Here is a 72,089-nt window from a genome sequence, read left to right on the forward strand (position 1 = left end):
TGTTAATGTGGTAGATCAGGCACAATTAAATGGAACCCAGGGGTTATTTTTCAGTTTTCAAACCTTATTCACATCCATCATCTCATTAATGTCTCAAAAACCTCATAAAGTTTGTGTTATCTCTGTAAAGCAGATAAAACAGAGGCTGGGAGAGGCTGAGGCACTTTCTTGAGGCTAGCAGCTCGGAAGTGCCTGAGGCAGGATTCAGGTGATCTGTTCCTGTTAGCACGCCCCACTGCCTCTGTGGTGCCACCCCAGCCTCCCTCTGTGAAGTCCCAGGATCACAACGCATGCCCAGGAGCCCCCCTTTGGAGACTGTGCAGGGTTTGGCCTGAGCGCAGTTCAAGGCAAGGGGTAGGGAGCCACATAAAGTGATAATTTCCCAGTTCTCAGGGGCTCTTCCTTTTCTGTGAGTTTGGTAACAGTTTGTCCTCAGAAATTTTCCAGAAGCAAGACCAGGCCTATCTTTCATATTAAGGGGAAAGCATGGTTTCGGTACTAAGAAAGATTTGCATTGGTTTTGGGGAAAGTCCTAAAGCACATATTTGCCTTTTCTCTCGCTTGGAGAGGTCACCCACGAACTGGCTACTTCCCGACTTTTCTACAGAATCTTTCTTTTACTGGAATGGTCTCCCCGGATCCCTCAGACTCCAAGACTGTGTCCGGAGGTCCCCGCAGGGAGGTTCTCGTGATGGTGGCAGCGTGCACATAATTCTGTCATGTGCCCTTTGAGGGCAGGTGCTGCCATGTGACAGCACAAGGCACCATTGTTCGTGGGCGGAAACTGACCTCTGGAGCCAGCTTCTTCATTTTCTTCAACTTCCTGATGTCCTTTAGGAGACCGGGAACAGCTGGAGAAATGAGGTTATTGGCTCCCACACAGCAGGTCCTGAAAACGCCTCCAGCCCTGCCCAGCTGTCCCAAACGAACTTGGTGCTATTTTGTACAGTAAGACCCTGTGCCATCAGGGAAGTGAGCACTGTGAGCACTCACTGTTTCCAACTGACTCCAGTCAGGCCCTCCTGCCTACCTCTCCCACTCGTCTGCTTCCAGGGTGCTGAATGAAGTCCCTCCCAGGAGGAAAGTAGCAACTGTATTCTCGTTGGATCTTTAAAATAAGAAGCTAGGAAGCTTCCCAGAGGCTCTGAATCTACACTTCAAGGGCAACAGGAAAAAAAACATTAACCTAGTTTAGCTATATTTTAGGAAACAAAAATGCTGGGCACTGGAAAACCCATTTTGCTCCCAGCTATAAGTTTTCTGGAGAGAAAACACGACGAGGCTCACCTCAGAGCCCAGAGGATAGAGCACATAGGAGAGAGCCTGTTGCTAAGGACCGTGCCATGTTGGACCCTCCAATGAGTGAGTCTGTCTAGAAGAGCACTTGTGACCATGTTCCGTTGAATATATGCATTTTTGGGATGCTTTCTGCTCAGGCACCTTCCCAAGAGCCTTGTCTCTTGGTGCTGTGTATCTGGCAGACAGGGCTGGGCTGGTCCACGTGGGAGTGAATGGGAAAGGGGAGGACATACTGAGTGCAGGCTCTGCTTTGCTGAAAATGTCACATGGAGACGCCATCCAACTGGGAAGCTAGAATCACAGGAAATCACCTTTAACTGGAAGGAGCATCCTTAGGTTACAGAGCAGTCACTGACAAAGAACTCCACTTCTGAAGCTTCATAAGATTTATACACAACACATCAGACGTGGTTAGCGTCTGCGATGGCCACACATGCACTGCTTCTATAAGGGAGCTGGTCCATTCTAGCAGCCCACCAACTGGAGTTCCTTCACTTAGGCCTGGAAGGACAATTAATCCTATGCCAATGAGGCTCTTGCCCTAGGCCTCCAGGGAAGCTTCCTTTTTTTTTTTTTTTTTTTTTTTTTCCTGATTTGCCATGGTTTCATCTCTTAAAGTGGCTGGTGTAGGACAGGTGGTTGTTGACTGGTACGCTGGGCTTTGCCTTCATCTCTTTCTCCCTGAGGGGGGTGGAAAATAGCTAAGAAAAAACCTCAGTGTTTTTATCTGCTCCAATGTAACAAATTACTCTTAAACTTAGCAGCTGAAATAATGAACATTTATCATCTCATGGTTTCTGTGAGTTAGGAATTCGGGAGTGGCTTTGATGGTGGTTCTGACTCATGGTCTCCCATGAGGTTGCAGATAAGTTGTTGGCTGGAGCTGCAGTCATCTGAAGGCTCAGCTGGGGAAGGATCTGCTTGTCAGCTCAGCCATGTGGTTGTCAGCAGGCCTTCATTCCTCACTGGTCGTTGGCCAGAGACTTCAGTTTCTCACAATATGAGCATCTCATAGCCTACCTCACCATTCTCATGAGGTGAGCTGGCTTCCCCCAGAGTGAGTGATCTAAGAGAAAGAGAGAGCCCAAAGCAAAAGCCACAGTCTTTTATGACCTAATCCCAGGAGTGACATCCCATCACATCTGCTGTATTCTTTTTTCTTCCATTTTTATTAAGCTATAATTGATGTATAGCACTGTGTAAGTTTAAGGTGTACAGCATGGTTACATACATCATGAAGTGATTATCACAATATGTTTAAGGAACATCCATCATCTCATATAGGTACAAAATTAAAGAAATAGAAAAAATTTTTCTTTCTTGTGATGAGAACTCTTAGGATTGACTCTTCTAACATGTCTGCTATTTGCTATTGGTCCTATAGAGCAACCTTATCACAGTGGGAGAGGGGGCTCCGCCAGCATGTGAATATCAGGGGCCAGGATCCTAGGCGTCATCTTGGAGGCTGGCTACCACCCTCTGTTGGGAAAAAGAAGAGCGGGAAAGAGGGTTGTGCACTGGAAAGGTTCATGGTGTGACTGGCCAATGAGCAACTCTTTTATCAACTAGTTGAGTATCCTTCAAAAGCCAGCTTCTCTGTTCCTCATCTCTGGCCCTTTCCTATAAAGCCAGGTGTTTGAACTAGCATGATCTTTAAGTTCTATAAGGTCTGTGATTCTAGTAATTTGAGGTTGGTGAGGAGAGGCGTGAAGAAGGGAAATAGTAGGGAGAGAAAGGAACTGGGATCTCATGAAGCAGCCCCAAGGCCGATGCCCTGAGCTGGCTCCAGGACCAGGCTAAATCCAAGTCCTACCATTTACTGAATGAAGAAATGGGAATAAGAATCTTTAATTTGATGGCTGCTGTCCTGTTTCTCTGAGATTTTCAGACCTATTTCTGTGCAAGAGCAAAACAGAGATAACTGAGGGTGCCTTGAGCCTGGGGAGAGGGCTCCCCTGGTTTCCAGAGCTGGTACTAGTTTGTGTGTAAATAGATGATGGTTCCTTATGGTCTAAATGTTTTTCAGAGTGCAGCCGCCCCAGCACCTGTCTCCAGGGGAGTGGCACTTGAGGCCATCATTGCTTCTATTTCTTTTTTTTTAAATGGAGGTACTGGGGATTGAACCCAGAACCTCATGCATGCTAAGCACACACCCTACCACTGAGCTATTACCTTTCCCTCATCATTGCCTCTTATTTCACATCCTGCCCACCAGTCCAGACCCTTCTACCCACGGGTGACTTTGAAGAGCATGTCACCCAGTAGGCACCTGGGAACCTTGATGTGAAAGTGTCCTTGAAAGTCTTTGATGGGGCTGCTCCTGCCTTGGGGAGCTGCCTGCTAAAAGAGCAGGGCCAGGCTTCACTCAGTCAACTTGCCTTCCTTTGGGTTCAGCTCAGGGAAATACCAGCTCCTCGCAACCAGAGATGCAGGGACTTTTGCAATTTTTGAGCTGAAAGACATGTTCTCAGAGATGAGTTATCTACTTCTGGAACTGTCTTGGGCATTCTCTGGAAGCTCCCAGGCTTCGTGATTACCCGTGTAATTTCTTGGCATGGTCAGCGACGCCTGAATCATTCCAGGAACCATCCCAGGTGTTTATTCCCAAACTCTGAGACTTATTCCTCAAGTTTTGAGCTGTTCCTTCGGGAAAGCTTCCAGGTTTGTGGTTCTCATTATAAAAACAGAAACTCTAACTGCTTCAGGAAGCCCCCAGGGCTGAGGGGGAAGTGCCTGAGACCGCCAGACCCTCCAGCAGATCATCTATTTTCCTGCAGAGCTGAGGCCATGCAGCCAGGAGGAGGAGCAGTTGGGTTCTGGTTGAGCCAAAGAGACCAAATGCTAAATCCTCAGCAAGCGCTCCTTTGGAGACAAACTAGAGAAGCTTGTTTGGAAAGAAAGACCATTATCTAAAGAGCCAGGCAATATCTGGGGTTGCATTCTACTCCACCGAGGGCTCCTCACATTTCAGACACGAGTTCTGGGGCTGTCTGCTGCCATGTGAATTGACTTGGGGTAAAATAAATACTGTATTTCCGTATCATGAGTTGTATGGCTCTGTCACTTGGACCAGAGCTACCCTAGGGAAGACCCACTTCCCAATCCCAAATGTAGTTCTCCAGGACTGGGACCCCTCATCTGGCCAGGCTCCTCCCAGATCTAACCTTCACCTGTTTCTTTCTTCCTTTCTCTTCTCTTCTCTTCCCTTGCCTTTTTTGATCTCAAAATGACATTAACATTTGGGAGTTCGGCAGATTCTTAAAACCAGAAACTAAGACATAAATGGGGTCTTAGAGGTTGTCTAGTTCAGCCTCTCCCCTAATTCAGAAATCTTCAAAGATCTGGCCTCTGGCAGACACTTTATGATAAGGACAGCCCTGTGGCACAAAGCAATTCATTCTCTCTGGATGGCTCTATTATGGTGGAATCCATTTGCATGTAGATTTTCTTATTCTGAAGTCTGCCTCTCTGACACTTACTCACATTGACTCTTATTTTGCCTTTGGGGGCAACCTAGGTTACAGGTTCCTACTTCTTTATAGCAGCCTTTCAGATGTTTGAAGAAGATGGCTAAGAGGCAGGGTGATGTAGCCAAAGCATACAATTTGGATCTAGGCTGAGTCCCAGATCTGCCACTATGTGCGATTTCAAGGAAGTCCCATCACCTCATCTGCAAGTAGAGATGGTACCCACTGTATACAGTGGTGTGAGGGAACCAGATACTGAGTGTCTCCTCTTACCTCTGCATCCACTGACCTCGTTTTGGTCACCTAAAATGAGCCGCAGTGCGAATATTTACACCATGGATATTGGCAAATGCTATAAATTAAGGCTTTTTGTGGTTTGGTTTTTGTTTTACCAGCACACCACTGACCATCTCTCAAGTTAGCGGTAAGGGTCAAATAAGATAGCGCAAGTAAATGTCCTGTGTGAACTATAGCATCTATAGAAATGATAGATATTAGTTATTTTGATAGACTATTACAAAATAGTCCCCAGCGAATCACACTCCTGAATTCACACTGTTCTGTGGCCCCTTTCCACATTGTGTCTGGGCTGGTCTTATGACATGCTTGGTCCAGTACAACGTGACAAAAATTCCATCCTGGGCATTAGAAGACTTGCAGCATCCACTTCCCCTGTCTTGCTGTCGTGAGAAGCCATGAGGCCCTGGATAGCCTCATTGAGGATGTGAGGCCATGTGGAGGAGGAGGATGAAAGAGAACGGGGAGAGGGGTGCGGCCAGTCCACAGCCATTCCGAACATCCCAACCAAGGCGACAGACATGTGAAAGAAGCAGTTACGACTCCTCTAGCCCCAGTCAACCTGCCAGCTGGCTGCAAATGTAACACTGAGACCAGCCCAAGCCACTACACCACTTGGGGCAGAGAAAATCTCTCCAGCCCAGATTGCATAATAGTGAGCAAATAAATGGTTATTGTTGGTTTAAGACACTGGGTTTTAGATGCGGTTTATACACAGGGAAAGATGATGTATTATTATCACATCAGGCCCCTCCATGTCTTCTCTTATCCAAGTTAAGCTTTCCCAGACCTCTGGATCTTCCTCTGGCTGGGCTCCATTCCCCGGTCCTGGGATGGACACAGTGCGAGCTTCCAGTGCTCCGACCATGGGCCGTCTGCTCTCTGTTCTGGATCCTAGAGAATCATTGCAGCCAGACCTTCTGGCACTCAGGGCTCACTCTGTGAGCTCATTCTAAGCCTTTGTGGTCAACTCAAAAACCCCCAGGCTGTGAAACTATGCTCTCCCATCCTGATATCTTTTTTAAAAGATCTAAGTACAAGGCTTAAAGTCATCACCATTCAACTCACCGTTTCACTTCCAACATTATTTCAGCCTTTCAAAATCTGGACTCTAGTTTGATTTTAAATTTTGTAACAACTATCGCATTTCCTTCCAGGCACATATTCACCCCCACACCCAGACACACCTAGATCCAGACTCACAAACATCCAAGTACACACGAACACACATGCGCACAACAAAAGACCGAGGTTCCTTTCAGTTTTCTGCAGTGTCTTCCTAATAGTCACAGCCCTACATGATCAGCCTTCTGCCCTCCTGCCCGGTCTCATTTCCTCGTCACCCCCCGTTTCAGCAGCAGGAAGCACAGCTCTGACTGTGACGAAACTGAGTACGGGCTATTTTTTCTCGGCAACAGAAGGTCAGAGGTAGGGAGTCTAGGACTAGGAGAGAAGCCCCACGGGGTCATCGGAGATCAGGCTTCTGTGCTTCCATGCTGCCATTGCTCACAACAGCCTCACGGTTTCGGGACGGCTGTTTGCCCCTAAGTGTTGCATATGGGATCCAGGCAGGAATGAGACAGGAAGGGGGAGAGGCAAGGGACACAGGGCCTGTTCCCTCTGATCAAGAAAACAACAGGTCTCCTTGAGGGCCTGCCCAGGAGACTTCTAGTTACCTTCATTGGCCAGAACTGGGTCACGTGGTCATCCCAGCTATTAGGGAATTTGGGAAGGTGAATATTTGTAACTGGGCACATTGCTACCCTGAAAAAAAAAAAAAAGGACTGGGGTTCTGTAAGAGAGAAATGAAGAATGAACAATGAATAGCAGGGTTTGTGACCCTCTTCTACACATACTACGAGTGGTCATCTTTGTCCGCCAGACACATGCCAAGTTTATTAAAAACAGGTTGAAGAAAATGAGGAGACGTGGCAGATTGCAAAAAACAGCCCCAAATTCCTCCCATTTCTGTGTAAACAACTCTTCAGTGAGTCTTGAGCTGGTCTTGTGACTTGTCTTGACCATCGAATGTGGCCAAAGTGATGCTACGTGACTTCCTGGCTCACACCTCAAGAGGCCTTTCAGCTTTTATTCTCACCCCCTTAGAACTCATGAAGAGTGTCAGAGCAGCTCTCCCAGGATGAGAGGCTGCGCACAGACAGAAGCCCAGCCGGTCGCCAGCACCGACTGCCAGGCCATGCGCGAAACCACCTTAGACTGTCCAGCCCCACCCAACCTCTAGCTGGCGGCAGCTGCACCAGGAACTCCAGAAGCACCTGCTGAGTGCAGCCCCAGGGCGATCCACAGGATCAGTGTGGAAAAACCACTTTCAGTGGCAAAGGGCGTATTGAGAGATCATTCTCTACTGTAAGAAAAGCAGCAGCACAAGTGCCGGGTCAGGCGCCTGGCCGTGGGTGAGAGCTGTCCCGGGCTTGGAGAACTGTGTAACCGGCACAGACCATTTTGCCATGAGAGCCCAGTTTAAAATACCTTTTAATTTTTTTCTTCGAAAAGAAGCCATAAATCTGTGACTCTCCTAGTCTGTAAATGTTGGATCAAAGTTTTTGACAGCATTGTGCAACACATCTACAAGTGAATGTGTCCCCTGAGGTTGTTAGTTATCCATCGTGGTCCAACTCCAGGGTCTCCCCACAGAGTCTACAGAGAAGCAGAGTCCCAGGACACCAGGTCCGGGGTTTAACCTCTGGCAAAGGGTTTCCTGCTCCACCTGCACCACAAAGCTGGCTCTGTGTAAAGGCATCCGCCCAGTCTGATGGATCGGTCCCCTCCTCACCACTGTCCTAAACTCCCTCTTTGGTTTCTTCCCCACTGGGCTATCTTTGCTCTGTTTGGAGGTGTAGGGGGTGTGGTGCTGATGGAGGAGTCCTGTCAGCCAAAGGCAAACCCACAGCAGCTGGATGCTCCGGGGTTGCTGGGGTTTCTAGAGCTCATGTGGCTGGAACCTGGGTGCCCAGGACTGGCAGTAGGAACAGTCATATCCAGTCTGGCAAGTGACCAAGAGGGAGGCTCTTCTGGAAGGCTCTGAGGGCAGACCCGTGGTGGCCGCCATCCAAGACCTACGCTTCTGTCTAGCCGAATCATCAGCCCTGCTCTACTGAAGCATCACTGCCTAGAACGGGAGGGAAGACGGGGAAATGGCTGCCTGAATGTGGGAAAAACAAGGAGGGATTGGGGCTCTCCTTGAAAGGCTCTTTTCCTGTGCTTTTCTTCCGAAAATTGGGAAGAGAAGCCTCTTGTTTGTTCCAGCTCTGGTTGCTGCAGACAGAAACAGGCAAGAGGTAATTCTCCAAGAGATACTCCAAGGGTTTTAGAGACAGGGATTGTGTCCATGTGAAAATGGAAAGAGATCCTCAGGCTCCTTTCAGAATATGATGAGAAAGGAAGTGAAGGAAGTGATCAGTTAACGCGCCCACCCCCACCCGACTCAGAGACTGGGAGAGGGGAGCCGGAGATGCTTTCTTGGATGCAGCCTCCAGGGGCTTCCCTGCAGGATCCAGCGGCAGCTCTGTCCAGGGCGGACATGTTTGACTTCATTCACCTGGTGACCCTGAGGAGAGTGGCCCTGCACCTGAGAGGTCTCACCAAAGCTGACTTCCTGTCATTTAGCAGATTAAAGCGTCTCTGGGGTTCTAAATGAGATTTGCAAATTGAGCCCAGAAGAGAGAGATTAAGTCTGCATCGGGAGCCCTCTAAGGTTTTCCCCTAATTTAGAATCAGCAAGGATATTAGCACCTGGGCAGCAGGCAGTCCTTCTGCCCTCTTCTCTCTTGATCTGTCTAAATCCCTCACACAGAGCAAGTGCTCAAAAATTGCCACTGAACTGAACTCGAATAAGATGCACAGGAAATGAATTCATTCATTCCTCTGCTCATTCACCAAGTGCTTCTGCGTGCATGCTAAGCATCGTGCAATTGGAGTGGCTTTGGTTTCCCAGTTTCAGTCCCTGTGAGGGGCACTCCGGGAGTTGTGCCTCTCAGCACAGCGCTGGATTTGTGGCCCCGCTTTACCGGAGAAGGAACACCAAGCTCACAGCAAACTGGAAAATTAAAGGTGGGCCCCAGGGATCCAAAACCTCATTGCTGCTGAGGGCACAGCTTCACGTGGGATGCAGGCATGAGTCAGGGGAGGTAAGCCGACCTCCTGCCATGATTTTAGGGGAGGTTGGAGTCTAGGTGGAGCCAGCCAACAATCTAGACTCTCAGTTCCATGACATTCTGGCAATATTCCTGTAATTCCAGTAATATTCACTTGCTCTGTATCAGAGTCACCCTTTCCCAGGGTCTCAGCCTGCTTTCTCCTTGAACTTCACCATCTCACTCTCTAGGCACCGCCTTCTGCACTGCCAGCTCTCTCTGCTTTTTGAGACTATACCAGTCCCCATTCCTGGTCCCTTTGTTTCTGCTCTATAACTTCCCCACCCGCTATAACTTCACCCAATGATGGAATAACGACAGTTGGACCACTGGAACAATGCTTTCCAGCAGGTTCAATTCCTCCTACCCCGTATCTTACCCCTACCTCTATAAGGGAAATCTCACACACAGATTCCTGGTTTCCAGCTTCAGCCGAGTCCTCAGATCCTCTAAAAGGACTAGTGACGCTTGGAAGGAGGGACCTAAGATGAGGATTAGAAGAATGAGAGGTGAAGTGGTGGGAATGGATGAGCTCAGCCAGACACAGAATAAGGGAGAAAGGGGTGCATACTCATAATGTCAAATGCTGCAGCAGGGCTGGGCGGAATGAGAGCCGAGGAAAGGCTACTGGGATTAACAGTTATATCTCTGATGACCTTTGGGGGAACTGTTTTCTGCAGAGGGTGAATGCAGAAAGCAGGCTGCAGCAGGCTGGGGAGTGAATGAGCAGTGAGGAAGCAGACACATGAAGAGGAACTTCTTTAGAGGAATTTGGCTGGGAAGGGGAGCGGGTGTTTAACAGCTTGAATGCAAGTGAGGTTCAGAGTATTAGAGGCAGATGGACCTGGAGTGAGTCCTAGTTTCATCACTTGGCAACTGTGTGGGCTTGGGAATGAATGTCACTGAATTCCTCGAAGCCTCAGTTTCCTCCTCTATAAATGGAAAGGACATCTCCCACTCCATTGGATTGGTGTGGGGATTAATCAAGAGAAGGCAAATATAAATCACTATGCATCTGACACATAGTAAGAACCCAGATCATCATCCTGCTCATATTTGCAGGCTTATAGGAAGCAGCCAGTGGAGAAGGAAAAATTAAAGATTCCGGGTGGTAATTGGCAGGGTATGTCCTAGAGGAGATGGGAGAGGATGAGGTCAACTTCCAAATGGGAGGAGGAACAGTTCTTCTGAGACAGGAAGCAATGAAAGGAGAGAGGAAGATCCAGGTCGAATTTTGATGGGATGGGGTGGAAGCTGTGATGTGAGAACAACATAGCTCTTCTCCAGTTTTCCGGGCTCCCTTGCCACCCGACCAATCAGCCACTTGAAGGAAGTTTTCAAGTCCATAAATCAAGTCCATAAATAGACTGAAGATCAATGGTTTCTCACGTGGTATGGTTTCCACACGAATACTGTCCCCCTGAGGGGTCCTTCCGACATGTTAAATTGTCTCTTAAAATGTGGACCCAGAACTGAGCGTAAACATTTCAGGTACGGCCCTGCCTTGTGACAAGCCCAGAGGGCTCCCACCTCCCTCTCTCATGACTCTGCTGACACTGTTGGAGCCTCCAGCCACTGGATCAGCCGTTGGTTCACACTGAGCCTGCTGTCAAACAAAAGCTCTAAGTCAATTTCACATACAAAACCAAGGAGATGGGATTCCTTCTTTTGTCTTTTTTTCTTTCTTTTAACCACTGATCTACTTTGATTCCTTTAAAATCTTATCTTCATTTTGACCCATCCTTCTAGTCTTTCGGATTCAGTTCCCTTGGCCCCAGAGGAGGAAGTTACATTTCAGACCTGTCAGGTGACTCAGCCCCATTGACACAAAGAATCATTGTTAGTTGCAGCCAAACAGCTCTGATATCCCTGGGGACAACTGGGGACCTCTGTGTCTTCTGAACGCTAGTGAGGATGTGCAGGAAGGGGGTGCTCACCTGGGCCAAGGATGTGTAAGACCTCTTTGGAGAAGTGGGTCCTTCCCTGAGAACTCAAGACACAGCTTTCAGAAAAGGTTGTGAGTAACATCTACTTTCAAGTTCAAAACCGCTCTTGGGAAATGAAACTAACTGTACAGAAAGGTTGATGCAAATACATACCCTTCCTGGTAGCAAATGGAGGCAAGATTTCCAGACGGCACCTACTCACGCTCAGTAAGCGCTGAAAAAGCAGAGAATGAACAAATGTGTCAGTGAATGAATGAAACATAAATGTGCACGATTTTGAAGTCCCTGTTGACTGGGCGTACACACTTGCTGTGTGGTGGGGAGGAGAGCGGCCCTGGGGCTGGGATGGCACTGCCCAACGTACAGACCTGGAGGACAGGGTGCCCAGAGGTCAAAGAGCTGCCCACAGCTGTCTGCTGGCTGAGGAACGGGCTCTGGAAATCCTTCCCCAGGTCTTCTGGCATCTCGTTTTACTCTCCCATGGGCATTTTCTGCTGCCCGCTGTCCCCTCCCTCGTCATGTCTCCTGGGACTAGCTCATGTGAAGACTAACTCAAAATGAAACAGTTGTTTTGAAAAGCCAGCTGTTTCACTCCTATATTCCCAACAAAGATTTGATGTAAAACCAGTTCTCAGGAAGCTCCACCTGCTTCACAATGACCATCGCTTTCACCAGCACAGAATGCGAGGGAGGGAGCTGGGGAAGAAACACACGGAGTTGTTCTCACCACGGAGACGGGTAAACTGAGGCAGAGGCTCAGCTGGGGAGTGGGAGGTGAAGGGGCAAACAGAAGGCACCACTGTTGCTGTTCCCAGGTGTCTACCTGCGACTCCCCAAGCTCCGGCCCACGTGAAGTTCATTGAATCCTTACCATCTCTTCCAGGAGAGGGGCCTGGGGGTTTAGAAACCAGCCTCTTCAAAGACACTTAGAAATGCAGGAAGCAGGACCCCAGCTTCTCTTGGTTATTTTTATTTTGTTTTGATAATTGACTTGAAATAAACAGCCTTCTGACACAATTCTTACCTTCTCTATTAGACGGTAAACTCCTTGAGGACAAGAATGGTATCTTTTTCATCTCTGTGACCCTCTATGGCTTTTAGAGTGGTCCCTTATACACAGTAAATGTGTAATAAATATTTAATAAAATAATAATGATGATAATGATCAGTGCTTTTCTCACCTAGAAATACTCAGGCCCATATTCTACTGATATCTACTGAGCCTCTACCAAGTGCCAACCAGCATTTTAAGCACTTTGCCAGTGGTGAGCAGTGACTGGGAGGTGGGCGTCCTCCCTCAGATAGCTGGCTGGGTGTGGATGATCTGCCAGTGTGGTTACAGCGATCCTGAGCTGCAGGAGCTCTGTCCCAGAACCTTGGGTGGAATCCCACAGTTCACTTATTCATATCAAATGGTAGTGAAATACATCAGGAAACTCTTCCCACTCTTATTTTTTTTCCTAAGAAAGCTGCTATTGTGTAACCTCAGCTGAGACGGGGTCAAGCCAGGACACAGCTCCTTTGCCTGTTCTCTGGCTCCCTGGAAGTTTCCTAAGACATTTCTGTGGACCTAATATCATCGTAAGTCCAGATGTCCTTGAGAAATTGAGATAAGATTTGAGGACTTACTCCCTAAGGGCAGTGACTGCTTAATGGTCTGGACAGACAATGATGGGGAAGGTTTCCTCAGGTGGTCCCAGGCCATTCTCATACATTTATAACTGGAGGGTGTTACACATACAACTGATACAGATGGGATTAATTATTCTTTTTCCCAGTGGCCCTTTTCCTGAACTGAACTTGTGTCCACTCACCTGCCGAGCAGCAAAGCCATACCGACACCAGGCTGTGGTGAAGGATAGTACAGTGTTTACTGCAGGCACTAAGCAAGGAGAAAGGGCAGTTTATGCTCAAAGAACCCAAACTCCCAGATGGCTTTCAGGGAAGAGTTTTTAAAGGCAAAGTTGGGGAGAAAACTTCAGGGTGCATGACTGTCTTCTGACTGGCTGGAGGTGAAGTAACAGGGTGGTCCAGGAATCTCAGGCATCAACCTGCTGGTTCCAGCCAGTCTGGGATCTCAGTGTAGCTACCATCCTCCACCTGGGTGGAGGTCTTAGCTTCTGCAGAACAACTCGAAGGTCTGAGTCAGATTGTGACGTACATCCCTTGAGGGGGCACTAGGACTTGGTTTTATCTCTAAACTATGGTCATTACTTATCTTGCTTAACTGCTTTACCTTTGTTTCTGCATTCCCTCACGTCCCTAATTAGGAACTGCCTGTACCTGCTCTTTGGAACTCAGGGAAGGCTGAGGAGACTATAATTCCTTTTTCTACAAACAAGAAACTGGGAACCTGGAGGGACTTTTGTACCTGTAGGGTCCTGCTGTTTCAGTGCCCCCCTTTTCTCTGATACACTTCAGTCCTGAGGGGAACAGAGGCAGGAAAGGAAGGGAACAAAGTTTTGGATGGAGAGGTTCATCATCAGCCCAGCAGGGGAGCTCAGTTTGAGGGGGACTTGGTTCCACCCCCACTGGCAGCACAGCAGTGGAGCCGTTCCCGTGAAGAGTTTTGATCCGGCCCATCTCGGGGGAACTTCTAGGGCCAAGATTCCTAGGGTCCCCCAGTATCCATTCTTCCTTAGCAGTGGACCCCCCCAATATTTAGTTGGCACACAAAGGGTGTCTTTCAGCCTCTCTTGCTGGTCGTGTCTCTCTCTGTACAATGATGTCAGCGAACGTGGTGTGTAGGGGTGGGAGGAACGGGGGAGCATCAGGGAGGAGGGACGATGCCCAAAGCTGCAGATGAGAAGGCGAGATAAAGATTTACTGGGTTCTAGACAACTTCCTGAAGCCTAAGTCCAGACTTCTCTTACAGGAGAAAGAAATAGATTTTGTTTTCAGCATTTGGGGGTGGAGGGGGGTGGTCATTACAAACTGAATCTAATTCTCACCAGCACAAGGGTAGGGCATGAGGCTGCTTTTCCCACTGAAGGTCTGAACTCTTCTGGAAGTGGAACACTTACCCCAAGAATGATACTCCAAGTCATAGGAGGAGATCCAGATCACAGCTCCCCACAGCCACTGCCATCAGCTCAAAACAACTTCTGGAAGGATTCATACCAGGGATCCTTGGGGAGAAAAACCTCACTGTGGTCCAAAATTTCTGCAAGACCAGAGCAAGTCTCCTCTTTGAGAGTGTGTTTTGAAAACCGCAGTAGAGACAGATGACATGGTCATGAGGGAGGGAGAGGAAGGTTTGAATAAGCAGTGGGAAGGCAGCCTTTTACAGACTCCAGCCTCTCCGCCCGGGTTTCTCTGTTATTCTCTCCCCTCTGCCCCGTTTTTCTCTCCTTTTCCTGAAGAAACACATAGTCTTAATTGCTACAGAGTAGTGTATACCTCAGCCAGCTAGCATTCAGATCTCTTTAAATTGAAAGTGGTATAAATTCTTATCAAATGGACCTAAGCAAAAAAATCATAACTCATCAGCTCATCTAACTGGGAAGACCAAGGGCTCCACACACAGCTGGACCCAGGTGCCTGCACCTTTCCATCAGCTGTGCTTTCCTCCACAGGCCTCCCCCTCCCCAAGAGGAGGCAAGATGGCCCCAGGCACCATAGGGTCACCTAGCTCTGGCCCAGCAAGCCCTGTGGAAAACCCGACCATCGTTTCCAAATCGTTTCAGTAAAAATCCTGGGACTACCTCTTCTTTAACTGACCTGGGCCTGGGCCTGTCTCTGACACGCTGCTGACTGACGGGGCGGATGGTCTGTGTTGAGCCTGGCCACCAGGTCACATGTCAGTCCTGCGCCTCCGTGGGGTCAGCCTCCCTAGGGAGTGGGGGCGGGGCGACACTCCCAGGAAAAATCTGGAGAAGGCTGTGCCACTGAAATCACAAGTTTTCAAATCTGTTACATTCACGGGCACCTGGGTTTCATTTGTCCCGCCCAGGAGGCAAACCTGGTTTACTAATTTCAGTGCTCTTCATTAGAGAGAGACACCGGGAGACACTCAGGAAGGGAAACTGTTGGGTGGAGGTGAAGCGTAGGCATTTGTTTTTTTCCAAACTGAAAGCTAGGAGGGTGTGGCCACTTGTACCGTGGCAACGGCCTTGGAACTAGGTATAAGCCTGTCTTCTGAATCCTCATTGCTTGTTTGAAATCATGGCCAAATCTCTCCCGACCCAAGAGCTGGAGGTAAAGAGCAGTTGGATGAGGTGAGGGACCTGTGCTGGATGTGCCCAAGGGGAGCCCCAGCTCCCAGCAGATCCGGCCCAGCCAGATGGCCAGGTAGGTCTCACTGCACTAGGTTTGGGGAGGGGGGGGCGGGCTGTGCCGCTGTCAGCCCCACCCCCGCCCTCCTGCCTGGGGTTTGGAGGCCCCAGGGAAGTGCCTAGATGCCCTGCCCAAGGAAAAAGTTGGGGCCTCACCGCCGGGATTGTCCCCTTTGTGTCTGAAAGTCGCCCCAGCCCAAGTTTATAGATATAAGGATTGGAAAGGCAACCTCTGTCCCCCTTCCCCGAGGAAGTCATCTCCATCATCATCCTGTGTCACTGTCACCTTATGAAGCAGGCATTCTCTTGGCCGGCACTACTTGCTGAGGAGCAAGTAGAGGCTTCGATCTGCCCTTTGGGGGACTTGCATAAGGTCACAGGGATACTACATCACTCTTGACAACCGCCCCCCAACCCCAAATAAAAATGCCCAAATCTGCCCTTAGGTCACCAGCACTGGCACTGGTCCTCGTGGGAGAGTGGGAAATGGCCAGGGTGGTCTCTGCAGACCTCTGCGGTCTAGAGAACAGGGTCAGGGTCACTTACACACGTGCTCACCGGCCCTGGCTGCCCCTCCCACCTGCACCCTTGGGCTGGGCTGAGTGTGGCCCCTGGAGAGAGTAGGGGCTGAGCCAAGCCAGAGAGGCCCATCCCTAGAAAAAGACACCCCCTTCCCCTCCTCCCTGCCATCTTGAGCGCTTGGACACCTGCACTTAGAAACTGGATTGCAAATGTAAGCATTTCTGCAGTTTCTATGAATTGAGAATCGGGTCTTTGCATTTACAGCATAAGCTTTTCTTACACTTTTTCCTAAAATTGCGATCATCTCCCAGAAAAATCAAGACTGTGGACCCTCCCAGGTCTAACCTGGAGGAGGGAAGATATATTCTCAAGGAAGAAATAAAAAATAATCCTTGTTTTTAAAAATCGAGACCAGAAAGTCCCACAACCTTTAAACTTCACAGACTAAGAGAATCTAAGCCGCAGGGTAGAACATAACAAACCATGCATGGTAACAAATATTAACGTTATTAAAACACAAAAGCATCAGAAGCAGGACCAGAAATTTGCTGAGGCCACCATTTAATTAACCCAAGTTGAACATGTGGCTCTTGTTACATGTGGTACCAGGCCAGAGGCATGAAAGCCAGCATCCGTGGGAGAGCCAAGAAGGAAAGCTGCCAGCCCAGACCCTGGAGCCAGCGAGTGCCTTCCCCACGCCCCCCACCCCTCCCAACACCCCAGGTTCTGTGTCCCCACACTGGGGTGCATGCAACACCCAACCTTCTCTTCCCTTCTGCACCCTACTCTTATGGCACGGTCCTTACAAGATTGTGAGCTCCTTCAAAGCATGAATGTTGCCTTGTTCATTTTAGAATCCATGTGTGCTTGTGGAGAGAATGAATGAATGAAGGAATGAATGAATGAATGACTAAGCAGAAATGAATAGAGGGATGCAAAGGGGAAGGGCAGCTCCAATCAGGAAAACCTGCTCTTTCTTAGAAAATTCTTGAACAATGTTGGCTGAACAAATGGTAATAAAGAGTCCTGAATTATTATTTAATTTACTAAGTTATTCGAAAAGGTGAAAAGATGAGTAGGTCTTACATTGGAAAGAGCAGAGATCCACTAAGTCCTTAAACATTATAGGGTTTATTTTAAGGCCACACATAGATAAGGAAGTAAGGGCCATAGACCAAATGACAGATCTAATGGCAACCCAGGAGAAGCTACACAGAACCTGTGTGGAGCCGGACAGAGCCCCAGATATAGTTAAGGAACCAAGAGGTCTTTCAAGATCAAACAAAACCCTGAAAAACAGACACACCATCATCCTGCGAGCTGAGCAGCAAACTCCATCCATCCTTGCCTTCGTGCTTTGTCACTGGGGCAATTCAAGGACTCCTTCTCTGGCCCGGCTCTTCCTGCTTCTTATTTACATGTCTGCTGCTTCAGGACCTCACATGTCTGCTTTGTCTCTGTCTCCTTTACTAGCCAGTGGTCCCTCCAAGTCTCCTTGTCAAGTTTGCCAAGATAGAGGATCTCATTGGTGTCACCGGGTTGAGCCTTCACTGGCCGGCCACCCAGTAAGTGGGCAAGCTGCTTGGAGCAGGCGCAGCAGGGTGGCGGGGTCATGGGTATGACTGTGTGTGGGCAGAAGTTCTTCACAGGGGTGTAGCAGGGCTCCTGAGGGCCAGAGCCTCCCACTCCTCATCATAGACATGGGATAATTAAAATGTGAGAAGGGGAGGGCAGAAATGACTTGGAGTAACTTGTTGAGTTTGTATGCTTTTGATAGTTCTGGTGTGTTTCTGACCATCATAGACATTACTTTTACTCTGCAAAGTTGGTGAGCACACATCCCTAGGTCCCTGCCGATGCTGTGTGTGTGCTCCACTTGGGTCAGAGAATCAACAAGTGTGTTTAGCGCGCATTTCAAGCTGATGGTGGATTGTTAGGGAATGTAGAGGCAGAGGAACATGAGCCTTGACAGAGATGGTAAATATGGGCCAATGATTTCATTTATTTTAAGAGAGAATGTAGAAGGTGACAAAGCTGGTTTATAAAGGATATAAGAACGAAGATTTGGTGCACTCAGAGAACAAAAAGGAATGCTGAAGCCAGACTGCAAAGTTAGATACAAAACTGGTTAATGTCCAACAGGGCAACAAAACTATAACCTCTGGGGTTATTTTTTTTTTCTACCAGATAGGTATCATTTGCATCTCTACTGAACAGAAAAGCCATTTACATTTTAACAGTTTCTGCGCAGTCCATCTAATTTTACAGCGTTATGCATGTCTGGACTCTAATTAATAGTAAATAGTAAGTCAGAGTTACCTTCCAGAGAGCCAGATGACCCCAGATGGGCTCATTAGACCTTGCTTTCATTTCATACTGAAAGGTCTTTTTGTTCCCCCTCCCCCAGCAAGTTTTAATAATTCTTAACAGGGAGAAAAATCAACATTTTGCTTCAATGGGTATTAAAGAAGGAGAAATGATAGTGAATTGGGTGGCCTAATGCCCAAGGTGTGGGGCACCAGTGCTCTCTGCCTCAGTTGGCAGCTCACCAGCTGTGTGACCTTAAATGTGATCTCACTTTGTCTGCGTGTCCTAGTCTATCAAATGGGGCTATATGACTGAACACTTGGCAGGACTTTGCCCCAAAGGTCATTTTTGAAATTAAAAAAATATAAATATAAAACGCAGCACCACCCCATCACCCACACTAATCCTGAGAGAGAAAGAGGAAGGGGAGAACAGGCACAGAAGCAATTTACGTGCAAAGGTTCCCGGCTGGGAGAGGATCATTCTGAAGGCTCCAGAGAACACCACCCAATCATGCATATTTACAAGAGGGTGAGGGGAGCAGAAATGGGACGCGAGCTGCAAGGAGCAAATTTACAGGCGTTGCTTCTTTCGCTGTGTGTAGGACAGGAGGCTGATGGTGATCACACTTCTCTGTCCGGAGTCAGATTGCTCGCTGATCCTCCCGGCGCGGGAGTGGAAGCTGTCGGGCCACTGGCTCCCGGGGCAGAATCGCCTGCATCTCTCCTGGGGGCCCAGCCCCGTGGCTCCTCCCGCCAGGGGCAGCGGTGGCGCCCCGCAAGCCCCCCAGCTCGGCGGGGATCCACCTGCCAGCCCCGAGGAGGACCCGCCGCCTCGTGGGCACAGGGCCAGAATCCCCCTGGGGTGACTATGGATGAGCCACCCTTGTTTTGTGAAACACACACTCTGCAGTTTCAGGCAGCGCCCGTTGCCATGGGCGTTTTCTGTTTTGACCGAATCGGGGACAGACCGCATCCCCTGACTCTGAGCTGCAGAGTGTGGACGTTGGTGTCTGCTGCTTTACCCCGGAAGGATGGAGGGCTGAACCCGCCCTTCTCACGTCTCAGGTCACCTGACCTTGGCTAAGCGCCAGGTGTTTCCGCTTAGGCTTGGGCCGTGAGGCGCCCTTTCCCTGCCAAGCGAGGTGAGGTGAAAGGATTTTCAGGCAGATAAGCCCCTTCCTCTTTATCCTCCAGGGACCGCTTGAACACTTTTTTCATCTCCAGAGTAGATGGAGCTGTGGAGCCCTGCTCTCTACTTGCTTCTACCTGAGACCCACAAAAGGCCAAGACTGAGCTCTGCCCAGTAGCGCCATGCAGGCATCCCAACAAGAGGAAGCAAGGAACCAGGGGACCTAGAAGACAGCCACGAGGTGTTTGAACCTGCAGAGGGGGGTTGGAAACTCAGTGCTGAGCACTTGTCCAATGGCTGCTTGTCAGTGGGGTGGGGAGTGCTGAGGGCCTTTGGGGCAGACTGTTCCTGGCTTAGTGAGGTGGGGCGCGTCGCCGGAAGATGCAGCATCACTCCCTGCCTCCCTCCTGTAGTAACCGCCAACAGCACCTCCCTGTCTTTGTGACAACCCAAAATCCCACTGCCTAGGTCCAAATACTCCTTGGAGATTGATTATACCTCGTGGATTGAAAACCACTTTTTTTTAAATTGAGTTATAGTCAGTTTACAATGTTGTGTCAATTTCCAGTGTAGAGCACAATTTTTCAGTTATACATGAACATACATATATTCATTGTGACGTTATTTTTCACCGTGAGCTACCACAAGATCTTGTATATATTTCCCTGTGCTACACAGTATAATCTTATTTATCTATTCTATATGTACCTGTCAGTATCTACAAATTTCGAACTCCCAGTCTGTCCCTTCCCACCCCCTCCCCAGTGGCAACTACAAGTTTGTATTCTATGTCTATGAGTCTGTTACTGTTTTATATTTATGTTCATTTGTCTTTTTCTTTCTTTCTTTCTTTCTTTTTTTTAGATTCCACATATGAGCGATCTCATATGGTATTTTTCTTTCTCTTTCTGGCTTACTTCACTTAGAATGACATTCTCCAGGGACAGCCATGTTACTGCAAATGGGGCATTATGTTGTCGGTTTTTATGACTGAGTAGTATTCCATTGTATAAATATACCACATCTTCTTTACCCAGTCATCTGTCGATGGACATTTAGGCTGTTTCCATGTCTTGGCTATTGTAAATAGTGCTGCTACCAACATTGGGGTGCAGGTATCTTTTTGAAGTAGGGGTCCTTCTGGATATGTGCCCAGGAGTGGGATTACTGGGTCATATGGTAAGTCTATTTTCAGTCTTTTGAGGAATCTCCATACTGTTTCCCACAGTGGCTGCACCAAACTGCATTCCCACCAGCAGTGTAGGAGGGTTCCCTTTTCTCCACAGCCTCTCCAGCATTTATTGTTTGTGGACTTTTGAATGATGACCAATCTGACTGGTGTGAGGTGATACCTCATTGTAGTTTTGATTTGCCTTTCTCTGATGATTAGTGATATTGAGCATTTTTTCATGTGCCTATTGATCATTCATATGTCTTCATTGGAGAATTGCTTGTTTAGGTCTTCTGCCCATTTTGGGGTTGGGTTGTTTGCTTTTTTCTTATTAAGTCATGTGAGCTGTTTATATATTCTGGAGATCAAGCCTTTGTCAGTTTCATCTTTTGCAAAACTTTATCCCATTCCATAGGTTGTTGAGGTTTTTTTTGCTATGATTTCCTTTGCTGTGCAAAAGCTTGTAAGTTTAATTAGGTCCCATTTGTTTATTCTTGCTTTTATTTCTATTGCTTGGGTAGACTGCTCTAGGAGAACATTGCTGAGATGTATGTGAGATAATGTTTTGCCTATGGAAAACCACTTTTAAATCATTTCCTAAAGTATATTCCAAAAGGCATCAGTTAGTTCCTTGAGATGTCAGTAGGTATGATATGAAAAGAGTCCCTGGTCATTATCATGCCAGGCTTGGGAAATCGTGAGTTTAAAAAGGGGAACGGAATTTCTTTACTGCAGGACTTCTCAGAAACTTTAATATAGTAATAGGTGTTTTGAATGATCAAGATTCCCCAATCTAACTGACAGTGGAATTCTTTCTCTTTGGGACTCCCTTTTGATGGACCCACCTTGGACAACTCTTAACTACCCTCTGGGGACTTGTGTGTCCTCCTCACTGTGCAGCACAGATACGAGGGCTCAGAAGATCCTTATGCTTCTACTGAATTGAACACCTTCAGAATTCTGGCAAACCAGAATGTGTGAAGCTACCAGGAAGGAGGCCAAAGTGTTCAGACACCACAGCAAAGATGACCTCACAAAGAAACCAGTGTGGTGGGGCTCCTGGAGCACTCAAGGGGACGTATCCTGCCTGGGACGGAGCAGGCCTCCGGGCGTGTTTGGCTGGCATAGTTCAGGAAAACTAAAATAGCTCGAGGAGGTTGGAGGAGAAGTACCTGTGGCTGAGATTGTTCAAATGCTGACAGATGGACTGGAGGGCTCCTCTCCAGCTGGCCTGGCAGCCTCTGCGTGGAAAGCCTTGCCTGGGAGATGGGTCCCGGCCACTCTGGTGAGATGCTGGAAATCTAAGCCCAGCAGATACAATGGCAGTGAGTCACAGTAAACCGACAGCCATCAGGTGCTCAGGAGGGAAACTGAAGCCAGGAGACTCGCTGAGCTGAGCGAGAAGCAGGACCATCCTGTTGTGCAAAACACAAGGAGCAGAGTGTTTAGGTCCAAGGATCAGGTTTCTCATCAGGGAAGCCCGAGCTGTGCACTGGGCCTTAGGCTCTGCTCCAAGGTCGAGGGACAAAAACCTGCCTGTTTCTGTCGGGGCTTGGGCAGGGGACCAGGGCCAGCAGGATCTGCTGCTTCCCAGGCAAAACTGGGTGAGCAGGCCAGAGCCCATCGGGGTGGGAAATCTGGGTGCTGCTTTCCAAGGGTGCTCTGTGCTAGTGAAACTTCTCTCTGAGCAGTTACAGGCTGTTGGCTCCTAAGTGTTTCCAGTTTAACTGGATTGGCCTGTGCCCACAGCCCTGTGTCCAAGATTTCAGCTCTAAAGAAAGAAGAGAAAGGAACAGGTAGGCAGTCCCCACTTCTCCAGGGCTGGTGGGCTCCGAGTGTCCTGCCCCTCCCTTGAGGCAATTGGGCTTCAAATATATGCTATGGATGCAGAAACCATGGAGTTTCTGTTGACTGTAAAAAGAAAAATACAAAACTGGTCTTCATTTATCAATCTTGGGCTGCAAAGGAAGGCAGAGAAGTCAGTTATAAGCTTGGTGATCTGTCTTCCTCAGTCTGTTCCAATGATACTCAACCTTAATTGGCATTTAATCTATTTCCACATGACCAGAAAATTTAGACCCATGAAGAAGTCAACCACAGTTTCTGAGCAACTCTCTCAATCGTGTTCTACATAAAATGTATTTGACATAAATTATTACCATGACTGGGATGCAGAATTAGAGTTATGATATCTCATTTGTATTTTTTTGTGACTTGATCAAGTTACCCACTTTCCTATAAAATTCCTATACTGTCTGCAAGAGATTTAAAGCATTGTGTGAAGTAGTAAAAGGCCAAGATGCATTGGAGGAAAAAAAAGAGTAGCTGGGTTTTTTGTTGTTACTTTCTTTGTTTTATTTTGGGTTTTTTTGGTTTTGTTTTTTTTTCCTGGGCAACTTTTTTTGCTCACAGGTCACAGTCAAGCTTATTAAACTTGGATGACAGTAAGCCAGTGACTAACTGGATAGTTAAAGCCACAAGTCAGGAGGCCTGGGCGGGCCCCTCCTCTGGAACCTCCAGTGGCCTGTTCCACATGCTGAAGCCTCTCACTCTCCCCACAGCAGAAACACTTTTGCGAATAGAAAACCCTCTGCGGTGAGCTCCACCTCCTCTCAAGGTCACTTCTCTGCTTGTCTGTTGCTTCATCCCCACCACGCCACCGTCCCTGTCCACTGCAAGGACGGAGGAATCTAACCACAGTCCCCCTACGGCTGCCCCGACAGGAACATGACAGAAGATTTCCAACAAAAACCAAAGTTACTCAGCAGCGCTTCCTGTCAGGCTGACGTGCCGGAGGGCCTGGCGTGCCTCCCTGGGCTCTTCCTGTCCTGCACAGCTTCTCTGCTCCAGGCACTGGGGAGCCTCCCTGCTTCCAGGGGAGAGTGGACAAGAGAACTTCAAAGCAGACAAGGCTGAGAGGACCTTGGCTTGCTTCAAAGACTGTCTCTTTCCAGTCTGGAGCTCTTAGCAAATGTCTCTTCCCCGTTTCTGAAACAAAATGAGTAGCTGCTGAAGTTTACCAGGTCCCCAAAGGCATGTCTGTGTTTCTCCCTCTAACCTGGGGCCTCTGGGCCTGCACGGGAAGTCCCCTAACGTCCCCGGCAGGGATGCTCTCTGCGGTTTGCACCTCTCTGATGCCTCTCTCCGGCTGGCCTTCTAGCTACCCCCGCCACCTTCCTCTTGTCCACCTGCCCTCTGTCCCTCCTGCTTCCCTGTCTTAAGCAGCAGCGCGTCTTCCACAGAGGAGACGTGGGTGGACGAGGAGTTGCAGCTCAGAGATGGCAAGGAAGGCTCTATGATTTTTGATTTTCTTAAAAAAAAAATTAAAGAAGTCGCTCTCACTTCTCAAGAGGCTGTGTGTGCAAGTGTTTGGGCCACATGCGTGTTGAGAAATTGCGCATATATCGCTTGTATCTCGTATCACCAAGAACTGATGTCACCAAACCTCTTGTCTCACCCACCATCTTATCATCTGAGTTTAGCAGAGTGAGGCACAGCGAACCAGACAAGCCTTCAGGAGACCTGCAGACCAATGAGGGCATTTGGGGCAAAGAAATCCTATGGAGTTCTAAACCAAAATGCAAAGCTGGTCCTGCCATGAAGTAGCCCCAAGCCTCAGACCTGCTCTCTCTGGAGTTCAGGGCCCTTGAAGATGCTCAGCTTGGCGTCTCCGATGTGGCTGGACTTCCTGGCCGGCCAGACCCAAGGGGGCGGAGGAGGAAACGCTGTGGGTGAGCTGGGTGAGGCAGAGGAGCACGCACCGGGGTGACTGCAGGGCAGTAGCTTAGGACAGAAGACACCACGGCGGGGACCACTCCCCCACCCCCCGCAGAAGCAGCTTTCTGGCCCCTACATCTCCCAAACACACTTTCCAACTAAAAGACAGTCGTTGTGAGTAACTCTGAGAGCAGATCCACACCTGTGTGTACGTATATACCTGTGTGTATGTCCTGCCAGATTTCTTTGTTCCTGGGGAGAAACACAAGCTACAAATATCACAAGCCTTTTCAGTGCTGAATTATTACTGCTTTAAAAGTCAAAGAAAAAAAGCACAGTCAAGCCATCTACGAACAGATCAATTTAAGTGAGAACAGCACGAGTTGCTGCCAATTGTTTCTGCTGGGTTCTCCAGAAGGGGACGATGTGCGGGCGGGGCAGTTATTAAGGGTGAGGACAACCACCGATTTGGCGAAGGGTCAGTGGTCTGTTTGTTTGTTTGTTTTTAAATATTGAAGCCCTCTGAGTTATACATGGATCCCTTACATGAAATAATACCAGATAGTAGCATTATGGGGGTGGAAAGAATTAACCACTTCCGGGAAAGTAATGACTATTTCATTTTATTCTACTTTTCTAGAATTAGTTTAGAATTCACTTCCAAGTAAACTTTTCCCTGGCAGTCCTTGAGTTTACTGATCCCAAGAAGGGACCCAAGGGCAAGGATCCCCTGGGATATTCTGTGAGCAATGGGGTCAGGTCCCTGTCCCCCAGGCCATCTGTTGCCAACAAGCCAGGGCACCAGAGCTGGAGGGCTGCATGTTGGTCACGATGAGCCATCTGGTTGCCTGGCAGAAGGAGCCCATGGGACCGGGTGTCTGAGATATTACTGACATTCCCACCGACCTTTGCCAAGGAGCCGGTTTGGTTTTATGGCTCAGCCTGGTGGTATGAATACATCCTCTTGGTCCAGGATACTTGTGGGGATCAGGCTTTAAATCTGCAACTTCCAAATTGAGTATTTTCTTATAATTATGTATTTTTTTCAATTGAAATATAGTTTATTTATAGTATTACTTTCATGTGTACAGCATAGTGATTTGAGGTGGGTTTTTTCTTTGCAGATTATATTCCATTTTGGTTATTACAGGATATTGGGTACAATTCCCTGTGCTATACAGTAAATCCTTCTTGCTTATCTATTTTATGTATAGTAGTTTGTATCTGTTAATCCCATACCCCTAATTTCTCCCTCCTTCCCTCCCTCCTTCTCCCTTTTGGTATACCATAAGTTTGTTTTCTGCCTGTGAGTCTGCTTCTGTTTTGTATATAAATTCATTTATTTTTTGTATTCCACATACATGAGATACCATATAGTGTTTGTCTTTCTTTGACTTACTTCACTAAACATAATATTCTCTAGTCCCATATTTCATTCTTTTTTATGGCTGAGTAATATTCCATTATGCATGTATATGTGTGTGTTGCATCTTCTTAAGTCAATCATCTGTTAATGGACACTTGGGTTGCTTCTGTCTTGGCTACTGTAAACAGTGCTACTATAAACATTAGGGTGCACGTATCTTTTCAAATTAGTGTTCTCATTTTTTCTGGATATATACCCAGAAGTGGGATTTCTGGATCATATGATAGATCTATTTTTAGTTTTTTAAGGAACCTCCATGCTGTCTTCCACAGTGGCTGCACCAACTTACATTCCCACCAGCAGTGAGAAGGGTTCCCTTTTCTCCACACCCTCTCCAGTATTTATTATTTGTAGACTTTTTGGTGATGGCCACAGATTGAATACCTTCTTGAGCACGGGGGCCTACACTGCCCCTGGGTTCTGGGACTTCGTCCTGCCCACTCCCCTCCCCATCTAGAACGAGAGCAGGGTAGGGGAGTCTCTACCTATTCTGTTGCCCTTGCACGTGTTCTGGCCAATCACAACGGCTAGGCTGAGGCCTGCCTTCTGGAGGTTTTCTTTATTTTTTCAATAAATGTGCAATTTAAACATAAAGAGAGTTTGATATACAGTGTAACTTTAGGAGAGGTCCTTTAGCTGTTTATTCCTTGCTTCCAACAAAATGCTGCCACCAAGATTGTAGAAATTCTGGATCCACTGCTCATCCACTTCCACACATGTCATGAATAAATTGTTTCTGCTACAGTACTAAAGTACGTAAATGATGAACCTTTACAAACTAAATGACGGCTAAAGCTTGTTTGTGTCCTAAGTTACTCCCATGCCACTTGGGTTTGAAGGTGTCCCTAGGTGGGAGAGGAGATGGTGTTACAGTCTGTGTATCCGGTGTTGCACCTGCTGAAGTCCAGGTCCTGGGCTTTCCTTAGGGCTTGTTGGGAGCAGAGGGCGGGGCGGGGGGAGGTGAGGACTGCCGAGCCGCGGCGCTGCAGCGGGGTGTTACGCAGCAGAGAGAAAGGGGATTTGTAAGGCCTTAGAAAGCCAGAGCCTTCCTTCCCGCTGCAACAAAGGAATCACCAAGGAGATGGATTTAGCTCTTAAGATTTAATAGCCTCCTTTGGGGGTCCTGCTTCTTTGGGAGGGGAATAAAAAAGCACACCCAGACCAGTCCTCTGGGCACTGTTTTCTACTCAGAGTTTCAGGCTATGACTAGAAGTGATTTGCTGGGCCTGAGGAATTTTCTAAATTCAATGTGTCGTCATTGGAAAGTCGGGAGAATTTAGGTAAAACAGAGACTCCTGACTCCTTGAAAGCATCAGAAGTGTTGACAATGACAGACTCCCACTGGTGCCTGGCAATGACAGGCAAGGGCTGGTGGTGGTCAACCCCAATGGCTGAGGCACAGCCTCTCCTGCCCACCCCACACGCACCCATGATGCCTCCCTGCTTGGGTGCCCTGAAGGCAGGGAGGGTCCCGCCACGGACCACCACGCCTTGTTCTCTCTGCCACTCAGAGGCAGTCTAGACATACATTTCCAGATCAAAGTCAGCCCTGAGAGCCACAGTTTATTCCTGCCTTGGCCCCCACACAAACACAAAAGCCTCCTCCCCAATTACTAAAGCCAAAGAATGCCAGGATTAACCCATAATTGAAACTTTTGAAAGAAGAGCTAAAGGCAGCTTTAGCCTTAGCATTCCTCGGCTCCTCATTAAAACGGGGGTTTTTTGTGACTCGGGGACAGCTGGAGACACGTGACTGAATCCAAAAGCTCACGTGAAAGATGCCAGCCTCAAGGATACAAGACAGGCCCGTGGGATACTTGATGTCATCAGACTGGAGGGCAGGAGTGGTGGGTGTTCCAGCCACAGCTCAATGGCAAGGACGCCTGGGCCCTCAGGAGCGAGACAGTGGATGGTCATGGTCAGGGCCAAGGTTCCACTGGCCCCAGGTGAGCCCAGTTCCCAGGCTCCAAAGCAGAACCAGCCAAGAAACCGACATAGCCCCGGGGCCGGCTCCCACACACCACGTGAGCCAGATGCTCTGCTGTGTTGGCTGCTCCCTGAGGTACACACTGGCTCTCTCATGAGGGTTCACTACAAGGGCTGCCATCTCCTCCAGACTGAATGGTGTGAAATTGTGCAGAATGTGCTTAAAGGGGCTTCGGAGTCAGAAAACATGGAGCCCTGCGAGGCATCTCAGACAGTATCTGTGCCAGGGTTCCCAGTAGTGACTTCTTTTCACAATCAACTGGAACACGTTCAAAATACAGACTCTGAGCCTCCAGATTGCATCTCCTCCACCTTAACCCCCAACACTACACACAGCGCTTCTCCTGAGAAGTCAGGTTGGGGAGCCACTGATGTCATTCAAACCCTTCACTTCCGTTTCTGAAGTACAATTCTAGGGTACGTGACTTTCGAAGGTCACATAGCTGGTTTGGCAGGATTGAGGTTAGAGTACAGGTCTCCTGAATATAATCCAGGGCTTTTTCTACAGCACATCATCTCCTGGATGTGCCCATTGAAGGGGCTGCCAGATGACCCCAGCAGTTTTGGTTGCGGAAGACCGTAAGAAGCATAGTCTTTGTGTATGGAAAGCAACCCCAGATACTTTCCCCAGTATTGGCTTCCATGGTGGTTTATGACTCCCGTGTCTTAGTCTCAGCATCACCTGGGCAGGAGATTCTGCTTCTGGCTCTGTAATTACCCCAGTTTCACTTGTCCTTAGAGAGGTTGGGGAAAGAACTGTACATATGTGTGTAGATTTCTCTGTGCCTCAGTTTACCCCTATGGAAAATGGAGAGAATGGTGCCACCCTTATGTCTGCCTCTTTGGAGCTCTGCAGACCCAGTGCATGGCCACACAAAGGCATCCTGTGATCCCCTAGGCGGAGAAGAAGCCTTCTATACCCACACAGAACTAGTCTTAAAAGTCAAGGCTGCTTTTGCCACACTTCTTTTTTTATTGAAGTGTAGTTGATTTACAACGTTGTGTTAGTTTCTGGTGTACAGCATAGTGATTCAGTTATACATATACATATATATTCTTTTTCATATTTTTTATTATAGGTTATTATAAGCTACTGAATGTAGTTCCCTGTGCTATATAGTAGGACCTTGTTGTTTATCTATTCTGTATACAGTAGTTTGTATCTGCTAATCCCAAACTCCCCACTTATCCCTCCCCAACCCCTTTCCACATTGATAACCATAGTATGTTTTCAATGTCTATGAGTATTTGTTTTGTAAATAAGTTCATTTGTGTCATTTTTTTAGGATTCCACATATAAGTGATATCATGATATTTGTCTTTCTCTGTCTGACTTGCTTCATTTAGTATGATAATCTCTGGTCAACCCATGTTGCTGCAAATGGCATTATTTCATTCTTTTTTATGGCTGAGTAGTATTCCATTGTACATATATATACCACATCTTCTTTATCCAATCATCTGTCGATGGGCATTTGGGTTGCTTCCATGTCTTGGCTCTTCTAAATAGTGCTGCTATGAACATTGAGGTGCATGTATCTTTTCAAATTGGAGTTTTCTCTAGATATATGCCCAGGAGTGGTATTGCTGAATCATATTGAAACTCTATGTTTAGTTTTTAAAGGAATCTCCATACTGTTTTCCACAGTGTTTGCACCAAACTTCATTCCCACCAACCCTGTAGGAGGGTTCCCTTTTCTTCACGCCCTCTCTAGCATGTATCATTTGTAGATTTTTTTAAAAATTGAAGTATAGTCCATTTACAATGTGTCAATTTCTGGTGAACAGCATAATGTTTCAGTCATACATATACATATATATTCATTTTCATATTCTTTTTCATTATAGGTTAGTACAGATATTGAATACAGTTCCCTGTGCTATACAGAAGAAACTTGTTTATCTATTTTATACATTGTAGCTAATATTTGCAAATTTGAAACTCCCGATTTATCCCTTCCCATGCCTTTTCTCCCCTGGTAACCATAAATTTGTTTACTATGTCTGTGAGTCCATTTCTGTTTTGTAGATAAGTTCATTCGTGTCTTCTTTTTTCATTTTTTAGACTCCACATCATTTGTAGACTTTCTGATGATAGCCATTCTGACAGATGCGAGGTGATACCTCGTTACAGTTTTGACTTGCATGTCTCTGATAGTTAGCTGTATTGAGCATCTTTTCATGTGCCTATTGGCCATCTGTATGTCTTCACTGGAGAAATGTCTGTTTGGGTCTTCTGCCCATTTTTTGATTGGGTGGATTTTTTTTTTATTTTAAATAATTCTGATGTCAGAATATCATTGTGACAACTTTGGTTACCCTGCATGCCTTCCAGGAAGGGCTACCTTCTCCTCTTGGTTTCTGGAGGGCTGGTAAAATATTTCCTGTGGGTGATCTTGGTAGGGACCCCAATTTTGAAGGACTAAACAAAATAAAAAATGAAATACTACTACAACTAGCAAAATAGCTAGCACTGAGTTGTTATTGAAGGTCAGGGACTCTGCCAAACATTTTACATGCATCTAATTCTCACTATGGCCCTATAAACAAAGTGTTATGAGTCTTCTCATTTTACAGATATGGAAAATGAGGCTCAGAAAAGCTAAAGAACTTGCCCAAGATCACATAGCTGCTAAGTGATGAGGCCAGAATTCACACCCACATCCTGCAGTGTCCAGGGGCAAAACTCTGGTAAAGGGGGTTGATGATGGGTCACTGTTGTCATGAGCTTGAGCTTCCACATGGCACTGCCTGGTGCTTCCTAGTGGGATGTCACATCCGGAGGTGGCCTGAGTCAAGGGCAGCTCGGCCGCTGCAGCTGTGAGTGTCTGCTGGGAGGTTCACAGCTCCCTCGGTTCAGGGACCGCCTGACCCAGCCTGACCGAATTAAAGCAACTAACGGGTGTGACATAATTTGACATGTACATTGTTAGCTGAACCCCAGGGGAGATGATTTTAAATAGAGACAATATCGTGCCGGGAACTATTTGGGTTATGGAGCCCTTATTTTCTGACTCTTGCAGGAAAAAAGAATTGTGTCAGGATAAACTGAAAAGCCCCAAGAAGCTGCTCCCAGGTCAGGAGAACGGCAGGCTGGCTGGATTGGGAGAGATTCTCCCTGGGAGTTTCAGGGACTTCACCCTCATTTCCTAGCATTTTATCCCCCAAACACTTTTAAAACCCAAGTTAAGAACCACTAACTCTACACACTCTTCCCCCAGAGCCTCCCTAACCAGGAGCGTTCAGAACCCCAGTCAAAATCCAGAAAACCAGGCACAGCTTGAAGCCCCCATTTGCCCTCCATCCTGCTTTCCCTTTCTCAGCAGCCTACCCAGGGGCCGGGCTGGGGGCCCACACAGGTGCCCTCTCTCTGGGCATCGCCCAGTGCCCAACACCCAGTCACAGCAAGACTTACCCGTCCTTTTCCCATGCCCTCATACTTGCTTCCTGACCTTCATAAAGAGGATGTGCGTCTCTGTGTTCCAGGGCCGCTGATCTTAATGGCTTAGTATGGGCTCATCCTCTCAGCAAGACCTGCTGACTGTATGACTCATAACCAGCACCCAAGAAATGATGACTGTTGAATTAATGAATGACAGTGAGAGTAGCGAAGTTACTTTGGCAACCCCATGCCTTAATCCCCACCCCAAGCCTCATTTTGGCTTTCAGGATAATACAAATGAATTTGGGAGCAAAAAATCTTTGTCTTTTTAAAAAACTGAAGCCCTTGAAATAATACTACGTGGAAAAGATGGCCAGGAGAGATCCAGGGCACATGGTGGCCTCCCCCCATGCACTTCCTTTTTCCCCATCCTAGAAGGGGCCCCTACTTCCCAGCCATGCAACTGGAAGAGATCAACCTAACTGAAGTCATCCAGTGGGTTCCACTGTCCAACTCACCCCAGATACAGTGATTGGTTTGGGGACGGCCACCTGGTCCAGATATAAGGAGACTTCGCCAAGGGCTTTTGGGATCTTGTGATCATTAAGTAAGATAGTCACAGAATAAAACTGTGGGAGAGTAAGACCTGGAAGGACATTGGGTCTTCACTGACTTGTCCAGCTCCTCTATCTGGCCTTACCTAAGCCCACCCAACCTCCGGACTTCTAAATTACATAAGCAAACAGACTCTTTGTTTAAGCCAAATAAACATATAATACATAACCCCTTGATTCCTTTTATGATTGAGCTCAGAGACTATTTTGTCAAGTTATATCACCTTTGTTTTACAGCTTACTTAACTTTATAAAAAATAAACTACCAGAAAGCAAACAAATAAAGTCTCTAATTTTTTTACTCTTTGTTCAAAGCCTTCCAAAGATCCCTAAGCTTGTGATGTCCCAGATGAATGAGGAAATAATGGTGGTTTCAAGAAGATAGAAGCTTATTTCTCTCTCACACAAAAGAAGGCTGGAATCTGGCTGGTGTGGGAGCTACAATGTCATCAAGGTTCTAGGTTTCCTCCATCTTTTTGTTCTGCCATCCTTAGCATATGGCTTCCATCTTCAAATTCACTTCATGGTCCAACTAGAGCTCCAGCCATCACATTGATCTTCCTGTTCCAGGAAGGCACAGGAGGAAAGGAGAAGGGAAAACAATGAGTATGCCAGTAGTCTCCCCTTTTCTGGTTGTCTTCACACAAGACCACCCAACAACTTCTGCTTATTTCTCAATGGCCAGCCCAGCTGTAAATGTGGCTGACAAGTGTAGTCTTTCAGCTGGACACAGTGTCATCCAATTTAAAATCTGGGTTGTGTTATGAAGGAAAAGGGGGAGGGTAGATACTGGGTAGGCAACTAGCAATCCCCCCTGCCTTAACAACTGAGCCCAGCTTCTCTGTTCAGTTCTGTTGCTTGGTACCTGCTCCTCCAAGGAGACCCCATGGTTCACGCTGTAATTACTCTCTCCGAAGACCCTTAACCTCCCAAGCTGGTCACCCCCCACTTCACCCACCAAGGATCCCCTGGCCAGCATCTTCTGATTTATCCAGTTAAGCAGTTCCTGAGCACCTGCTGTCTTTTATTAGAACACCTCAATCTTTCATTAGAATCTTGGCTTCAGTTTAACTCAAACACACTTGAACTTCTCTGCCATGCCTAGTCAGATCCCACTCATACTCACCCTTCTGCATTTACCAGTCTTTCCTTAGAGCTGTGTTCCTCCCAAGACAGGTCTGCTCTTCAGTATCAGTTTCTGACTTCTTTCAAGCATTAAGGTTCTCAATCCTGTGGGCCTAGGGCCTAGGGCAACGAGGACTATGGTTAGCAACAGCAGCTGAGTAGGGGTTGCTCTCCAAACCTTCAAGGAGGACGGGGCATGCTTTTGCCTGGGGACAGGTGACTGAGTGAGGCCATGGCAATGACTTCTTTTTCAGTTGTCCCAAGGCCTCTGGCCCCTTCTTGTACATTTCAGACCCCGTAGACAGCATCACATGCCTCAGTAAGCAATGAACAATGCACACAAGGCAAAGTCAGACAACAATAATGAAGTCAATTATTGTCTTGCTAGAGACAAGACATCTGGTCCTCCCTACCTCACCTGCACAGAAGCAGAAAAAAAGAAAAAAAATCAATGATAATGCTAACCAAACATGCTACCTTGAGTTCTCATATAAAGAACACCTTTCAAAAGTATCTAGTTCTTTCACTTGAATTTTCCCATTTTGATTTTAATCATATATTTAAAGCTATTGTAACTCAAAAATGTACATTCTCTTAGAACGTCTTTTCAAATAGAAATATCATTAGGCAAATGTGAACAATTATCCCCAACTGGATTTTTTTTAAGTTAAAGTCTTCAGAGGAATAGATAAATTATGCTTTAAATCATTGATTTCAAACAAAACCTATGAGACATAATATTATAGGTTTAACTAAGAGGGCTTGACTTTGGATTTAGAAAGTTTGTTAATTGATCTAGTCATCCCTCTCTTTTTTATAAAATTGAAGTACAGTTGATTTATAAGCTGGTGTTAGTTTCAGGTGTACAGTAAGGTGATTCAATTTTTCATACACACATATACATATATATTATTTTTCAGATTCTTTTCCACTATAGGTTATTACAAGATATTGAATACGGTTCCCAGTGCTATACAATAGGTCCTTGTTGTTAGTCATCTCTTTTATTAAAGCTATCCATAAATTTTTTTTATAATTATAACACTGCATATTTTAGGGCCAGAAGCATTTATCATCTTAAGGACCAAATGAGAAACAGTGAGAAGGTCTGAGATCTAAGAGGCTCTGTTACTGTATTGAGAGGGCAGTTTAAGAAATTCCAAAGGAATGCGTTGGCCTATTGCTGCTTTTTAATTTCCAACTCTGCTTTTTAATTTCCAACAACTGACAGTGACAATTCCAAACATTTCCCATGTATTATTTGGATTAAGCAGAGCTTGATTCTCCAGGGAAAACAGGCAGCATTAACAACAACAAAAAAAAGTGCCTCTTGCTGAAAAGACAGTCTGTACTCAGGTGTCACACTGCCGTCTGATGACAAGATCCCCGTGGAGAAGCAATGCTGGCAGTGACTTCAGTCCCCTAAGAGCACGGTCACCAGTACCCGAGGCCCTTGGGAGCACCGGTTGTATCTCAGAGGATGTGTCTTTTTGGTGTTGGAGAGGACACACTGAGGTGGGCAGATGCTGAAACTGACAGAACTTACTTCAGAAAGGTCATTTGAAGGAGATTTTACCCAGGAATGACATTCTCCTCTGTCTTGGAGTAGAAGACCAGCCAGGTCCTGGCAGCCCTACAGCCTGGGCTTTGTTCCAGGGCTGCAGTCCCCCGACAGGAGGCTAGGCAACGTGACCCTGGCGGCACAGAAACCCTGGACAGGCCTCTGCGGCTGGGGGCCTGAGCACCAGCTCACTGATGAGAAATTGCGCTGTGCGGGGAGACGTTGCCCTCCCTGGGCTGTCAGAGCCTCCCTTGTTACTTCCCCCCAGTATACTGCAGCCTGATTCTCTCTCTCCTTCCTGCGGTAGCACTTTGTTGTGAGGACCCTGAGCCACAAAACAGATGGGGCGCTTGTATATCATTTTACACAAGAGGCATAGGTCCCACACAACTAGCTGTGTGATGTTGGGCAAGTCACTTGACTTCTCTATGCTTTAGTTGCTGCAGCAGTAAAGTGGGGATTCTGATCGCTTCACCTGACACGGCTGTTAAGCGTTCAGCAAAATCCTCTGGGAAGCGCTGAGGAATAGTGCCTGGCCCACAGAGCTTCATAAAACTGGCTGTCCCCGCAAGTGATAGGGGAGCAGTTTCTCCCCTGGTTTCCACTCCACCAATGCTCGTTTGCCTTTCCCAACACAGGACAAAGATGATAAGAAAGTGAAATGTCTCTCTTGGTCTCCGAATCCTTTAATTCCATCAGTAGTTCTTGAGATATCAAACGATATCTGTGTGTGCCTGTGTGTGCATATAGATTCCTTTAATTCTATAAAGTCTATGCTGATTTGGTTACATTTTAATCTAATGGTGAAAGGCTATGTATTCAACTGTTAGTGCTTTGGTTTCAGGAACATGTGGATAAAATGTAACTAGCGTTATCTTGGTTCAAATTCCTTTTTTGTGACCAACTGTTGTCTCAATGAAACTTTGCAGGGTTTTTGTTTGTTTTTTTCTGAGTTACAGCAGACAGTAAAATAAACACATCCAGGCCTTCTCACACTGAGATAGGCTGATGCCAAATTCGGTCTACTGAGGCCTCCTCTTGGCTTCTCTGGTCACCATGCAGAACAGATTTTCATGCACATTGAAGACAGTCCATTAGTTCTTGGCAAGGAGAATGAAATTTTCAAAGCTGCTTTCTCCAACAAGCACACCCCACCTCAGCCCCTTCTCATACACAAAATCTTGCTGAAGTGGAGAGGCTCTCCCCCACTTGCAGAGAAGAGAGGGCAGCTCCATCTTTGGTCACCCGGCTACAGTCTTGACAATCGTCACCAGCATGATAGCCCTGGGCTTGGCTCAGTCCTTAAATTCCCAAGGCACCACCCAGATTAACATCTCTCCTCCCCTCTCAGGAAAGAAGTATTTTTATTTCAAAATCATATATAGTAAGAGCTTTGGAAAGTAGTTTGCAGACTTCTCTGTTTCTGAGGAAGTCATGTCCATTCACATCCAAAATTTTCCCTCAGTGCCTCAGGTGTTGTGTTGACTGAGCGTCCGGGCTCTCACAGGGCAGCCACAAAGGAAACAAAGAAGTTGTGCCTCTATCTGCTACAGTGGAAATGGAAGCCATGATGATATGGGTCGAGCAGAGTTCTCAATGGAATCTTTAGGCTGATTCTTAGGAGGAAAAGCCTGTAGGTTCCTGTTAAGAGTTCCAGCTGCCACTGGGTGTGGGTTCCTTGACCAAAATGTACTCTGAGCAAGGTTTCCTTCCCGTAAGGGGGGTGAGCACTGTCGTGAAAGGTACTGAGGTGCTAAGGATCAATATTCACCAGCAACCGGCATTTTGGAGCATGGTTACCATGGTAACATTATCAGCCCCAAATAACTGTCATGAGGTGAAAAAATTCTCTTAAAATAAAGGAGACCAGAAAAGGTATATTTATAAACCTCTTAACAAACACCTATCTGTTTGCAAAGTAGAACGTGTTCCTTAAGCTATAGATGCCCAAAGATTGGGAGAAATTTCATGACAAAAACATTTTCTTAAATTCAAAGAATTGTTATTCTCACTCCTCCAAAAATGGTCTGTAAAAGTAATGAATACAGATTTTTTTTTAAATGGGGAGAGTTCTAAGGAGTGACGGGCTTATGTACTTTAATATTATGCAGTTATGACATTAAAATTCTGCACTAAACGATGAATAGCTTATTTGCAGTTTGTAAAATGATACTTGACTGGGAGTGTTCTTGCGTCTAAGTTGTACGGATTCTTTCTGGCAGGGTCAGTAAGCCCAGAGTCATAAAATGTGTTACACGATGGGAAAAAGACATTGGCCACACAGATAAAACTTCGCGGGCACAGTGTTTGCCCCGCCCTTGTGAAGCTCCGCCCCTCGTTTGCCTTTCTTACGAACAGAAGCACCGCGCCGTTTTATCTGGAGCGGCAGTGCGCCCCGCCGGAATACCCAGGTTCACAGCCTCCCTGGCAGTTAGAGGCTGCCAAGTGATAGGGTTCTGGCCAGTAACATAGTGTTAGAAGGCCCTGGGGAGGGTATTGCTGGGAGATGGTTCTCCGTGGTCTCTCTCATTTCTGTAAGCCTCTTGCAAACAGAGGCACTTACTAATAGTAACAGACTATCTTCCCAAGGATGTTTGAATAGCATACAACCTTGGAAGATAGAGATATTGTCCCTCCAGAGCAAAGGGAAGGCTTGCTTAGATCCTCGGAAGACAGGGAGGATGTTTCACTCCAGAGCAAAGGGCAGGCCTGCCTACTTCCCATTGCATAAGTTTTGGAGTCCCAGAGTTCAAGGTTCCTCTCCTGTGAGGCAGCCTACTGAGTGTGCAGGCATTCCTGTGGGCCTATCCGTACTGTCCCCATGGGACCTGAGGGCAAGGAGAATGGCCACAAATCATGCTGCTTGCTGTGTGCTGAGTCACAAGGGTGGCTGCCTCTGACCCTGGTGTCTCGTGACTCCTGCTAGCAACCATGAAACTGTGGCAGACTAAGACCTTAGCTTGCAAACAAGATGAACTCTCAGGCCCTTCATTGTTCTTGGCTGGATAGAAAAAGAAAGGTAGGAGAAAGCTCTTGCCCCTAGGGGCTTCTCCTTTCTTCCTGCCTTGAGGTACAGCAACCGTTTGGGGACCACGAGGTGACAGTGCGAGGACAAAGGTCTACCTGCTAAGGATGGGAAAGCAGAGAGATGGCGAACCTGGGTCCCTGACAGAGAATTACAGTACCAGCCCTGGTCTGCTTGATCTCAGGCTTCTTGTTATGTGAGATAAATGGGCCTCTGTTTAAGTCAATGATAATTTTTTTTCCCAAGCAAATGCATCCCTTTAATTTGTATCAAACATAGTAATTATATAATAGTGATTGTGTCAAACACATGCAACTTAGGGCAAGTGTGTTGCTACCTTCCTTACTTCTTGATCCAGATTCTACCTCTCTGTATATTAACATTATTGTATGTATCTCTTATAAGCTAACTCACATTCCTTTGAAAAAATCACGTAAAAGTCAATTCACTAAGTACAGTTTGGTCCTGGGCCAAACTTATCCCTGAACTTTTATGAATTATCCCTTAAGCGATTAGTCAAGAAGGCAGTAAAAATATTAGGACTGCCCCTTTCTGGAAACGTCTACCACATGTCACGAGGTCTGTTTGTCACTAGTGTGTATCCAGCACCCAGCAAAATGGCTGGCTCTTGGCAGGCTGTCAAATTCTTATTAAGCAAGTGTTCATGAAAGGTCTCTCTTTATCAAATGTGTTGGTTATGCCCAAAGAAAATTAAGATTTAACAGAGTATTTCAACACATTAGGTCTGTCCCTTGACTATAGTAGGTGTGTTAAGAAAAGACTGCAGATCAGTTTCAAAGAAGCAACTTCTTCTCTTTGTTCCTTCTGACTATAAAATGCTGCATGACTTAACAATGGAATCCAAAGAATCTGTTCAACCTTGAAAACTGGTGCAATAGGATACCAAGAAGTAATAACCCCCGTCATCAGAGATGAACATATCTCTGAATGTCATGCACACAAATTATTTTTAGAACATTAAGTAAAATTGGAAACTTGTGTCAGGAAGAAAAAGTAATGAATACACAAGATGAGACTCCAGGAGGGTGATTTAGAACTTTGCCCCCAAAACAGGATAAACAAAAAGATACTGTGCACAATAAGATGAGTTACAAACATCCTTAGTATTGTTTTCAGTATATGTTATGATTCCTAGTTTCTGTTCAAAACCTAAATTATGGGAAATTACCTATAATCTGTGTCTTGGTATGATTTCTGTTTAAGAAATCTATCCAAAACACAGTAAAATACCCTTTCACACCCATTGGGATGGCTATTATTTTTGAAAAAATGGAAAATAGCAAGTGTTGGCAGGATGGGAAATAATTAGAACCCTTGTGTGCGTTGGTGGGACTGTAAAATGGTGCGGCCGCTGTGGAAAACAGTTTGTGGTTCCTCAGAAATTAAACCTAGAATTACCATATGATTAAGCCATTCCATTACTCAGTATATACTCAAAAGAACTGAAAAGAGAAACTGAACCAGATATTTGCACACCAGTGCTCACAGCAGCTTTATTTACAATGGCTAAAGGTGGAACAGACCAACTTTCCACCAGTCTATGAAGGGCTACACAAAATGTTGTATATGCAGACAATAAAATAGTATTCAGCCATAAAGATGAACGAAATTCTGATATCCACTACAACATGCAAGAACCTTGAAAACATTATGCTAAGTGGAAAACTATAAATATTGTATTATTTTTGTCCCAAAGGACAAATATTCAATTTTCCATTTACATGAGGTCCCTGGAATAGACAGATTTAAGGAGACAGAAAATTAAATGATGGTTACCAGGGACTGGCAGGGTTGGAGGCATGGAAAGTTGTTGCTTATTTGGTGCAGAGTTTCTGTTTGGGTAGATGAAAACATTCTGGAAATAGATAGTGGTGACGGTTGTACAACATTGTAAATGTACTTAGTGCCACGGAATTGTACACTTAAACATGGTTAAAATGGTTAATTTTTATGTTGTGTATGTTTTACCGCAAGGAAAAAAAATTGATGAAACAAATCAAATGGAAAAGATAGGTTTTGTTTGTTTGTTTCAGGAAGAGCACACAGAACAGATTTTAAAATTCCGTTCGGGTTTCGTTTTGTTCGTCTTTGCTTTCTTTGAGCCCTGCCCGCCTGTGCTGTGAAGCAGAGTGACTAAGATGCCCGAACAACGTTGCCAAAGCCTTTTGGGCTGTGGGTCTGAGCAGTCATGCGCCTCAAGAGGGCTTAGGTCATTTGAAAAGTTATCTAGTCGGGCAGTTTCATTTCAGTTCTTCAAGTCTCAGGAGTGTGTATCATTGTAGCCCCCCTCCCCCACCCTCCGGCATACATTGGGCCAGAATTTGTTTGTGAAAATATTATTTTAGGATTCCTTCCACTCCCATCATCTGCTTATTTTCCTTCCTGCATATTTCATCCTGGAGCAGAGAGAGTCCTGATTCAGCAGTTAAAATAGTCTATGCATTAGTTATCACTTCCTGGTGACCCACTTTATACACAGTTACTCATTCTGGCATTGAAAGTCCAGATTAAAAAAAAAAAATCCTGGGACGAAAGTATGTATCTGTGGGGGAGAAGATATTGACTGCATATCTATTGGGTGCACTCCGAGGACCCCGAAGTGGGCATCCCAAATCAGCCCCCAGACTTCCCACCTCATTTACTCTCCTGCAAAAGCTCTCAAATCACACCCTCTTCAGTCATCCCACACCCACAACCCCAGTTTTTCTACCTCCCCCACTTTCATTTCCTTCTGAAAAAATCCATCTCTACACTGACTCCACCAAACCCCGAGGTCTGCTGTACCTCCCTGCACTCAGTGTCATGGGGAATGCAGAGAGCAAGGCGACAGCCCCGGCTCCGGGGAGGTGTATGTGCCAGTGCAGGGCCCCTCCCACACCAGTGTGCTACAGGCACCACTAAATGCTTGTGACATGCAGATTCCTGGGCCCCGACCAGACTCTGATTCAGTCAGCCAGCACTGTTAATAGCTCCCCAGAGAACTCTGATTGGGACCCTAAGAACATATTTTGAGAAACACTGTGGCAGGTTGGAAGGCAGCAGAATCTGTTCTGGGGTATACTGAGGTAACTCCAGCACTGCAGGAGAACAGGGAACGGAGAGACAGAATTGGCCTGAGAGATTGATGGAAGTCTTCGTGGAAGAGGCTCTTTCAAAGAAGAGCTGAAATTAGACGGGGCTGGGGGAGGGTAGGCACAGCAGGCACGGTCATCTGCTGCCACTCACCCCAAAGGTGAGGGCAAGGCTTTGGGTCACAATCCTCTCACCCAGGGCCTTTAGAGCATGTGGGGAGGACAGGAGACTCTGGGACAAGGGGTACACTCATATCTGAGAGGATCTAGGTGGATGATGCTTTTTTCTGGGGTTCCCTCCGCCACACTGAGCCCCAGCTCTGGACCAACCTGCTAGCAGAGGGCCCTGGACAAGGTCCTTCCCTTCTCCAGCCTCAGGTGAAGGGGAGATGTTACCTGCTTTGTAGGTTTGATATAAGAATTCAATGAGTCAATGTGTATAAAACCCTTGGTACACAACTAAAATTCAATACATTGGGGAGAGTATAGCTCAGTGGTAGAGCACTTGCTTAGCATACATGAGGTCCTGGGTTCAATCCCCAGTAAAGTGATTTTTAAAAATTCAGTCAACACATAATAGCTAATATTATTCTTTTTTTTAAATTGAAGTATAGTCAGTTTACAATGTGTCAATTACTTCTGGTGTACAGCATAATGCTTCAGTCATACATATACATGCATATATTCATTTTCATATTCTTTCTCATTATAAGTTACTAAGATATTGAATAGGTTACTAAAGATATTGAATATATTTCCCTGTGCTGTATAGTGTGAACTTGTTGTTTATCTGTTTTATATACACTAGTTAATATTCACAAATCCCAAACTTCCAATTTATCCCTTCCCACCCCTTTTCCCCCTGGTAACCATAAGATTGTTTACTATGTCTGTTAGTCTGTTTTTGTTTTGTAGATAAGTTTACTAGTGTCTTCTTTTTTCTTTTTTTAGATTCCACATGAGTGATATATGGCATTTTTCTTTCTCTTTCTGACTTACTTCACTTACAATCTCCTGGACAATCTCCATGTCCATTCATGTTGCTGCAAATGGCATTATTTTATTCATTTTTATGGCTGAGTAGTATTCCATTATGTAAATATACCACAGCTTCTTTATCCGGTCACCTGTCGATGGACATTTAGGTTGCTTCCATGTCTTAGCTATTGTAAATAGTGCTGCTATGAACACTGGGGTGCATGTATCCATTCGAATTAGAGATTCTTCTGGATATATGCCCAGGAGTGGGATTGCTGGATCATATGGCAAGTCTATTTTTAGTTTTTTAAGGAACCTCCATACTGTTTCCCTAGAGGCTGTACCAAACTACATTCCCACCCACAGTGTAGGTTCCCTTTTCTCCACACCCTCTTCAGCACTTATCATTAAATGTCCATCTGTGGACTTTTTAATGATGGCCATTTTGACTGGTGTGAGGTAATACCTCACTGTAGTTTTGATTTGCATTTCTCTGATAAGTAGAGATATTGAGAATTTTTTCATGTGCTTATTGACCATTTGTATGTTTTCATTGGACAATTGCTTATTTAGGTCTCCTGCCCATTTTGGGATTAGGTTGTTTGGCTTTTTTTGTTGTTATTAAGTTGTATAAGCTGTTTATATATTCTGGAAATTAAACTTTTGTCAGCTGCATCATTTGCAAATATTTTCTCCCATTCTGTAGGTTGTGGTTTCATTTGTGGTTTCCTTTGCTGTGCAAAAGCTTGTAAGTTTAATTAACTTTTGTTTATTGCTAATGTTATTCTTATTGTTCTAGATTTTTCTTTAGGATAAATTCCTAGAAGTGAGATTACTGGAATAGGAGTGTAAGTGTTACTAAATGGTACCTATAGAAACTATGTGTACAACTTTTGAATTTTAGAAAACTGTCTAAATTTGACTGCTAGAAATAAGGGTGTTCATTCATATCTATAACACTAGGTGTTTGAGAGGATATATACCAAGATATTAGCAGTGTTAATCTCTGGATGGAAGGACAAAGGGTATTGCTGCATTGATAAATGGCAAAGACATTCTTCCTCCTGCACCAGGTTGGGTTTTTTTAATTTAATTTTTTTTAAATTTTGTACTTTGGTGAGGGAATTAATTAGGTAGATAGGTAGGTTTGTTTGTTTGTTTGTTTGTTTAATGGAGGTACTGGGGACTAAACCCAGGACCTTGTGCATGCTAAGCATACACTCCACCACTGAACTATACCCTCCCCTCAAGGTTGTTTTAATGCTGGCTTGTTTTAATGCTTCTCCCATCAGAAGACTCCTATTAAAATGCAAATATGTTAAAGGGAAGTTGCCACATTCAACTCTGGAACTCACTGGCACACACCTCCCCCCAGGTTATTGATCCAATCAGCTGGCTGTTAACTCTTGGCCCAGAAAGAAGACAGATGGAAGGACAGGGGCTGGGCTAGCATCCCACAAGGGCAAGCCCAGAATAAGAGGGTTGGCAGTGTGGGTTCCAAGGGCTAGAAGGCACATTAAAAAAACAATCAAATGCTCAAGAAAAGGAAACCAAAAACCAAAGCAGTGAGCGGGTTTCCAGAGAAGGGCTTGAAAGGGAATGGCCACCTGCTCTCTGAGATGATGGATGTGCCCACCCACCTGCCCCCATCTTGTTAGTTACCAAGTCCTAGTTACCAACTTGACTCCTAAGCCACCCTGACCACCACCAGGGATGTCAGGCCACCATCACTTCTCAAGGGATTGGTGGCAGCCTCCTCACTGACCTCCCTGTCCCTACTCTTGTCCTAAAATCCAGCCCAGGGGATTTTTTCCTAACAAGCAAGTCTGACTCCATTTCCAGTCTCCTTCTATGTTCCCACTTCCATGCAATATGTTCAAGACCTAAACTTGGCATTGGCAGCTCACAGTTCTATTCAAAACGGCAGCTTTTTAGAAAGTTACATTATGAACTACTTAAAACCCACAAAAAGGCATAAAGACTAAAACAACACTCAAACCCACCCCCTAACTTGAGAGATAAAGCCTTATCTCTAACACAGCCTAGGCTCCCCATGTACCACCCCTCCCCACCCTCTCCCACAGAGGTAACTGCCATCCTGCATCTGTCATTATTCCTTTGATATCTTTGTAATGTCACTTAACATGGCTTCTTTGTTTCATGATAACTGGTCATTCTTCCTTGTGAACCTCTCTTGTGGTTGGATTTCAATGAAGTCCAAGAAATGCTATGAAGAGACCATTTGAAATGGTTGTCCCTTCAGGCACAATCTCAGGCTCTTAGGTTGTGTCTTCTTCCCCTTGCTGCTCTCCAACATGGCACCCGGGGAACTCACTGGATGGCTGGGTGGGAGGGGTGTTGTCTTTTGTGACCTTATGGTTGAGGGTTGGGAGATGAGGTTCTCAAATCCATACCACATCCTCCAGATCCTTGCTGATTCCTGTGGTAGGGTGGCTGGAGCTCCTCATCTGGACCCAGCCTGCCACCCTGACTCCAGGGGTATCTGCCATCTTCTCCTCTAGCCCGTGATCCGAGAGGCCCACTTGGCCTTTGCTGTGGCCTCCCCTTGTCCTTCACCACTGCAGAACCCACAGTAGGCTCACTGATTCTCAACTCAACCATCTCCCATAATATATGGAAACTTCTGTGTCTAGTCTAAGCCACATGGGGACTGAAGGGGGTTCAGAGGAGTCAAGTGCCAGCCCTTCCTCTGCCTAATCGCACCACTCTGTCCATTTGGCTCTGATAAGTCGGTGCAGTCAGAGAGACATTCTCCTTTCTGATCCCAAAGGTGAAGCAGGGCAACCCCCCCGGTCAGGTGGTCACATCAGCCTACCAGACAATTAGACAACGTTGTCCTTCATCTGCACCCTTCTTACCTCTGGGGTAGGTGGTCTCCAAAGAGGACCACTGTTCATTCATCTCCCCCTATATGTGCATACTGCTCCTCCCATCAAGAAGTAGAAGATACTTCTATTCGGGGCTGGCCTTGTGACTTGCTTTGATCAACAGAGTGCAGTAGAAGGAATGTTCTGGTACTTCTGAACCCAGACGTTACATGCACTGGAAACGTCCTCTTCCTCACAACTGGAAGCCATCTGCCATGTGCCCTGAGATCACCATGCTATGAGAAAGCCCCAGTTATCGACATGAAGAGGCCAGAGAGAGAGAGAGCGAGAAAGAGAGGCCCAGCCAGCCCCAGCTCTTCCATTTACCTCAGCTGAGGCACCAAACTTGGGATCAAGAAGTTATTCTGGATGTTCCAACCCCAGCTGAACTCAGCTCAGATTGTAGAATGATAGGAAATGACAAAATGTAGTTTTAAGCCACTAAATTTGAGGGGGTGGCTTATTAGGCAGCAATAGCTAAATGAAACACCTCTCCAGCTGCATTTTCCACTGCCGGCCTCATATTTATCCCCCAATAGCTCATATCAGCTTGTGGTTCCCTGCATACGCTATGCTGTGTCTCACTTTCGTACCTTTATTCAAGCTATAATCTCTCTTTTCCCACCTCTCTCCTTTGCCTGCCTATCTCCTGTTCTACTTCTGTCTCTTTCCTTTTTTTTTAAGAGGCATCCATGATACCCTAGGCAAATCACATCATTAAGCTAATAAACTAATTGTTTCTTTATGTGTCTGCCTCCCAAACTAGGCTTGAACTCTTTATAAAATATTTTTATTTTTATATAATTTTAAAGGTTACTTTAAAATTCACAGTTGTTACAGAATATTGACTATATGCCCTGAGTTTTACAGTACATCCATGAGCCTATTTTATACCCAGTAGTTTGTACCTCCCATTCCCCCACCTCCATGCTGCCCCTCCCCACCACTGGTAACCACTAGTTTGTTCTCTATATCTGCGGTCTGCTTCTTTTTTGTTTTATTCACTAGTTCGTTGTATTTTTAAGATTCCACATATAAGTGATATCATACAGTATTTGTCTTTCTTGTTCTGACTTATTTCACTAAGTATAATTAGGCTTGAATTCTTTAAAGCTGGGTGCCATGTCTCATTTAGCTTTGAGACACCTCTTTATATGGAAATGCACAAGCAGGTCCCTTAAACTCCTTTAGCTCAGTTTCCCTGTGTCAGTGAGGGATGGCATTCAGTTGTCTGTAGCAGAAACCCAATCTCACTGGGTTAACCAAATAATGGCTTATTTTTTTCACATAGCAAGTCTGAAAGTAGGCCTGGGTGTAGAAACAATGGCTTTACAATGTCAGAATATTCCAGTTTCCTTCTCTCTTCCTGCTCCACCACCCTCAGAATATGGCTGTCCTCCTGTGGCTGCCTCAGGATCACAATATGGCTGCTCTACCACCAGCCTCATACCCATGTTCCAGGCAGGGAGAAGGAAGGAACAAGGAAGAAGGGGCAATGTGCCTTGGAAAGGAACACTTTCCCAGAAATCCCCAGAAGATCTCTATTCAAGTCTCACTGGCCAGAACCATATCACATGGCCATCCATAGATGCAGGAGAGACATGATAAAATGTTTGCAAAATGATAAATCACCCAGTGAGCCTAAACTTTGAACTAGAAGCAGTAAATCTTAGGGTTATCTTTCTATAAGGAACAAGGAGAGAATGGATGTTGGGTAGCAACCAATAGTATCTGTCTCGTTCCCCACCTGTTAAACAGGATTAGGATCTACCTCACAGAGTTGATAAAATTAAGAGAGAATGCAGGCAAAATATTGTGTACCAGGGACATAGTAAGCACTCAATAAAAGCAATTATCTTTCTGCATTTCCAGATGTGGCACTTAATTCAAACATCCAAGAGTTTTCCTTGAAGGGGCAGAGAAGGAGTTGGCTCAGGGCAGCAGTCTCACTCTCTGTCTGCAGTGCTTCTGCAGTGAATTAGCTTCTGATGATTAACAAATCTTTTCTCAGTAGCCTCTTCAACTATTAATAAATTCAAATAGGATGATCACTATGACTCTTGACTTACAATATGTGACCCAGAAAAAACAAAGCTGGGAGAGACACAAAAGGCAAATGAACTGTTTTCATTGCTTTGTGGCTACAGAGTTGCATAGTTCATTTCTGATGCATGGAAAAATATCCAGCACAGAGGACTGGTGAGTGGCCTCAGACCAGGGTACTTAGGAATAAACTCTCCAGTGTCTTAGTCACTGGGACCTGGCAATGTTAGCAAAAGGAAAATTTCTGTTTGCTAGGAACCTGCTCTGCAAATCTACGATCCCCTTGCCCCACTGGGTGTTGTTTGTTTGTTTGTTTGCTTAAGCAGACTATTTAAAAATTTCTGTATTGGCTAGGACATTTTTGCTTACAAGGGAAAAGCTCAAAAAGGCTTATTAAAAGGTGAATTTATTGGTTTGAGTGACTAAAAAGTCCAAAGTAGAGTTTCAGGTCCAGCTAGATCCAGGTGCTCAGGAATCTTGCTATCTCCAAGGCTCTGCCTCTGTAGTAACAAAACAGGCCCCTTGCAGCTCCTAAATTACAACCTCCTGGCTCAGCAGCTCCAGCAGAAAGAGGATGCCTTTTCCACAATGGTTCCAGGAAAAGCTCCAGGATTGGTCCAACTTGGGTCACATGCTCACCCTGAACCAATCACTATGCTAAGGGAATATGTTCTCTTATTGACTAGTCTGGGTCACATGCCTGAGCCCAGAGCCAGTGGGTGGAGTCAGCCCTGTTCAAGGACTTAGGCTGAGAATAGGGAAGGTTGGTCCTCCAGAGGTTAGTTGGGGTGCTCTTGCCAGCAGAACAGTGTGGCCAGGCCAGTCTCCAAAAAGCTAGAGTTCTGCCCAGATTTGGATTCATTTAGATATTATTGAATGTTGATACCTTAATAATTCCAGTGACACTCTTTGCCATCTGTCAAAATCCTACTCATTTTTCAGGCTCATTTCAAATGTCACCACAAACAAATCTTCCTAATAAGATTAATTTTCTATCAGCACTTTGTTTATTCCCCCTCCCCTTCTTGGCGTGTATTATTTCTTGCCATGGGGCATGGTGAGTTACACACCCATTTGTCTCCACTCTGGAGCTGAATGAGGCACACTCCCACTCACCACCAAGAGCCTGAGGATGAGGGCTTCTGTCCAGATGTGACCAGGCCTCAGAATGAAAAGAATGCAGGATGGTGAGGGGGGAGATCACATGGCCCCCTCCAGGAAGAAAATACATCCATGGATCGAAATTGGATTTTAGAAGTCAGGCTAGCTTTTCTTTTTTAAGGCATATTGGAACCACCTTTTTTTTTTTTTTAAATATACAGTGGTGAAACCTGGAGTGAAGCTGCAAAGAGATTCAAATGCTGAGATGGCAGTTGTCTTGGAAATGACATGTCCTGAATGAATCAGGGGGAGAGAGTTGTGAGATGCCTTCCTCCCTTTAATAAACAAAATGCAAATATCCCAGATGCCTTTTACACTCTTCCCAGGGCTAGCAGCTTATCAATCAGTTCAGAACCTTTCTGCAATTTTTTTTTAATAAGCTGTCTGTTTCCTTTCCTGTCGTTGGTGGCTTCATTCCAGGGACACTCCCCGGGAGGGAAGGAGACCATGTACCAAGATCCTTCCAGCGTCTTGCAGGCACCTGCAGACTTCCCTTAAATGTTTCCTGTTCAACTCAACAGGTTTTAATTATGTGAACTAATATTTGCTCACTATTAAACCATGTTTACCCTCGTAAAAGGCAAACTCCAAAGGACTGGGATTAGGCAAGCCCAGAAAGAGCTGAACGTATGTTTACATGTGCTCATGTTTCCCGCCACCTCGCATTACCTCACAGCTCTGTCCTTCTGGGGCTTCTGTACCTTGGTCTTCATCTTGGAAGCAAACGATCACAAGTTCACTCTTTTCAATTTCCCCCTATCCCTGCTGGAAGCAAGACTAAGTTCTCCTTCTACAGACACCTCATTTTTCTGTGCAGAAATATCCTCTGTTGGTTCTTTAGTAAAGACTAACTCTTTGTGACCCTAATGCAACAGTGCTTCCCTTTCTGTGGCTTCTGGGTCATATTTCTGAACCAAAAATGGAAAACTGCCTCAGAAAATGTGAGATGTATTGTTTCTCAGTTCTTGTCAAGCATATCGTGTAGTTTGTTCCACTGCCAAGTTTCTTCCTCATGATTCTGACATGTTGGTCCTAAAACACACTCATTTCCCATAACCAAAAGGGCCTGGCGGTGGGAGGCACTTTACAATCCAGAGATATAAAAATACTTAAATGTAAGACAGGACACCATAAATCTCTTAGAGGAGAACATAGGGAAAATATTCTCTGACAAATCATAGCAATGTTTTCCTAGGTCAGCCTCCCAAGGCGATAGAAATAAAAGCAAAAATAAACAAATGGGATCTAATTAAACTTATAAACTTTTGCACAGCAAAGTAAACCACAAACAAAATGAAAAGACAACCTACGGAATGGGAGAAAATATTTGCAAATGATGTGACTGACAAGGGCTTAACTTCCAGAATACACAAATATCACATACAACTCAATAACAAAACAAAACCAACCTAATCAAAAATAGACGGAAGACCTAAACAGATATTTCTCCGATGAAGACATATGACCATATGACCAATGAAGACAATGAGGCCAATAGGTACATGAAAAAATGCTCAGTATTGCTAATTATCAGAGAAATGCAAATCAAAACTACAATGAGGTATCACCTCACACCGGTCAGAATGGCCATCATTAAAAAGTCCACAAACAGACATTTAATGATAAATGCTGAAGAGGGTGTGGAGAAAAGGGAACCTACACCGTGGGTAGGAATGCAGTTTGGTGCCACTAGGGAAACAGTACGGAAGTTCCTTAAAAAACTAAAAATAGACTTACCATGTGATCCAGCAATCCCACTCCTGGGTATATATCTAGAGGAAACTCCAATTCAAAAAGATACATGCACCCCAATGTTCACAGCAGCACTATTTACAATAGCGAGACATGGAAGCAACCTAAATGTCCACCGACAGATGACTGGAAAAAGAAGATGTGGTATATTTATGCAATGGAATACTACTCAGCCATGAAAAAGAATGAAATAATGCCAACTGCAGCAACATGGATGGGCCTAGAGATTATCACGTATGAAGTAAGTCAGACAGAGAAAGATAAATATCATGTGATATCACTTATATGTGGAATCTTTAAAAAATGACAAAAATGAACTTACTTGTAAAACAGAAAGAGACTCATAGACATAGAAAACACACTTTTGATTACCAAAGGGAAGAAGAAGGAAGGGATAAATTGGGAGCTTAAGATTAGCAGATACAAACTATTATATACAGAATAGGTAAACAACAAGATCCTACTATATTCAATAACTTGTAATAACCTATAATGAAAAAGAATATATATATGTATAACTGAATCACTATACTGTACACCAGAAACTAACACAATATTGTAAATCAACTACACTTCAATTTAAAAAAAAAGAGAAAAAGGGGAAGCATTTTTTAAATGCCCATTAAAACAAAAAAAAAGAAATATAAAAATGGAAGCTAGTTACTTCAGACTTCATATCTGATAATAGCAAACACAGGGGTTTCTAATATATTGTTTGGGGTGGTTGTTCAATGTTCTTATTTTGAGCTTAGAGATTATGCAAGGTCCTTCCTCCCCTCCCTTAAACATGCACACCAGGCTGCCCCCATGGAGGGTGTGGAAAGGAAGCAAGAATCAAGTCACACATCTACCAACCAGTGGGAACTGAGCCATTTCATCCACGAAGTAGCTGGAGCAAGAACGGGTAGGCGCCCTTTCATTTACAATAGAGCCTGTGTATGGATCACGAGAACTCTGACCCACACCAGAAGTGCTCAGCGCAGTAGATATTTAACAAGGCAAAACACACGCCCTTCCTCTTCTCTAAATTAGTTCCGTGATGTTGGTGGAATGAAAGTCTTCGGCTTTCAATACACATCACTCTGATATAAATAACCACCTCTGAGGGCCTCAAGCTAGACTTCCTCAAAGCTCAGGTCTTCACTTCCCCCAATGTGTGGTCAAACACACCTGTTCCTCCAAAAATGGCACACTGACTTCTGGGTAAATTATCCTCAGATAGTTCTGAGGCAAGGTCCACTACCTCGTGGCTCAGTTGCACACACATGCAAGATTCTCCATCATGTTTCTCCAAAGACACTAACCTACAAATCCAGGTAGGCGGTTCTGGAAATCAAAGAAAACCTGCCATACATCGAGCTCTTTCATCACTGCTGCCCGGTAGGTATAAATAGTTCAGCTGAAAACATGCCTGTGCAGACAAACCCGTGTACACTGCACACACACACACACACACGCACACAATGCCATGTGTCACAAACAGTAGAAAATTCCATGCTTTTAGGACAGGCACCAGCCAAATCCTTAAATTGTGAAGCTATGAATGCAAGCAGCAAAACGAGTGATTTCAGGCCACTTTTGATTACATTTCTGGAACTTGGCCAGCAGAGCAATTTCCAAGCAAACCAGCTCAGACGGTTCCCAGTTGCATGTACAGCTCACCAGCCTGAAATCAAGCTCTTTGTCAAGCTGGAGGAATGTTTCTTCTCAGCCCAGCTCAAGCTCCAGTCCTACAACATGTTAACTCACTTGCAAGTAATCAGCCTTCCCAAAAATGTGCAAGGAAAAATCTCAAAGAGGAGGGGTGCACAGAACAAAAGCTCCTCACACTGTGAGCAACTGGAGAGTCTGTGATCAACCAGACAGTTCCACGCTGAGCACTGCTAGTTAACAGACAAGCTGGTGCTCCATTTCAGACAAAGGAGGAGACCGGACTGGTTCACACACACTTTTCCCATATGTGACCCTACACGTATCACCCAGTTGGTCCAGAAAATAGTTTCCCTTCAGAGGGCGGCCTTGCTTGAGGAAATCATGTCTATAATCAAAAGCTGACCCTGGGCATTTGCAATAAAGTTTGAACTGGACCCCTTTCTATACTGAGGATGGGCTCAGAGCATAACCTATCTGGGGGCACGTACCCAGGTTGAGAGGAGCTGGGGCCTTAGGAGGGGAGAAGTAGCTTTGGTTTTCCTGACCCGAGAACCCAGATCCAGTGTGCATCAGGCTATCTTGAGGACTCCAGTGTGGAGTCTTCCTCCTCATTAGACCCAAAAGTCCATGAGAACTGCACTTTAAAGTTCCATAAATTCACAGAAAATGAGTAACTAGTCACTGACCATTCATAGGCATTGGCATTTGGGGTGGCAACCATTGATATAGAACGTTTCCCCCATTTAAAATCTAACTCAGGCTTAAATTATTCCAAAGTAAAACAAAAATGTTTTAATTTTTGACAGCTTCTTAGCTCTTTGATGTTATCACCTGTCTTGAAATTTAAAAAAAATAAATATTTAAAAATCTAGGCAGCAAATGGTATAATTTTATTGAGCCCCTAAGTGTTGGATTATAAATTAGCCTCTGTCTCTCACCCTCATAAATTCCAGACTGAGTAAAAAGCCTAATGTGAAAATCAAAATGAGTATGAGAAAGAAACATGAGAGAATAGTTTACAGTCGTGAGATAGGAAAGGACTTTCTAAGCAAGATATAAAACCTGGAAACCATAAGGGAAAAGATATATGAATTTGACTGCATTAAAATTTTAAACTTTGTAAAATAAAAGGCAATACAAGCAAAGACCAGGAGAAAATATTTACAACAGCTATAACACAGAATTAACATCCAGAATGAAAAGGACATACACAAACCACCCAATAATTAATTTGCACAGAATATTCATAGGAAATTCACAACTATATTTGGCCAGGTTGAAAGAACATTACTCATAACCCCCAAAATTCATTCCTAGATACATATACCCAACAGAAATGTATGCACATGTATTCTAAGAAGACATGCACAAGAATGTTCATAGCATCATTTATTTGCTAATAGCTAAAAGTTGGGAAGAACCCAAATGTCCATCAATCAATATGTTGTGGTACATTCACATAATGGAATATAATAAGCAATGCAAATGAATACATTACAGCCATGAGCAAGTACATGAGTGACTCATAATGTTGAATGAAGGATGCCAGACACAAGAGTTCCATTGATATGAAGTTCAAAAACAGGCACGAGTTATCTATGGAAGTTACATTACAGGATAGGGATTACTTTGGCGGAGGTAGGAAGAGGTTTGATAATACTCTATTTCCTGACCTGGGTGGTGGTTACAGAAGAGCTCACCCTGTGTTAATTCTTCCAACAGTACAGTTGTGACTTGTGTGCTTTTCTGTGTTCTTATACTTCAAGAAATTTTGCTCCAAAAAATCTAAATGGTCAACAGGCATATGAACAGATGCCCAACAAAACTCGTCTACCAGAGAAATGCAATTTTAAAGGACACAGCTTTTTCTGCACATAATGCTGGCAATTTTTTTTAATCTATTAATTTCCAGGGTTGGTGAGCATTTTGGTGGCAATATAAATCGGAATTTCCCAGAAGAAGCTTGGTAATATTTACCCAAAATTTAACTGTGCATGCCTTCTGGTCCAGAAATTGTACTTCTAGGAATATATCCTTCAGAAATACTTATACAGAAGCACACACATTTGTGTACAAGAATGTTTGCTGTAGTATTGTTTGTAATGCTGCAAAATGGCAAACCACTTATGTGTCCTTCAATAGGTAAAGAAGCTATAATACAGCTATGCAATCTGGAAGGAATGTAGCCGTTAAAGAAAATGGGGGAAGCCCCTATGTACTAACACAGACAACATTGTTAAGTTAAAAAAAAAAAAGTTACGGAACAGAACATTTTTATGATCTTGTTATGTATAAATGACCTGAATATAAATTTATTTTTTGTTGTTGATTTTTTAATTTAAAAAAAATTTTTTTAAACAAAAATATGGAACGCTTCACGAATTTGGGTGTCATCCTTGCTCGGGGTCCATGCTAATCTTCTCTGTATCTCCAGTTTTAGTGTATGTGCTGCCGAAGTGAGCGCTTGTTGATTTTTTTTAAATTGAAGTATAGTTGTTTTACAATGTGTTAGTTTCTGATGTACAGCATAATGTTTCAGTTATACACATATACATATATTCTTTTTCATTATAGGTATTTCATTATAGGTATACAAGATATTGAACGTAGTTCCCTGCGCTATACAGTAGGTCCTTCTTGTTCTGAATGTAAACTTTTAAAACAAACAAGCAAAATTTAAAACAAGAAAACAAAACTGAAATCTGATATGGCTCATTGATCTAAGTATCTTAAAATCCCATCACAAAATAAACTTCTCTTGAGAGAGAAGAATTCCCTGAAACCGTCTCTCTGCGTCCTGAGACGAATCCTGGGAAGACTGGACTAGGGAGGAAAGAACTGTGTCCCATTCCACAGCTTCCCAGAGGAGCCTGGGTGTCTCAGAAATGCCAGCTCCCACACAGGCCGAGCAAGGGCACATGGAGTCTCTCCAGCCTTTTGTGCTGCCCAAGCACTTTTCAATAATTAACTAATCCGCCCAAAGGGCGGGGTGGGTGTGGCTCCCACGGACCGCACTCCCTTCTGTCAGCAGAGGCATCCCCCAGCAGAGGCCGTTCCTCCGCCCTGCCCTGCCCCGGCCCCAAACTCAGGAAGGCGAGGGGGGCCCTCAGGGCACCGCCCAGCGGACAACAACTTCCATCCTCAGCACGTTCTCCAGGAAGGGCTGTATTCTCTTCCCTCCTGGCCCCACCTCCGCCTTTGAGGAAGAACTTGGCCACAGGCAGCAGGAGAAATAACACCTTCATACTGTCAGTTTCAACTTTGCCTTTTTTTCTTTTTTCTTTTTCGCTGAAGGATCCCAGGCACAACAGAAAAATGTGTCCATCCTTTCAATTTTCTTACTGCACAAATAAACTAAATAGCAGGAGCAGTCTCTGTTACAATATTTTCAAATGGTTGGCATCGGGAGCAAAGGTTTCCAGCCTGTGGAATTTAACAAACCATTAAAAATTCCACAATTTGGGAGAAGCCTAGCATAGGATTGCTCATGTTTATTTTGCCAAGTACAGAGGTTTGGTTTTTTTTTTAATAAAAAAAGCTTGACTCTCACCACCATAAATGAGTGGGCACCTTAATACCAAAACAATGTTGGTCATGACAGTCTCAGATTGAAAAATAGCACTTTAAATTTAATACGCTTAGATCTGTGCAAAATACACAGGTACTCCTCATAGACTGGTGACCGTTTCCTCGCAGGCTGGCGTTAAGTCCCCTTGGAAGGGGCTGACAGAGATTAAATCCTAAATTCCCAAACCTGGCTATGCCTAAGAGAGACAGGAAGGCACTTAAAAGAAAATACAGACTCCGGGTTCCCACCCCATATTTACTGCTTCAGCCTCTCAGCTCTTCAAAAGTAGGGCCCTGGTATGTGTGTGTGTATATATATATATATATATATATATATATATATATATATATATATATATATATATATATATATATATTTTTTTTTTTTTTAGGTTTTTACTGTGGTAAAAAAATAATATAAAATTTACCATTTAAACCATTTTTATCTGTACAATTCAGTGGCATTAAGTACATTCACAATGCTATGCCATCAACACCATTGTCCATTTCTCGAAACACTTTTATCAACCCAAACAGAAACTCTGTAATGTTTAAAAATACTCTCTATTTCTCCTTCCCCTCAGCTCCTGGTAATTTCTACTCTACTTTCTAGGTACTGCGTATAAATGGAATCATAACGATATTTGTCCTTTTGTGTTTGGTTTATTTCACTTAGCATAATGTTTTCAAGGTTCATTTATGTTGTAACATATATTAGAATTTCATTCCTTTTTATGGCTAATTAACATCCACTATATGTATATACCACATTTCCTTTATCCATTCATCTGTTGATAAGCAGTAGGGTTGTTTCTACCTTTTGGCTATTGAGAATAATGCTGCTACAAACATTGGCGTACAAGTTTCTCTTTCAGTGCCCTCTTTCTGTTATTTTGGGTATTTACCAAGGAGTGGAATTGCTGCATCACATGGTCATGCTATGTTTAACTTTGTGAGGAACCATCAAACTGGTTTCCATCACAGCTGCATTTTACATTCCTATCAGCAATGCTTGAGAGTTCCAATTTTCTACATTTTTGTCAGCACTTGTTATTTTCTGTTTGTTTTTTCACTTTGGGGTTTTCTTTGGGCCAGGAGGCAGGTAATAACCATCCTAAGGGGTGTGAAGTGATATCTCTTTGTGGTTTTGATTTACATTTTCTTCATGACTAATGATGTTGAGCATCTTTTCATGTGCTTATTTGCCCATGAAGGGATGTGTATCTTCTCTGGAGAAATGTCTGTTCAAATCCTTTGCCCATTTTTAAATTAGGTTTTGGTTTTTGTTGTTGTTGTTGTTGTTGTTGTTGTTGGATATAGGAGTTTTTAACATACTGAATATTAACCCCTTATGAGACTTGCAAATATTTTTTCCCATTCTGTGGGTTGTCTTTTTACTTGAGGGTATCCTTTGATGCACTAAAGTTTTTAATCTTGTTGAAGCCCAGCTTATTTATTTTTTCTTTTCTTGCCTGTGCTTTTGGTGTCATATCCAAGAAATCATTACCAAGTCCGATGTTTCTCCTCTGTTTTCTTCTGAGAGTTTTATAGTTTAGCTCTTAAGTTTAGGTCTTTGTTTCTAAACAAAGTTGATTTTTGTATGTAGTATAAAGACAGTGTCCAAGTTCATTCTTTTGCATGTGAGTATCCAGTTTTCCCAGTCCCTTTTATTGAAAAGATTGTCCTTTCCCTATTGAGTGGTCTTGGCATCCTTGTCAAAAATCATTTGATCATATATTCAAAGGTTTGTTTCTTAGATCTCTAGTCTATTCCATTGGTCTATATATCTGTCCTTACCCCAGTACCACATTGCTTTGATTACTGTGGCTTTGTAGTAAGTTTTGAAATCAGGAAGTGTGAGACCTCCAACTTCGTTGTTCTTTCTTCTTCCTTTGAAAAATTATTCTGACTGTTCCAGGTCCTTTGAGATACCATATACATTTTAGAATGGATTTTGCTATTCTGAAGGAAAAAAAAAGATGCTGGGATTTTCATAGATTGCATTGAATGTGTAGAGCAGTTTGGGTATTTTCATCTTAACAATATAAAGTCTTCCAGTACATGAACACAGGATGTCTTTCCATTTATTTGTCTTCTTTAACATCTTTCAGCAATGTTTTATAATTTTCAATGTTTGAGTCTTTATCTTCCTTGATTAAAAATTTATTCCTAAGTATTTTATTCTTTTTGACACCCTGGTAAATGTAATGATTTCCTTAATCTCCATTTCAGATTTTTCATTGCTAATATATACAAAAGTAACTGATTTTTTGTGTGTTATTTTGTATCCTGCAACTGCTAAATTTGTTTATTAGCTCCATCTGTTTTGTGTGTGTGTGTGTGTGTGTGTATCCTTAGGTTTTTATATATAAAAGATTATGTCATCTGTGAACTGAGATAATTTAACTCTTTTCTTTCCAATGTAGATGCCTTTTATTTCTTTGTAATACCTAATCACTCTGGCTAGAACTTCCAATATTATGTTGAATAGAAGCAGCTATCCTTCTTTTGTTCCTGATCTTAAGAGAGAAGCTCTCAGTCTTTCACCATTGACTATGATGTTAGCTGAGGGTTTTTCATATGTGGGCCTTTATAATGTTGAAGAAGTTTCTTTCTGTTTCTAGTTTATTGAGTGTTTTTGTCATTGAGTGTTGAATTTTGTCATATGGTTTTCTGCATCAGCTGAGGTAGTCATGTGGGTTCTTTTTTTCCTTCATTCTATTAATGTGGTATATTACATTGATTGATTTGTATATGTTGAACTATCCTTGCATTCCATGAATAAATTCCATTTGGTCATGGTACATAATACTTTTAATATACTGCTGAATTCAATTTGCTAGCATTTTAAAAACTCTGTATTCATAAAGGGCCATGATCTATAGTTCTCGTTCCTTGTAGTGTCTTTTTCTGGTTTTGGTATCATGGTAATGCTGGCCTCATAGAATGAGTTGGGAAGTGTTGCCTTCTGTTCAGTTCTGGGGAAGATTTTGAGAAAGAGTGGTATTAATTCTTTAAATTTTTGGTAGAATGCACCAGTAAAACCATCTGGTCCTGGAATGTGTATTTCTAAGCCAACTTCCCCCCTTCCCTTCTCCCATGATTCTAATATATGTTTGGGTTGGAGACTAACTACCCCAAATACCTGATCTGAACACTCTTGGATTTAACTCTTGATTAACTAGCCACATTTAGTTTTTAAGAAGAGAAAAAAAGGTAGCTCTCTCTCTTGCCTTCCAAGATGGCCTGCACTCTGTCTATGGAATGTGTGCCTACTTTTACTTTAACCTTTATTGTAATCACCACCCCCCCACCATGTACATCTCTCTTAAATAAACCTACTTTTACTAAGAAAGAAAGGGATGGAGGGAGGAAGGAAGGAAGGAAGAAAGAAAGAAAGAAAGAGAGAGAGTGAAAAGGCTTTGGGTAAGAAATGTACCCAGGCTACCCAGCTCAGGAAGTGCCCACGGGAGAGAAACAGAAGGACCCAGGGGTAAGCGAGCCTCTGAAAACAAGGATGTTGACAACCTCCAGAGGAACGGAATGCCCTGGTTTACAGCTCGCACCCTTCATCTGGCTGCAGCTGCTTCCATCCAGAGAGCTTCTCCCCGTAGTTGTACCTGGCCTATAGCCACTAGAGTTCTGGGCAAGAAGTTACTCTGAGAGAGGGTGAAGGGAGGAGGTGTTATATATAAAACACAACTCACAGGAGTCAGATGGCCAGGGATCAGGTCCTTCTCTGAGCTCTAATGCGCCAAGAGGATGGTGCTCACGTAGCAGGAAAGAGGAAGCTTCTTGGCACAAATTGATTAATGTGAAGCTGTTCTCACTAAAGTATTTTCTTAGTCTACTTGTGCATAAAGATCGTGGAGTTTGGGAAAGCGTCATAAAAGTTGTCATCAGACAGAAAAGCGATTTTCTGCAGGTCCTTTTGCCTTTTAACCTCAGTCTCTATCTCTCTTCTCCCCACCCACTTCTTTCCTCCAGCACTAGTCTACATTTCCAGTAAAAACTTGCTCGGCCACTTGTATAGAAAGAGTAATTAATATTTGAATACTCAACTGACTGGTTCTCCTCGGGAGCAAGTAGCCAAGTAAACATCCAAGAGAGAACAAGGGAAGGAACAAAATGGCGCCAAGCCCAAAAGAAAAGTGTCTCAATCATCCTGCAACACCCTGGACGTGCCCACACAACAACATCCTCTCTCCAGGTGAGTCACTGCCTCCCACACCCAGGAGGGTGTAGAAACCCAAATAAAATAGTGAGAAACAGGTGAAAGATTCCCCTGCTATCAGTTTGATAAGATGCTCAACCCTGCTTCAAGATGGAAGACAGACGGAGGGTTTTCAGGTACACCAGGTTTTATATAATCCCACTAAAACCAGGGTTTCACAATAAGGCTTGAAAATGTGTAGCCCCACAGACATTTCCATTTAGAAACAAAAGTGCATGGAAGCTGTGAACAGAGTTTTTGTTTGTTTTATTTCGGGGGCGGGGGAGGAATTTCCATAGAGCTCTAGACCTTGAATCGATGCTAAAAGACAGTTTGGGAAATCTGAGTTTCCTCTTCAAAATCCAAGATGTAGACAAACACCTAAACTATTCCTCTTTCTACTTTTTTCTCCCCTTACACCTCATACCCTTGAAATGGAGAAAAGAAAGTGATAATAGCATCCCAGCAATTCAGAACTGACTCAAGAGACCAAAGGCCTAAAAGAGATGGTAACATTAATGAGAAAGTCTGTGATTAAAAGTCCCAAATTTAAGACCTAATGCTCAGTCTAAGCCACTATTACATCAGAACCATTATTTCTCAAGATTGCGAAGGACTAATGAAGAACCTCCTGGGCCTGCAGAGGTGTGAACTTACCGACAAGGCTGTAGCAGCCCAAGATCTGATCTTGATGAACACAGTGGTTCCTCTGCCTCATTATATAGCTAGAAAGTGTTCCCAGTAAACTTGCACTAGATCATTTCATCACTAGTGATGGTTCCTGTCCATAAACACTTATTAGACATCCACTTGGCCAGCAGTAACCTGACCAGACCTCTTTCAACTTCCCTGAATCATTCCTTGTTGAACAGATCCAAAAGCCTTGTTTCATCACTGTTCTGGAATTATATACTCTTTGCAATTTCTATATAGATATGTGTTGCTTTTGACACAAGCTTTCATTGTAAGTAGGCTCTAAAATAAAGGCTTATAATTATATCTCTAGGGAGGCAAATGTGTGGTAGAGCAGAGCTCAGCAAGAGAGACGTCAAGGCAGGTATTGAAGAAACATGGCGTGGAAGACGCGTAATACAAAGGTTGATTGAAGTGTGAGCAATACCACTAAAGTAGGGGAAGGAAACAGAGTCCCATCACTGCAGACTTTTCTAGTTATTATTTCCACACATATTAGCGCATGGTTCTGAAGGTGTGCGTGCACTTTATCTAACCCCCTCCAATCTTGGAGACCTGCAAGTGGGCTGGAATGTAAGACACATGATCCTGGACAGATGACAGCTCCGTGAGGGCACGTTATGTCTAATCACACTTGTGTCTCCCGCCCCGGGGCCCCATGATGGGCTCTCAGTGTTTCTTGAATCATATCCTTGCAGACCTCCCCCGTTTATTACTTTCTTAGCCTTTTGACATCTAAATCTAAGACTAGAAATGAACTTTAAATCCTCGTGTCTCTAAATTTCAAGCATCCTGCTGTAGTACATAGAACAAGCCTTGAAGCAGAAGGAGTAAAAAGGATGCTTGTCAACTTCTTCTGTGTCTAGTCTAAGCTTGGCTTACCTCAGATAAAGTTCTGGCTGCCTTATTTCCAAAATATTGCTGCCTTCCCTAAGAACTCAGAGATGACACTGGGCCACCACTGTCCACCTTTTGCAACCTTTTTTCTCACTTTGTACCAACTCTCCTGCTGCTCTCCTTCATGTATTTGGAGACTGCCTCTCTCTGGTTTCACTTAGATGACCTACTAAACTTCTTTGCTCAGGTTATTAAAATAGAAGGTGCAATGGACTTGAGTCTTGGTTAAGCTTTAAGTTCATTGTCATCCATAACAGCCTACACTGGTCTAAGTGACGAATACAGCTGTGCTCCCGGAGTAGCTCAGGGCTGTTCCAGGAAAATAATATGCTCTCCAGGAGTGTGTCTTCTTCCCCCTAAATACATGAGGTTGTGTTTACACCAGAGGTAGAACAGGGTTTTCGAGATACAGACCTGATGGAGAAGATGACGTTAAGTAAAACAACCTTTAGAGCAAACTAGCAATTCTGTCCAGTACTCCTTAAACCTTGTTTCCTCGCAAACTTAGGCAAATTTTAATAGGTGCAGAGTTTTGGTAATTACACAGTGTTCCTTACTGAACCGTGTAACATGATTTCCGAGTTCTCCTGAGTACAGTATTGTATTTGCTGCAGAACCCCAGAGCATAAGGGAGCATCCTTATGACTCCCAAATTTCAAACAGGTGACCAACCATTTGCCTGGCTCCACTCTGTAAAGGCTCTTTTGTAAAATCAGTAAATAAACTAGAAAGTGTAGCATTCTATATTTACTCTGGTGAAGTACAGAATACGCCATTCCATACGATGTAGTGGACTACGGAATGCTGGGAACTACAGAATACTCACAGATAAAATTCAAAAGCTGCTGGAACCTGCTCGGAGGATATTAACATCCAGAAAAACAAATCAAATTGATTTGTATTTTTTCAATCCAGCCCGCGGTAGACAAGCAAAAAACCTGTAGGACCCTTTGCCAACGCTTGGCAGGGGGAGCCTTCCAGAAGCCACCTGCTGTGAGTGTTCTGTGGTGCCATGAATTTCCTTTATTTCGCCTTCAAGACTCCCACTCAAAGGAGAGCTCTCAAAGAGCTCTTTTATATAATGAAGAAATTGCTACATTTATCTTTGATCCCACTTCCCCCCTGCCTCCCCCCCAAAAAAGCCACATTTCTAAGTTCGGAAAATACTCGTCTCTGCCTGTCATTCCCAGAAGGAGTGCTGCAGAAAGTATAACCAACCAGGCGTGGCATCACTACGCTGAGAGGGGTCCACCCACGGGTGAAGCGGATTTCCCAGCAGGGCGGAGTGGGTAATGAGCAGGGCTCCAGTTTGTAGGGAAGCTGAATCACAGAACTGCTACATTGCAACCACGTCCACCGACATGGTACCTTCTCTTTACTATGCTCGTCCATTAGCTTACAAAACTAAAATGTCTCAGTGTTCTTCCCAAAGGCCATATATTTCTGGAAAATTGCAAAAAGGTTCCACAGAAAAGAAAACACCCATCAAAGAAAACATTTTATTTGTGTAGTGTTTTGGTTATTAATTATTCACTCATAAGCTTTCTAGGAGAGAGGTTATTCAGTTAGTTATTTTTATAAAATGAAAATGCCATATGTAAGCAGGAAATTGCAGTAAAGAAAGCAAAACTACAAATTGTGATAAAAGGAGCTAGTAGTGATGGTAAATTTCAGCTCACTAGAAAAATCTCTTTTGACTCCCTTTCAGCCAGCCTTTAGCAAGCATCCTTTGTGCCCAAGAAACACCATGCTAGATGCGTTAGGAATACAAGAAGGCAGTATGAGAAATGACCCATGCCCTCAAGGCATTTTTAGTTTAATTGGAAAGAGCAGCAGTAAGGAGATATAGGTATAAAAATCAACAGTTTTAGGACGTGACTTGTGCGATGGTCAAGAGCACAGACCTGGAGCCAGACTGCCCCAGTCTGAATCCCAGCTCTACCACTCAAGGCCAGGGTTAGAGTGAGGCACTCACCTCGAGCACAAAATTTCAAAAGGGTCCCAAAACTTTGATAATCAAGATAAATAACCTTTTAGTGTGGTATTTTAAAAAATCAAAATTAATGCAAAAATTTCGTGATGCACAAAATAGCAAAAATTTAAACACAGGTAGGCTCCAACAATCCTGTGTCAAGTCACACTGGAGCCTGAGGCAAAAGAAAAAACTGCAGGTCCCCATAACCCATGTTCCGGGGTATTTTTAAACTTTTTTTCCCCCAGACATTGATGTCGTTGAGGAAATATTGAAAATTAAGAAGTAAGTGTATTAAAAATCTCATTATTTTAAGTTTAAATATTTTATTTTTACCCAAAATAGAATTTATTATAATTTTGCTTTCCTGGCTTTCAAGGAAGCAGACTCATCACTTCTTAGCTTTGCAAACCTAGGTGAGTTTCTTGACCTCTCTGAGGCTTAGTTTCCTCTTCTGTAAAAAGGGTAGGGGAAACAGTGTCACTTCACAGGGTTGTGAGGATTAAATGAGTATTATGTGTTAAGCACTTAAAACAGTGCCTTGCCCAAATTCTCTTCAAGGTAAGCCTTTGTTATTGCTGTATCTTTATTATATAGACAGGGGAGGTTTTAGGAGATCAGAGACAAGAGATCAACTTCAGCCTGGATGATTCGTCACTCATTATCTGGTATGTCCCACGGGAACGTATGCTCCAGGCGGTTAGGACTCAACTGTTTGCTCACTGCCTTGTACTCTGGTCTGCAGTAGGTCAAGTCCCATAACAGGCACTTGGTACGTATTATTTTATTGGATGAATGATAATCAGAAAGTGCTTCACAGAGAAGATGGGATTTGAGTTGGTTGGCCTTGATTAATTAACAGGAATAAAATTGCAGGTAAGGGAAGGTACAATGACTTTAAGTGTGCTGAGTTGGAGTTACTAGCAATATACCCAACTGGAGATACCATCAATCATAAGGAAATGTGATGTTAGCACCTGAAAGAAAGAACCAAAACGTAAATTTGGGCATAACTCACATGGTTGTGATAGGAGCCTTCTCTAGAGGAGCGGGTGTGTACAGAGAACAGCAAAGGGCAGAGGACCAAGACACAGAGACAATGACTGGATGAGCCTGAAGAGGAGCTGGGGAAGACGCCTGAGAATTCAGGATGACTCTCAAGAAGTAGGAGCCTCCAAATCATGTAACATCTCCCTGATTCCTAAGACATCTCTGAAATAAGGGAAAATGATCTTGATTAAGAGACCTAGATCTTTAAGGTGCGCATTCAAAAATATTTTGTTTCTTCTCAAGCCTGATGAAAGTTCAAATGAAATGTTTAACAGTTTGTAGTCTGTATTAACGTCATACATTTACTTCTAACTGAATTCCAGAAAACGGACTTACAAGCCACTTACTAGCTCGTGGGGATAAGCTGGCATGATATACACTGCTGGTGGCCTGTCTAAATCGATCCCTTCCTCTCTTGGGAAAGCCCAGATTTGGCCCCCATGGCCATGTGCCATGGGAAGGGCACCACAGGTCAAGAAGAAATCTGCTGGGGTCCGGGCATAGTTTTGAGGAAATTCTCTTACTATTAAGGGATGACATGCAAGAAGTAACCATTCCTTTCCTCTGACTCTGGAAATCCTGTTGGGTTTTGGAGCTTGGAAGTGCTTCAGTGGTCTTGGGACCATAAAGGAGGAGCCAACGCATAGAGGGTGGCAGAGAGGACAGATGCTGGAACCTGGATCTTCCATGATGTCAAGGAGCCACTGGATTAACCGATTCTAGAATCGATCCACCTCTGGCTTTTTAGAGAGAACAATAAATCCCCCTATTGTTTAAGCCCATTTGAATCAGAGTTTCTGTGACTCAAAGTCAATCCTGGTTATGGCTTCATGAAGACCTGACCTTCCCTCTTCTAGTGATTCATCAGTTTTACCAGAATCCAGCCTTTATGTGTGTGGAATGACTTAGACTTGTAAATTCCCAAAACGTGGGCTCTTTGCTTCTTGGAATCAGCATCTACAAAGAATCAAACATTTTAGCTTTTGCTTGCTTTGGAGGTATTAGTAGGTTATTAGGCTCAGATGCCAGCAGAGAGACCTCACCTAAGCTGCCTTGCTACCCAAGACTGGAGCGTCTGTAATAAGTGGGCTCTATTCAAAGAAGCAGCTGGACTATGGGGACCAGTAAGAAGCTTGATTGTGGATTATATGCTATTTCATTTGCAACCCAAATATTTGTTTCCAGCTGGAGTAGAAGTCTCATATTAATTAGCACTAGAATTGCTGACTTGGTTTACAGAATGTAGGCAAGAAACACTCCTCGCTCCTGATGCTGAAAAGTTAAAGTGGGAAAGGAGAGAGTGGCATTATTCATACCAGGATAGCTTAGAGATGAGGTTGCATCACTTATGAACTTAAAGGAATCACAGAAGATAGTGACACCAAATACAAAGCCAATTAACCCTTCTATTTGGCAGCTGATAGTCTTTCAGCACTTCTGTTTTCTTCTTTCCCTCATTAAGTTTAAATGCTATTGACAAGACTTTTTTAAACCTATTCATTTGTTTTCATTCCCTTCCCAGCCCATGGAGTGACCCCTCTCCCTTGTCCCATTTGAACCAAGAACAGGTTCTGTGCTTCCTGTTCTCAAAGGATGCTTGTGGCAGAGCATAAAGCACAGGTTGCCTGCAATATATTTTCCTTCTTGACTTTCGTTTTGAAAACCTTAAGTCATAGATTCATTTGTAGGGTGTATGAATGGCAGGGGGTGGGGGGTGGGGGGTGTACCTGTAAGGGAAACGTGAAGAAAGAGGAATGCTCATCAAACTGAAAGATTCCAGGAGACAGGAGGTAAGAACAGGTCTATGGGTTCCTCAAGCATCAGGGACCAGAGCCATCTCCATTGACAGTGCCCCAAGGAGGTGACCAAATCTTCAAAGGCTTAGATACATCTAAGGAGACAGAACTCCAGGCAGCAGCCTTGCCAAAGATCCCCATGCTTCATGTCCTACAGAGGGTAAAACAGAACCAGCAGGTTTGAAGGGACTGTACTGGCCAGGACAGTGGGTGTCTCAGAGGTCACCAGTTTGGTCCAAGGACTGAAGACCAGAGGGCCTTCCCCTATATCTTACACTATGAGACCCTGGGCTTCCAAACAATCCTTGGGGTGAAGGGGCTGTGGGGGCAGTCAGGTATGCCTGTGCAAACAGTTCCTTCTTGCTATGTAGGAAAAGGTAAGGTTGAAATCAAGTTGATTTAATTACACGAAAAAACTCAGTATTCCTTCTACCTGGGTCTGTGGCCTGGGATTCATACCTGCAAATATTGACCAAATGAGGCCCATGGTCAGTGGAATTCCTCTCTACATTAAGTCAGTTGTGTCCACTTTTAGGAACAGGCCAGAAAACCTGGAGTCTAGATTCATCTTAAAATCTCTAAGGACAGCTGCTCTCATGCGGAAGGGCACACCATACTTGCTGTCAGACCATTCTAAATAGAGACCAACTAGCAGCACTGGAAACATCTCTTTATATTTGAAAATGGTGGGTAGGGGGTATGCTCAGTGATAGAGTACATGCTTAGCAAGCACAAGGTCCTGGGTTCAATGCCCAGTGCCTCTGTTAAAAAGATAAATAATAAATAAATACAGAAATAAACCCAATTGTCTCCCTCCCCACAAATAAAAATTAAAAGATTGCTGTTTTAAAAAAAAATAAAAGATAAATTTGAGGACAGGAACATCAGCTGGCCCGATTTAATTCTTGGTTATAAGCAACAGAAGACAGCCCAGCTCACTTTATCTCAGCTGGGATGTTTTGGGAGGATATAGAAGAGTTCGTAAGATGAATGGGAGGGCTGGACAACAAGGCTCAGGAAATGGGCTGGAGACTAAGAGAGGATGGGCAGTAAGGACCATAGCCAAGGTCGTGCCACAGGACTGTCTGCCCCGCTCCTGGCCGCAGCACAACACCATCACCACAAGTGGTTTCTGAATGATCTTTGAATCTTTGCTTCACTCCCTTGATATTCAAAGTCACAGAAAGGAGGGTCTGACTGGCTGAGCCTGAATCCTACACCATACCCTGAACATCTAGGGGAGGGAGGGGGGATCACCCTTGATACAGGGTAGAGCACTGTACCTTTCCAATACTGTGCACAATGGAGAATCGCCTCCAGATGGAAGGAGAGATGCTGAGCAGAAAAATAAACAAACTAGACAAGTGTCCCCACATTCCTAGCCACTTCAGGAGAACAAGAGTGTTGAAGTTCTGAAAGCTCCAGCTTTAAAGGAACTACCTTGGAAATGTATTTGCCTTGTTTCCTGGAATCAAGCCCTGTAAAAGCTTTGCCAGCTCATAATTTTACTTCCAGATCAATTTGTAACCCATGACCCTGATTCTTGCCCTGTACTTGGCCCTGGATTGCTTCTTTTGTTGATTTTAGATTACTGTAGCAATTCCCCGGCTCAGGGACAGAGAGCCTTGCCAGGCACCCGCATAAAGAACAACATTTTCACTTTATCTCTCACCTCATCCCTCAACCCTGATGCACGTGAGTCCTGGTGACTTCCTGGTGAAATTAAGAGGGAAGATAAACTTAAGAACCACAGGGTTAGAAAGCTATCTTCATCTCCCTACTTATAGGCAGAACTAAATTCTCAGAAAAATAGGAATATGACCTAGGCTCTTCAGAGGCAGGAAAACACTACCCTCAATACATCCAACAGTAAATAAGACACAAACTGGGTCTGAAGATTCAGGAGATGACAGAACACTTGATAAAAACGAGAAGGAAGGTGCACATAGACTGGCTCCAGATCTGCTCACACGCACGGGAGAAAGAAGCTGGCCAGGGGATCCTGCCACCGGCGGGGACATATCGTTCCTACGGCTGTGATGGCTCCTGGCTGCTTCTCCAGCTTTGGGTGGTGGACCGAGTGAGCAGAAAGAGCCTCGGTTCAAGATCACAGCCTCGCTTACATGTGTCAGCACCGGTGGGGAGCAGCCTCAGGATCTGTGTCTGACAAAAGGATCTCTTTTCTAGAGGTTCCTCAGGATCCAGGATGTGACAGAGGGGACACGTGCTCTGGAAAAGGAAAAACTAGCTGAGATCGAAGGGCACGTTCAAGCCGAAAGCTGTGCAACAGCGAGGGCTGCGAAGCTGACAAGGTAAAAAAAAAACAAAAAATGCTGATTAGTTCATTTTCTTTAAAAAGGAAAACGTTGGGAAATTTCAAGTAAAGGCACCATCTTTCCAGTGCTTCCTGTTCGAATTTTCCTTGACTTGCTCACTTCATTCACTCTCTATTTCAGGATCTTGTGTGGCCAGTTTGACCAAAGGAAGGGTCAAGTCCCCCTAGACTGTTTCTCCCTCCACTGTCCCCGCCCGTGTGTAACTGAATGTGCCAATTAGCAGGACCTTGAGAGCCACAGCAATAAACAGGTTCCAGCCAGTCATAGCTGAGGTGTGGAAAGCTACCCTGTACCCAACCCTGAGGTGCGGTGTGAGGCCAGAACAAGAGCAGGCAAGCTCCTGCCCAGTTCTGGGGATGTGTGGGGTGAGCCTGCTCTGCGATTACTCCAGGTGAGGCTCCCACATGGGGAACCTGGGGCAGAGGTAAAAAGTCTCGAAGGAAAATAGAGCAAATTTTTAGATTCTCAGGGCGGGCTCCACTGAGACACAGAAGCCTCTCTCTCCTCCCCGCTCCCTTCCCTCTTGGCTGATCCCTCTGCTAAAGAAAGAGTTCCTGCCTCGTGTAGCAGCGAGTATGGGAAAGCAGAGGACAGTGTAAGTACATATTTGCTCCGTTTTTTAATCCTGAGGTGAAGCTAAAGTATATGGCGATTGTGAATATTATATAAAACATATACTATTGAAGTTCCTCACATTTTTCTAAATATGATTGAGAACGACGGAAGGTCAGGGAATGAGGTTTCTGTGTGACTCACATTTATTTCTTTCCATTTCTTAGCTGTCACACTCGTCCCACAATAAAAGGCTTTCTAGCCTATTATTACTTCAGGAACACTAACATTTCTCAGGGGACCTCCCTACCCCAAGGAGGTTTTATTCCAACTCCAAAGAAGATATAACATTCTCAAAGAGTGAGTCAATTTATCAGGTTAGTTAAGGCATAAATTACTCAGTCTTTCCATCCGTCGGATCTGCCTGGATCTGCATAGATTTGCTGTCTTAGACCAAGTTGCCCATCTGAAGGTGAGCCTTCAGCCAGTCAGAAATTCCCAGGATGAGTTTTACAAGCCGTGCTGGGGACCCTCTGGCTTCCATGGCTTTTGGTAGAAGTTGTTGGCTCTTGTTTTAGGGTTCAGAAGGAAGTGAAGTAAGTGACTTTGATTCCAAAATGGAAATGTGATGGATGAGTTCCACAAGATCTACATACACCCTGTATTTTCATTTATAAAGATGTTCCCAAACTTCACCAATGTTCCTTTCACGCTCAGCAGATGACCCGGGCCCCCTGCTTCGTGATGAAGGGAAAGGGTATCAGAACTGATAACTCCCTCTGCGTCTCTCCTTTCTGCTTCATAATTTAATTTTCACTCACCTCCTTCCTTCCAACTGAAGGAATGTGTACCCCCTCCAAGATCCACATAGCGCCTCTGATACTGTCCCCACCACCTGGAAACTGCAAACCATCAACAGGCCCCATCCTCTGTCTTTCTTCAATTTCTCCCTCGCCAGTAATTCCTCCTGCCCCACCCTGAGAAACATGGTCTATGCTCTCCATCCCAAAAAACTCCTCATTTCTACTTCTCACCTTCTCACTGCCAATCTCCTCGAATGCACTGCCCTCCTCTCCTCGCCGACATACCTTACTGACTGCACTTAAGACCAGCCTTTTTTCAACTGACACTGTCTCCTTTGGATGTTTACATCTATTCTCGTGGTTTCACATGTTACTTAGAAACTGATCATTCCCAAGATCTGTCTTTAGCCCTGAACTCTTGTCTGAGTTCCAAACCATTTCTAACTGCGTATTGGCCATATCCACCTGGGTGTATCAGTGGCACCTAAATAAGTAAGTCAAATCCAAACTTATCCACTGTCTAATCTCTTCTCAAATCCACACCCCCAGAAAATGCCTGAATTTTATCAACCTAAGAGTTATTTTCAAATATCAGAAGTTCCATAAACCAGAAAAGGCTACATACATTTAATAATCTCCAAAATGTAGAGGAATACGGGGGAAATCTGTGATACCCGTGAAAACAAACAAGCAAAAACAATGAAGAATAACCTAAAAGATTATTGAATTAAAGGAGTATAGACAAATGTATTAAAATAGTGAATTAAAGTGGTGTCTTACAGACAACTCGTGAAGCTCAGATAGCGAATAATTAAGAAGTCATTAACTGACGGTACTTGCTTGGATTTAATTTGCTTAAGCCTACCGTTTCCAACTGAAAAGATCAAAGGACGTCACTACCTGGAATGTGGTATCACTATTGGCAAAGTGGATTTGCCTGCTGGCAGCCACACGGCAGGAAAGTGTGTTTCTAGAAGAAAAAGGAAAGTGTGTTTCTAGAAGAAAAATAAATGTGATTTGCAGCTTTCCATGCTCACTTATGGTAAGAGCAGACACCATAGTAAGCAAGCCCTAGAAATACCAGGGGAAAAAGCCAGGAGGAGAAGTTGGGTGTCAAAAAGATCTTCAAGTACCCCATATGCTAAACAAAGTTACACACATTACAAACTATAGTCACTTTCTACAAGTAACTCAGAAATATAAGGGAACTGGATTCTAATCAATATTCGTCAGTCCCCAGCTCTAATGTGTATATTATTCAGTGCCCTTTGGCAAATGCCTTAAATTTTCTGAGATGAGTTCCAGATCTAAAAAAAAGGACTGTCTCAGTTAAAAATCACTTGACACAAATCCAGCTCCAGCTCAAGAAAGATAGGTAAGCGTTCAAAATTCCCCATCCTGCCAACTAATTTGTCAAACGTTCAAATGTAACTTTTCAGTTGCCAAAAAATGAAATAACATGAGCTTACATTTCTAGGAAATATCAGATGAGGCAATTTGGAAAATCCACCTGCTGTGCCTATGCCTGAATCGACAACAATAAATGGTCCGTTTTTCTCTGGCAGTTGAGTTCTCCTGAATTAATCTTGTTACAGGATGAAAGCCCGAAAGTAAATATGATGAATCACTTCTCCTATCGCGCCTGCTCGTGGTGCTTGCACGCTCCCCACTTTCTCTCCAAAACCGCTCTAGCAAGGAGCCAAGCATCTAAAGCAAAGTGTGAACAACAGATGCTCGTTTCCATAATTGGCACTTTTCCAACAGCCAGCCCCAAATCTAATGAGCCACTTATCTGAAGCAGAGAAGCATTTCTACAGCACTCTCGTAACCTGTGCTCATTCTTTCCTCTGGTCCGTGCCCCAGCCCTAAGTGCCTCCTCACCCAGCAGCCTTTGAAGCACACGTATCAAGAACAGGATGTGTGCTAAATCTTACTGCAAATAAACAGCTCTCTGAAAGTGTCCATGAGATTGTCTACTAGAGGAAAAGAATAATATTCCACTGAACTGAAGACCACATTTGGTACCTGGGAAGTACTTGGAAGTGAAGCTGCACGTGAATCTCAGTTCTAGTGGGTCAGCGTTTTCCCTGGGTTAACTCACAACTTGTCTACTGTGATCTACCCCGCACTGGACTCCCTCCCACCCGCAGCTGGATCCCAGAGGGTCCCAGTGGCTGCATTCATTCAATACCACCTGGGCGGTACCCCACCCCACACTTCACTCTGCTGATCTCATATTCAATGACTTCTATCATAGCTCCAAATCTCTTGGAACAAAGAAACTGTCTATACCTAGTCCTCTTGACAACTATCTGCTATAAGACAGGGTTTCCAGGAACTCATATGACTTCACAGTCACCTCAAGGGGTCCTGTTGGCTCGGGGGGCTGGTGTCAAGCTAACACAGAAAGTATGGGTGCCCATGGGGTACAGGCAGATGGTGAGGGGAGGTTAGGCAGAGGACTACCAGCCGTAGCTCTGTTCCTCTTGCCTGTCCAGCGTCCTTTGCCCTGTTTGCTCAGAGCAAAACTCCTCTTGGTGGTGGTGAGCCCAGCTATGTGATTCAGTCAGCTGACCCTCCCCACTTCCCTCGCAGGGCACCCCAATCCCCCCAAGGCCACAGTGCCCAGGAGAAAGCTGGACCTGTGACCCTGGTCAGGGCAACCTGCGGAAATGTAGGTTCTCAGAAAAGGGTTTCTCCCTGGTCACTGAGCTAAAAGAGCATGAGTCTTGCTCACCCCTGGGAGAGAATCTGTCTACCAGGTAGAGGCAGGGGCCTTCCCAGACCACACCGTTTGAGTCTTGCATCCAGCCCTGCCTGGAGCCTGGACTTCACGTCCAGGAGCTAATCCAGCCCCATGACTGCTTAAGCTACACGGGATGCGGCTCTGTCCCTGAAAGCCCCCTGCTCATGAACACCTAACCTCATCCCCAGCTTCTGCCTAACTCATTTAGGTGATTATCTTCCTTCCTTCTGTGGGCTTTGCCTAAAATTCTCCACCTCTTCCCCTCCAGCCCTTTAAACTCAGCTCAGAATCTAACTCTTAAAGGGACGCTTCCTATATTAACCTATACCTTCCAAAGCCGTCTTGCCTTCGATATGTGCATCCCTGGATACTTTTCACCCCATAAGCATATTCTCAGTGTTTCCATAAGACCCGTTCTTGCTGTATCACTGTTCTTTAACCAAGGAGTTTAAACAGTGGGAAAAAAAGAGGCAGTCCTTATTTTAAAGTGTCC

General features: G+C 44.6%; 1 long non-coding RNA gene, 1 other non-coding gene and 1 pseudogene across 2 annotated transcripts; 1 reads left to right on the forward strand and 2 right to left on the reverse strand.

Annotated features, from left to right (window-relative positions):
* Positions 1-18,583: 18,583 nt before the first annotated feature.
* On the forward strand, positions 18,584-19,219 carry LOC123611841 (uncharacterized; annotated as a pseudogene).
* A 12,755-nt stretch (positions 19,220-31,974) lies between these two features.
* Positions 31,975-48,713, reverse strand: LOC123611851 (uncharacterized). The gene is made up of 3 exons (XR_006718949.2): positions 48,236-48,713; positions 32,820-32,938; positions 31,975-32,254 (listed from the first exon to the last, which is right to left on the reverse strand). It is a non-coding gene; the product is annotated as an uncharacterized LOC123611851 (long non-coding RNA).
* A 4,617-nt stretch (positions 48,714-53,330) lies between these two features.
* LOC123611853 (U6 spliceosomal RNA) lies at positions 53,331-53,435 on the reverse strand. Its single transcript, XR_006718952.1, has one exon. It is a non-coding gene; the product is annotated as a U6 spliceosomal RNA (small nuclear RNA).
* Between the last annotated feature and the right edge of the window lie 18,654 nt (positions 53,436-72,089).

The sequence above is a fragment of the Camelus bactrianus genome, chromosome 6 (genome assembly GCF_048773025.1).
Source record: "Camelus bactrianus isolate YW-2024 breed Bactrian camel chromosome 6, ASM4877302v1, whole genome shotgun sequence".
Taxonomy (NCBI): Eukaryota; Metazoa; Chordata; class Mammalia; order Artiodactyla; family Camelidae; genus Camelus; species Camelus bactrianus.